Here is a 70,952-nt window from a genome sequence, read left to right on the forward strand (position 1 = left end):
TGAACTATTGGTTATTTTCGATTTTGTCATTTGTATATACTTTGAGGCTACATTAATAAATGCATAAAGCATAGAATTCTTGTATCTTCCTTGTGACTCAAACCTGAATTGAACACTTACGAAGTGTTCATCTTTATCACTAGTATTGCTTTTCATTTTAGACTACATGTGGCCTAACATTAATGTAATATCAGCTTGTTTTGATTTTGTGTGTACAAGAAACATCTTTTTCTAGTAGTTTCCTACTTCTATTATGCTTATGTTTTAATGTCTCTTTTAAACACCTACATTTCATGGGGTGCCTGGGTGGCTCAGTTAAGCATCCAGCTCTTAATTTCAGCTCAGGTCACGATCTCTCAGTTTGTGAGATCCAGCCCTGTGGCAGGCTCCACGGTGAGCCTGCTTGGGATTATCTCTCAAAAATAAAACAAATGTTAAAAAAAAATAAATGCTTATATTTGAGATATTTTTAATCCAGTCAAATAACCTCTACAGATTAATAGGAATATTTACCTTATTTACATTTAATATAATTACTGATCTATTTGGATTTAAATCTACCATTTTAATAAGGTCTCCCTTTTTGTTCTGCCTGTTCTTTGTTGTGCATCTTCTTTTGGATTGCTTTATTATATTTACATTAATAAACTAATAGGTTAATGAGTTAATAGATTATATTATTAATAAGAATAATAACATTAGTGTTATTATATTCTATTATGCTAGTTTTTTCCCTCTATTTGGAAACTATACCCTTGTTTACTATTCTTTTAGTAACTAACCTTGAAGTTCCAATGCTACTACTTGACTTAATGAATACTGCTATTATTTGGGACTTTTACCTTTTACTTTTCTTGGGGGGTGGGGGTAACCTCTACGCCCAACATGGGGCTTGAACTCTTGACCCCCTGAGATCAAGAGTTTCACGCTCTACAGACTGAGCCAGCAAGGGGCCCCAGCACTCTTACCTTTTTTCCAAAAAAAATTTTTAAATTCTATTCCTTTATCACTCCGGTTGTGACCCCCTCAACTTATGTGCTTTTTCTTTTTTCAATTCTCTTGGACATATTCCTAACAGTGGAATTGCTAGGTCATATGGTAACTCTAGGTTAAGCATTTTGAACTACCAAACTGTTTTTCAAAGCAGCTGTACTTTTTTTACAATCCCAACAGCAGTGTTTGGGGGCTCCAATTTCTCCACATCCTTACCAACACTTGCTGTTGTCTCTGTTTTAGTCCATTTGTCCTCGCAGGTGTGAAGTGGTATTTCATTGTGGGCTTGATGAGCATTTTCCTAATGACCTTGTTGAACATCCTTTCATGTGATTACTGGCCATTTCTATACCATCTCTGGAGAAATGTCCATTCAAATCCTTTGCCCTTTTTGAAATTGGCTTATGTGTCTTTTTATGGTTGCATTACAAGACTTATTTATATATTTTGGATATAAAGAAATTGGATTTGCTAATATTTTCTCCCCTTCTATGGGTTGCCTGTCCCCTTTCCTGTCTCCCTTGAAGCAATTTTATTTTGATGAACTTTTTTTTTGAAGAAATAAACGTTGCAGAGAGTTGAAGCTCCCATCTATGACCCAATTTCGCTGCCTCCCTCTTCAGAGATTACTATTCTAAATGTGATCTTTTTAATTCCCCAATTTTGTTTTGTTTTTTAATTATGCAAAATACCCATAAATGTTAACATCTTAACCACTGCAAGGTGTACGGATCAGTGGCACGAAGTATATTCACAGAATTTGCCACCAACACCATATCCAGCTCTAGAGTTTTTTTTTTTCATCTTGCACAGTTGAAACTCTATCCCAATTAAACCCTAATCTTCCATTTTTCGCTCAGGCCCTGTAACCACCATTCTGCTCTCCATGAATGTTGTAAATACCTCCTATTAATAGAATCACAGTATTTGTCTTTGTGTGACTGGCTTATGTCAACTTAGCATAAGGTCTTCAAAGTTCATCCATGTTGTAGCAGGTGTCAGGATCTCCTTCCTTTTAAGGGTTGAATAACATTCCATTGTGTGTGTGTACATTACATGTACATCACATTTGCTAATCCATTCATCTATAAATGGACACTTGTTATAAATGTGTCTATTTGTCTATAGCCCAGTGGGCTAGATCTTCTATTGACCTCTACCCTCTGTATCATATTTTTGAATGGATTTCAATTATGTATGTTATTTAGAGGCACTCTGGCTATAGGAGGGGTAGGCAGACTTTGACCAGCACACCAAATTTGTCCCACTGCCTGTTATATATATACAATTCCATTGGAACACAGCCACATTCATTCATTTATCTATTGTCTATGGCTGCTTTCATGCTACAACAGCAGAGTTGAGGGACTGGGGCAAAAACCATATGGCAAAACCTAAAATATTTACTATCTGGCCCCTTAAGTAAGTCTGCTGTTTCCAAGGCAATAGTAACAAATAGATTCCAAAATGTCTAACAGCTCAAACACCAGCTTCTCTTCCACAGCATAGTCCAAAGCCAGCAGTTTTCTCCATGTTTGATTCATGTACACAGGATGCTTCCACTGCACGGCTCTGCAATCCCCAAGGGCCTCCATGTCTTTGCCTTGAGCTAGTAGAAGGGGATCAAGAACCTGGAGGGGACCCCCGTACTCCTTTAGCCTCGGTCCAGGAATGGAACTCATTTCTCACTCATGATTCATCAGCAAGAACTAGGTGCCTGACAATATCTCAAAGTAAAGAACGGCACATTCATGCCTCCTCCCAGTGACACAAGCTACAAATTTCAGTGGGAGGCCAACTGTCTCAGCCATGCCAACACCCAGCAAGTGAAGAATCAGAATGAGCAAGAAAGCAGGCCGATATGGCTTGATTTCAGGAGATGGGCTTTTTCTGCCTGGAGAGGGCCAGATGGAATATTATAGAAAGCCAGAATGAAGAGCAGGCCTTTCAAAGATTCAGATAAAACTAGGTATCATCAAGCAGTTGCTAAAAGGAGAGAGAGAGAGAGAGCCCTTCCTTGGGATATGGTTAGACCAGCTCATGGACTCTTAACCTGGATCAAGAATTGAGTGTTGGGGGCGCCTGGGTGGCTTAGTCAGTTGAGCGCCCGACTTTTGCTCAGATCATGATCTCGTGGTTTTTTAGTTCGAGACCCACATCAGGCTCTCTGCTGACAGTGCAAAGCCCACTTTGCATCCTCTGTCTCCCTCTCTCTCTGCCCCTCATTCGCTCACACACACTCTCTCTCTCCCACTCTCTCAAAAATAAATATTAAAAAAAAAAAGAATTGAGTGTTGGTGGTCTAATGACACCCCAATACAGTCTGAAAGTTTACACAGGTAAATAGGTTTCTTCTTGAGCTTTCTGAAGGCTCCAAGAATTCTCTGACCCCCCTCCAAAAAGTTACAAACAAAACTAAGTGTGGTCTAAAATTCCTTCCACATCCTGGAAGCTGCTGAGTGGGGGCATAAGCAATCCATCACCCTAAGTTTGTTATCTGGAAAAACTAACCACATCTTAGGCCATTTTGGTTTTTGCTTTTCTATTTTGTTAGTTATAAAGTCAGGTTTCCCCACCCAAACCCAGAAATCAGTGGTAGAAAAATAACAAAGGAAAAACCCCTAAGCCATCTCATAAAAACCTGAGAGCACAGGCTGAGCGTGTGCCAGGGGCGGGGGGAATGGACAGATGACGGTCCATCGAGGGTTAAGGTAGAGGTATCCAGGGCATGGAAGTGGTCATCTGCTCTACCTGCTGACCTTCCCTGGGTCTTCGCCAGCAGGATCACGGCACGCCAACCTTCAATACAAGAGCTGGTAAACGGTGGCACTGTTCTTGGAGCCTGTGACCAGATACTGGTTGTCAGAGGACACATCACAACACAGGATATCTGTAGACTCCTCTGCCTACAAGGAAAGAGAAGCCAAGAGTGACTACAGGCAGGGGCCAGGCTCGGGCCAGAGATGAAGGCCTCACTTAGGGCTGTGTCAAGGCTAAGGACAGACCTGAGCCTCAGTCTGGAGACAACAGGGCAGGTCTCATGGTTCAAGGTGAAGCCCATGAGTTCACTGGACCTTGGGTCCTCATTCCCCTTGATGTATTAAACGGCCCAGATACCACCCCAGAGGTACTTTCCAGCACTGTCCTTGGGACCTGACATAATGGATCTGAGGCTATGAGCTCTGAGTGCCTGGGTGTGCCCATCCCTCCTCCCAATACCTGAAACAACCTTTGTAGAGAAGGTGCGGTTAAGCAATGGATCGATTCATCCAGCGTGGTCACAAAATAGCTCCCTGGCAAAGGAAAGGCAGATGGAGAGGCCAGACACCAAGCTTGCATTCCAATCCCAGCCTCATTCCCAAGGGGACTAGGGAAAGGGCAACTCCTTCTCTGCCTCAGTTTCCCCATGTATAAAAATCAGAGATAAGACCCAAGCCATTCCTTCGTCTGGTCCTACCCTCCTGCTACACGTGGGATCATGGTCAGTATCACTGAACAAAAAAAAGGACAATCAGATGGGATTTCATGTCTCTTCTGCCTGCCTGTGTCTTCAGGCTGCTGTTCTGTGTAGGAAGGCACCATTACAGAGAGAGCCAGAAAGGAGAGGGAGGGGGACAGAAGACAAACAGGGTGCCAGACCACAGCAGGAGAGGAAGCGGTGGGGAAGCGTAGGTGGGTGCAGAGGCAAGAGCAGCAGGCAGGAGAGTCGACACCTGGGTCTTGGCTTGGCTGCGCTTGGGGCTGGAGGGTGAGGAACAGACCCTGCAACAAGGCTGGGCCCAGATTCTGTAGATAGGTAGACACCCCATGGTGTGACAGGGCCCCTAGAGGTGTCACCTGGCTTCAACTCACCACAGGAGGAAAACTTGAGGTTGTGGTGGTGGATGTATTTGTTAAAGAAAATCTTCAACTTCTCCCTCCGGTGCGTGTGTAGGATTATGATGTCACTGTTTCTCAAGCCTACTAGCACCCACTCTTCACTGGGGTCATGGGTAATGCTGAGGATCTATTTGGGAAAAAAACTGGAGTCAGGGGTGCCTGGGTAGCTCAGTTGGTTAAGTGTCCAACTTCAGCTCAGGTCATGATCTCCCAGTTCATGGATTCAGGCCCCGTGTTGGGCTCTGTGCTGACAGCTCAGAGCCTGGAGCCTGCTTCAGATTCTGTGTCTCCCTCTCTCTGTGTGTGCCTCCCATGCTTCTGCTAGCGCTCACTCTCTCTCTCTCAAAAATAAACGTTAAGAAAAAATTTTTTAATTAAAAAAAAAAAGAAAAGAAAAGAAAAAGGACTAGAGTCAGTGCTCCAAGCTGCCAACACCATCATTTGTGTCTCCTCTTGAAACCCGGCTCTTCCTCCTGCAGGACCCCCAGCTCCCAGCCACCATGACTGCCCTCAGCCCTGGCACCTCATGCCGGAAATGGTGCTCCTGCACCCTCTGGTAGCTCCTCAGGTCCCAGGAATACAGGCTGGCGTCTTCACCTCCTGTCCAGAACTTATTGCCTGCGATGTCCACGCATCGGGATCCATATTCAGGGACTTCGTGCTTCCTGGAGGGAAAACAACTCATAGAGATTCACGCACTGGTTAAACACTGGGAAGTTCTGGGCCCAGGAAGCCCCCAGGAGTGCCCCCCCACCATATCTTCTCCTCACAGACTCCCCTGATCCTACCGCACAGAGCGGGGAAGCGCTGTCCAGAAAGGGACACAGGCTTTCCCAAACACCTTACTGTCAAGCCCTCCCCTAGGTCATACCTGATCAAGATTTGGTTCTGCAAGTCCCAAATCTCAACAAATCCTTTGAAACAAGCCAAGCAGATCTGGGCATTGGAGGAGAGAGCCAGGGAATAGCACATGGGGCCTGTGGAGGCCAGCTGTGCCCTGACGCGAGGCGTGGGTGCCAGATCCCAAAGAGTCAGGTTCCGGGACAGACCCCCAGTGATCAGGCTCTGCTCATCAGGCAGCAGCTTGCAGGCGAGGACACGGCTCTGATGGTCCTGCAGGGACAGTTCCCACCCTCACATCACCACCTTAAGGCACGGGGTCAGAGTCTCAGGCCAGAGATCATACCCGGGCTCCCCAAGCCTATCCCAAACATCCCTCACCTGGAAGTCCAGCTGGGCCTGTGGGGCCTTGTTGCAGGCATGCAGAGCGCTCTCGTCCCACACCTTAATGTAGCCATGCCCACACGTGTACACGTGGTGAGTCGAGCCGCTGATGGCAATGGCGTAGACCTTCTTTCCATGGCGGACATTGCCAACCTTCCAGGACTCCCGTGGGGCTCTCTGCCTGACCACCACTTCATCAGGAACGGGAGGCTAGGGACAGGAGAAGGTAGGCGGCCATCAAAGGGCATAGCCCCAGCCTACTCTCATCCACAGCCTGCCGATCCGCTGACTGAATTCCTAACTGTTCACCCAACAGCCCTCTCTCACCCGGGGCGAAACCATGTTCTTATCTGGGGACCCCAGACCATAGACATCCTCCTGCACTAGCCACATGGTGCCCAGGCTTCCCTCCTTGACACACAGAGCCACATTTTGAGACAATTCTGTGCACCAGCAGGAAGAGCAGGACCCGGCACAGCCCCCTGAGGACACAGCTTTCGAAGATGTGACACTGTGAGCTGAGGGCCCTACATCTTGGTGACGAGGGCAGGGTAGCCTAGCTCAGAAGAAGTAGGGAGCTGCAGGACCACCCCACCACCACCACCACCACCACTGCCTAAGGGAGAGAGAGAGAATGAGGACACACTGCGTGCCCTCACCTTCTTCTTACTAGCTTCTTATTTGGGGCAGGGCAGGGGAAGGCAAAGATCCCAAGTTTGGAAAAATAACACACTTACAATTGCCCTGAGGAATGACCAGACTTCTTCACTGGGAGGTGGCGAGGGGCAAGGCTGGCCTGCAGGGAAATATCAACACCCACCCGCTCACAGAGAGGGGCAACGGATAGCAACAGAACCGCAGGATTCAAGGAGAGGGCCGCTGTCCTGACACCAGGCCTGAGTCTTGTCCCCCACCTTCCCTGCCCACGCATCCCACCTGGGACTTACCACACTCGGGTCCTGGCAGGAAGCTACGACACATAGAGAGCAGAGAGGGGACAGCGCATGAAATGCAGGGCTCTGTGCTGGGATCCCCTCTCCCACCACCAGTCTTGTTCAAGGGGAGACCTACCTGCGATCCAGTTCTGCTGCTGCTTCTGGCTCCGCCTCAGAAAGCCAGCTGGCCTGGAGCTCAGATCTGTCCAGAGGCTGGAGGACCCACTGTTGTGGGGTCCCAGAGCTGGTCTCCTGATAAACCGGGCCATGCGATGTCTGGGGAGCCGGGGGCTGCTGAGGCATCCCATACTCCCCCTCTGCTTGGGATTGTGCTTGGTGCTCATGCTGGGAGGAAATGCCAGAGCTTTCTAGCACGTTCCTCCACTCCTCTGGTTCATCATAAATTCTGAGTGTACTAAACGAGGCCCCCTCCTTCTCTCTATTCATGTTCTTAGATCAATCAAGTGTCTGAGCCACCCGGTTTTGGGCTTGAGAAATGAGTCCATCAAACAGCTCCTGGGGTTACCAGTTCGTCCTGATCCCCTGTAGCAAGAGAGAACAGATGCACAGACACAGATGTGCAGCATTCAGGGCCTGTTTAGGAGGCTCTGAGAACACCTCTCATGGTGAGAGGATTCAAAAGACGGGTGGCCGACTAATATTTTACCCTAAATGCTGGCAGTGATGGTGTCAAGGGTGAACGTTTCTCACAGACACTTTGAGATGTTAGTAGCAGGTGTTGGGTTTTTCCTAGACCCATCTAGACAGATGGCATTTCCAGTCCTTTTAAATCCGAGTCACCCTTTAATCTGGCAATATACCTTTCAGATGAGGACTCACCCCCAGTGTAAACATGGGGTAACGGGAAACTCCACTCATGCCACAGGCGCTTTCCCTGCCTTCAGGGGATCCCCGAAGGCAGTATGCAGACATGATGTTCCATTTGGATGGAGCAAGGTCACACAACCACAGTTTGCTGGTGGGGACATTCATCTATCCCACCCTATATGGTCATTCTGAGAACTAAATGGAATCCCGTGTAGAATATTCAGAATTATGCAAGGCTACTGGCAGACCTTCATTAAATGGCAGTGAGTGCATTTATCCGCGGACTGTGCCAGGGACCAGACCTTTGAGGATTTAAAACAGACCATCTGCCTTCCCCCAGGCCACCCAACAGCAAGCCCTTGGACAGGCCTGGGGAGACCCAGCGTTCCAGAACACAGAAGAGCAAAAGCTCAGCCAAAAAATGAGAGGTGGTCTGGGGAGGGGGTCTTCCCCTGTCTATGGAGACCATGCCTGGATGACCAAGCTCAGTCCTTGGTTCTCAGAACCCACCCTCCACAAATGCCCCATGGTCACCCCAGAGAGGCCAGGTTGCCTGCCTTTGGGAAGATGTAGTTGTATCTCCAGACTCCACTCCTCTGAACACGTTGAGCTCTTACTATGTGTTTAGCCTTGAACCAAACACACTCCTCACAACCGTGTGAGCCACATTTCACAGATTTTAAAAACCGAAGCTCAACTTTGGTTATTTAACCAGAAAGCACAGGGAAAAGGTTCAAATCCCGCCCTGTCTGGCTCTAAACAGTCTCCTTTCCTGCCTCTCCATGAGAAGGACGACAAATATCTACTGTCTTTACAAAACTGGTTACCTGGGGAACCTGAGTGGCTCAGTGGGTTAAGGGTCCGACTTAGGCTCAGGTCATGATCTCGTGGTTCATGGAGTTAAGGCCCGCATCACCCTCTGTGCTAACAGCATGGAGCCTGCTTCAGATTCTGTGTCTCCCTCTCTCTCTGCCCCATCCCCATTCACTCGCTCTCTCTCTCTCTCTCTCTCAAAAATAAATTTAAAAAAATTAAAAAACAAATGTGGTTACTCTCCTACCTAACACTGCCACTTTTAGGGATTTAGCCTGAAGGTGCACTTAAATATACACAAAAAGGACACCTGTACAAGCAGAAGCAGCACAGCACTGTTTGTGACAGCAGATGACTGGAAAAATCCAGTGGCCACAGGAAGGGACTGGTGAAATGTCACAGTATATGCATTCTGTGGAATACTACACAACTGTTAAATGTAATAAGGACACATCTTTAAGGACTGGAGAAAAATCCAAGGTGTGTTAAGGAGGGGAGGGGTGGATCTAAGGTTCAGACAAATGTGCATAATAGCAGCTTTGGTGGAAAAGAAGGATGGAAATTAGAACCTATCTTTGCATATGTTTGTATGCACAGAAGAAATCAGGAAAAGCAGTCGTCTTTGGGAATGCAAATTGACCCAAAGGAAAGAAGAATGGAAGATTTGGCCACCGTAGAACCTGGGATAGTTTTTGCATCTGTGTGGCTCCTGGAATCTAAATGTAAAATAGTTAGACCTTGAATCTTTTCCTTGACCAAATCCATCTTTCTCACCTTCCCCCAAATGATAATTTGGGGTCCTTGTGATGCTCAGTTACTTGTTTAAATAATTTAACCAATTCATCCTGACGCCTTCAGCCTGCATTAAATGGGCCACGAGGGCTGGCTCACCCTGCTGAGGGTGGAGGCCCAGAGTACCCACATTCCCAGCCAGCGTGACGAGGATGAGCAAGCGGGGACTGGCAGCGAGCTGCCCTTGGGTAAAGCTTAAAGGCAGTGAGGCCATTTAGCCAGTATTTCACAGATGAAGAAGATTTCACCCTAAGAGTAAGACAAGGCTTTCTAGAAAGAGCAGAAGGAAGAGTCACTATCACCGAACCCCGCTCTGCTCTATCCCCAGAGCTGCAAATGTAGAGACCCCACCCCTTACCAAGCAACTCCTACCCCAGGTTCCACACAAAACGCTAGTGCTGGGGCTCCATCCTGCCCACAAGGCAAGCACTCACCAATCCCCATGGCTGGAAACTCACCCTGGAAGGCAGAAAGCCAAACCCCAGAGAAGGGAAGGCAGCAGCAGAACGGAGACCTCACTGGTGCTGAAACCTTTCCTCCCACACTCAGGCACAGCCCCCTCCGTGAACTGCTGCTATTTTTAAACCTTAGCTTAATTGATAATCAAGCCCTGGGTCAGAACCTGGGTCAGGTGTCCTGGCCCTGAATGGTACCTGAATGGTTCCTCAATTCCCGGGTGGGCGTGGCCACAACCTGCCATTTCCAATTAGACCCTGTGTCCTTGGAAGAGAGATAAGATGGAGGTCTGCCAAGTAAGGTCAAGGCAGGAGGCAAGATGGAGCCAGAAACTGTTGTGGGGGAAGTCTCTGGATCGGGTTCGGGCCGCCCACTAGAGCCAGCATTTGCACAGAGGCCGAGAACTGGGTAGAGCTGTCCCCAAGAGCTGGTTTAGATTCATGTCTTCTGGTGAATCTCTTTGGGATTGAAGGCTGGTTTGGGGCTGAGGCCAATATGGGCTTTGATGGGAGGAGAAGGGGGCCACTAGAAGGGAAGACCAGGGAAGCCTTTCTTTTCAGGCACCCCTCATCCATGACACCTGGAGTGCAGCCCCCGCACCCCTCCCCCTCGCCACAGAGACTCAGATTCTGTAGGTGTGGGGTGGGGACTGAGACTGCCTTTCTAACAGGTTCCTGGGTGCCACATTTGAGAACCACTGCCAGCCCCTCAGTCTGGTGGTCCCCTCCTGCAGGAGAGAATGGCAGTGAAGCTGGATCCCCTCCTGCTCCTCCCCCCCCCCTCCCCCCCCCCCCCCCCCCGCCTCTTGCTCACCCTTCCAATTGAACACACTCTCTTCCACTCTGGTTCCTTTCTCATTTGCTGGCTTCCTTCTTTTGAAGCAGCAGTTCTGAAATGGCTGCTGTCCACAAAGAAATCTTTTGACTCCTAATCTCCAAAACCTACTGTCTCTCCCTTTCTCTTTCCCCCTCACTAACACACCCCTCATCCCCAAAAATTTTATTACTGCCTGTGGTCTCCCAGATAATGCCTGGCATTATCCTTGGCCCAGTATTTGAGATCTGTCACCATCCAGGCTCAGCCTGTTCTCGCTTTTTCCCTGACTGCACCCTAACCTGACCCCAAAAGAACTTGACTGCACCTTTCCATCCTCATACTTCCCTATGCTGTTCCTTCATCCAAGAATGTTGTTCCTTGTCCACTCATGCGTCAAAGTTACACTCCCACGTACTCTGAGCATGGTGCCAAGGACCAGTGATCAAGCTAAGACATGGCCCAAGTCCTTAGGGAGCTCTGATTTGAGAGGGCAGGACAGAGGGTGGTTGATGTAATTCCCGAGCTGATGCATGACCATTTTGGGGGAGTTATCCCTTTTTTGATTCTCACAGGAAACACACAGCAGTGAGGCATGGATTTTATTGCTAGTTTGGAAATATGAGAATTAATTCGGGGGGTCAGAACATCACAGAGACTTACTTACCCAGGGTCTCACTGAACAGGTGGGAGAGCAAGGGTCCAAAGCCAGGCCTATCTGATTTTTAAAAATATGCTTGAGAGAGAGCTGTACTGAATCATAGGAGCTCTTTCTATACTCTGGGTATGAATCCTTTGGCAGAACATGTGCACTGCCTGTGTCTCTTGCCAACCTGTGGCTGGCCTTTTAGCTCTTAATGGTGTCTGTAGATGAATGGAAGTTCTTAATTTTAATTCAGTCCAGTTTATCTATTCTTTTAAGGTTAGTCTTTTTTTTTTTTTTGTCTTATTTAGGAAATATTTTCTGCCTTCAATACCATGATAATACTCTCCATTGTTTTATTCTAGAAGCTTCTCTATTTTACCCTCTACATGTAAATCTACAAAACTTGGCAATATCTAGAAAGGGAACACAGAGGGTCCAGAGAAGCCTGGGCCTCTCTTGAAGGGGGAAGCAGCAAGCAAAATGGTGAGGAGCCCAACCCTTCCATCAAACTCCTGATTTGAAGCCCAGGCCTGCCACTTCTCGGTTGCCAGCCTGTGCCTCAGCTTTCACATCTGTAAAATGGAGATGACAAGATTACATCCTTCTTAAAGCTGAGATCAGACCTGGAGGTTTAAGAGGGCTTTGAAGAGGCCAGGTTTCATGTAAATGCTCACTGAGGGTGAGCAATTCTTAGGGCCTACCAAAGAGGAAAGAAAAAGAGAGGCGAGAGAGGCCAGTGGGAAGTCCCCTGTGCAGTGAGGCAGCCCACAGAGGAGAGAGTTGCCAGCAGAGGCATAGGGTCTGGATCCTAATAGGCTGCATTGCTGGGCACTGGGCATGCTTCTCTGTGTCATCACTGCCCCCTCTCGGCTGCCCCATCTAAGGAAAATGAGGTTCAAAGAGTTTAAGTACCTTGCTCAAGATCACACAGCAAGGAAGGGCTGGAGTGAGGGTTTGAGGCCAGGTTCACACAACCCCACACAGCCCTCTTCCAGGCTGCAGGGAGATGGAAAATGCCAGGAACAGGGGGCCATTTGGCTTCAGCAGCCTGGAAGTGGTGGTTTCTGTGCATTCTTGGGCCAGACACTAGAATGCTAATATGTGAATCGTCAGACGTTGAGAACAGAAGTGAGAGTACAGAGTACTTAACTGAGACATTTGAACAAAAGAAGAAATGGGGCAGCCTCTGTGGGGTACAGTGTCAAGAACAGTGGTTCCCAAGCTCAGAGGCAAGTTAAGGTAACCCAGGTACTTACCAATGCTCAGGTATCTGTGCCCTCCCCATTCCCATTAGTAGGGAAGCAGCCTGGGCAACAGCATTTTTCAGACCTCCCACTGTGATTCCAATGCAAGCTAAGGTTGAAAACCACTCAAGTAGAAGGTTTTGCAGAGAAGGGTAACAGGACCACAGAGATTGTGAGAGAGGGTAGAGGGAAGAGGTTGGGAGATATTCCAGAGGCTGGGGAAGGAGGGACAAAAATGATAAAGGAAGACCCCTGTGGTCTTGGGAATGGTTGAGGTCATGGGCACAGGAGGAATTTAGTTTGAGATGGAAAGGGAAAATGACCACAAAAAGATGGGCAAGGACAGTTTCACCCTATTGTCCCTCTGCCGAGCCCATGGATGGAGGTGCCCATCCTGAGCCCAGGCTATACTAGGGTTGGTGGCCAACAGGTAGGACCAAAATTGTGTGAACCAGAGTGTTGGAGCTTCCAGGAAAGGAAACAAAATGGGTCCAGGACTGCAATCAAATGCATCTGTGCACCCACCCACTCACTCACCACCCTTCCCTCCAAGTGGCCAGTGAGCACAGTTTTACTGCTCCCTGGTTGCACTGGTCTGGGAGGACACAGGGCTGAGCCTACAAACCTGGCCTTGACCCTTGTGAATTTAGGTCTTTGGAGTGAAACTAACAGTTGAACTGTCAATTATAAATCAGAGTGGAGAGTGTGACCTGATGAACTTAGGGAGGGTGTGACAGGGGAATACAGATAAGGGGGACACACCAGATGTGAAAGATCATGAGTGATCCGTGAGGTGTGCGACATGAAGGATGGGAGGCATCAGTGGGGAAAGCGGTGGGAGGATGGGGAGGAGAGCATGGGAGAATGTTCTAGGCAGAGAGCATAGCAGGTACAAAGGTTTGGAGAAGTGTATTTTATTTTTTTAAATGTTTATTCATTTTTGAGAAACAGAGAGAGAGTGCGAATAGGGGAGGGGTAGAGAGGTAGACACAGAATCCAAAGCAGGCTCCAGGCTGTCAGCACAGAGCCCAATGTGGGGCTTGAACCCATGAACCATGAGATCATGACCTGAGCTGAAGTCGGATCCTCAACTGACTGAGCCACCCAGGCGCCTCTGGAGAAGTACATTTTAACAAATGGGAGAATTTTCTAGGAGCTGGAGCACAGGGAGTGTGTTGTGAGGGCAGGGAGGGCAGGGATGTGTGTTCTAATCTAGGGAGACTAGGTGGGGAGCAGCAAAGGATTCTGAGCTGGGGGAGACAGGAACGGACTTGTGTTTTGAAAGGACCAGGCCTTCAGTGGATAGTTTAGGGGAAGGCAGCAAGAATGGAGTCTGGAGACCAGTTCAAAATGCTCAACATTAGCAGTCGTTAGGGAAATATAAACCAAAAGCACAATGAGATACCACTTCCCATCCACTAGGATGCCTAACACAACAACAACAACAACAACTAAGAAAATGATAAATGTTGGTGAGGATATGGAGAGACTGGAATGCCAGGGCATTGTTGGTGGGAATGTAAAATGATGCTGCTGCCGCGGAAAGCAGTTTGGCAGTTCCTCAAGAAAGTTAAACACAGAATGACCATATAACCTAGCAATTCCACTCCTAGGTACATACCTGAGAGAACTGAAAACAGAGGCTCAAACAGATTTTTGTACACCAACATTCACAGCAGCATTATTCACAATAGCCAAAAGGTACAAATAACCGAAGCATCCATCAACGGACGGCTGGATAAATGAAATGTGGTCCATCCATACAAGGACTGTTAGTCACCAATAAAAAGAAATGAAGTGCTGACCATAATACAACGCGGATGAACCTTGAAAACCTTACACTAAATGAAAGAAGCCAGACACAAAGCCTGCATATCGTATGATCCCATTTACATGAAATGTCCAGAATTGGCAAATCTGCAAATTGGCAGATTAGTGGCTGCCAGGGCCTGGGGAGCCGGGAGCGATTTCTTAATATGGGGTTCCTTTTGGAGTGATGAAAAAGATCTGAGATTTGGACAGTGGTGATGGGTACACAACACTGTGAATGTACCTAATGCTACTGAAGTACACACTTTGAAACAGTTAAAATGGTAAATTTTATATTATGTGTATTTTACAACAATAAAATAAAATCAGACATTGTGTCATGAGCTACAGGCCTCGCAAGTTACCATAGCATTTTTCCTCTTCCTTCATCCAGCAGATACCAGGCAGTTTAGCTGGTGGTTTTCTTAACTTTTGCTCCCCTAGAAGAGCCAGCCAGCTGCAGGTGCCCCTGCCCCCAGACACCCTTGCCAGCTATAGTCAAATGGCAGCATGGGGTGGGGTGGGGGGTGGGGAACGTTAACAGGGTGGGGAAGTTTGGGGGGGTGGGTTACAGTGAGGAGCAGCACTCAGTGGGCAAACACTGAGGTCACTGTTTGGATCCTCAAAGCCTGGGCTCAAATATCGACCTTCAGATCTCTATTTGGGGGGTGCAGAGCCCTTTGGCGGGCAACTGGAAAGCAACCAAATTCTAAGACTTGCGCTCACAGGCCAGTGTGCGCACTCGATGGTTGCTCTCATCGGAGGCTCCCTGACCCCAGGAGTTTCTCTTTCAGCACTAGACCCTCCTTGGGAATCCACCTGGACACCCGTTGCTGATGAAAACGTATATAAACCATATAAACATAGACACAAAACATTTCTTCCCTTACTGATTTACTAACATCATCCACTCAACTGAAATTATTCAACTAGCAAGGTCCTGCCCAGCCCAATAAGCTGTCCCCACTCCCACCCCCAGTGACTTTGTGGTCCACAGGGTAAGGCTGGAAAACACAAGCTCCAGGTAGAGGGCTCAGCGAGCTGGTGGAGGACACAGCACAGGGGACCTGAAGGAGAGGGGGGAGGGCCAGCAAGGGGGCAGTGGTGTTGGGCTGAGCTCAGTGTGAAGGCAGGGAAATTCCTCTGGGTATTAAGAACACCACACCGCAGGGCTGGGCCCCTGCCCACTGTTTACCTGGTCCCTGCACTTCCTCTAACTCCACTGTCATGGGGAGGCCCCAACCCACTGTTCTTTACTATGTGCCCTTCCCAGGGCTGTGGATCCCACCTCCCTTATCTATTGTTCTTCCTACCCAACTCACACTCGCGGCCCTGCTGTGGAACGCTTGGATTCTGTGGAACGCATTCCGATTTCTGTCTTGGATACCCCTGTCTCCAAGACATCTTTAGGCACAACCCCCCTGACCTTTACTCTCGGGCCCACTGGCAACTGGCCCCTTCACAGTCTCCCACAGGGGCTCAACTTAGGTGAGTTTGCAGTATGCGCCTCTGAGTAAGATTTCTCGGGGCGGGGGGAGGGCGGGGCGGTGGAGGAGTATGCTTCTTTAAGAGCTTGCAGTGCCCTGGCCTAAGCCTTCTGTGCGTTCCAACTCTGGCCTGCCGGTTGTCTAAAGTAGTGTCCACCCCACCCCCACCACCGGTGGATCCCCAGTTGAGTTTTCCACCAAGAGCTCGGACCGGGCTGCCCCAGGAACACCCCTGGGATCAGGGTAGGGAGGAAAGGTCCTGCATCCGGGCAGCCTCACAGTAGGGGGTTCTGTGCTTCCAGTCCCTCCTGGAGAGCGGCCCGGGCTTCTTGCGCCCTGCAGTGAGCGAAATGGCCACCGGGGGCAGCAGGGGGCCGAGGCTGGTGGCCAGTGGCTGCTAATGGCTTCTCAACTGCGAGTCCCGGAGCCCTGGACACGCAGGCCCGACGCCCCTGCCGTTTCTTGTTCAGGGGCCAAAACAGTGCCCTGGTGAGAAGGCTGCCACCTGGCTACCCACGCCGCGCGCTGTGGCCCAGGACGGATGGGACCCAGAGCCTCAGGTCCCCACCCTGGGAGCGCGTGGGCCCGGGGCTCGCCGGCCAAGGACGGGTGGCAGACACGAGGTACGGGTAGCCGAACTGCCCCTTACCGTGGCGGGCTGGAGGAAATCGGCCGCGCAGCGCGAGGTCTTCCTGGAGGCTGGGCCTGTACTGAGTGCCTGTGCGATTTCAGCGGCTGGCAGGGGCTGGAGGCACAATGCAGGATCACCGGAGCCACCCGGGGACTGGCAAGCTGTTGCAGGCAGAGCTGGAGCAAGAGGGAGGCTCTGGCCGCTGGCTGCCCGAGCCCAGTTGGAGCCAGGGCCCAGCAGAGCAGGTTCAGACGGGGGGCTAGAGTCCCGGGAGCCTTGAGACCAGTTGGATTTGCTGGGGACCACGTGGTCTGTGCTGCGTTCTGGCCTCAGAGCTGGGGGAAGGGACTTGCAGGGAGCTCTCCCAACCGTAGACTGGGGACTTGCGGAGAAGGCCAAGATTCGCTCATCTCCTGGTCCCCAGCACTTGGTCGACCCTGGCCTGTGGCAAGGGGAAGGGTGTCCTCAGTTCCCTATCAAGAGACAGGATAGCACATAGAGTGGGGTTGTAGTCTGGGGAGAATGCAGACGTCAGAGGCAGAGAGGACAGAAGAGTCCAGAGGCATCTTCTCAGAATTCTCTGCCAGGAGGAGAGGGATGATAGCCCAGGGGTAGCTGTGCTGGGCCTCTTGTTCCCAAGATGACATTGGAGGCCTGTCCTGCCTTGGCCTCTCTCCCCAGGCCATCCCCTCACCTGCTGGGTGCTGGGCAGCCATATTTCCCTCTAAGCCTCAATTTACCATCCTGACCTGGACAGGGCAGGAGCAGATGTTCTCTGAGGACCCTTCCAATGTGACAGGCCAGGGTAGAAGGGTGTGCTGCAGGGACAGAACATGCTGATGGGGACTGAGGGACAAAGGCTTTATTTAATCCTGGCCCTTCCAGGCTCACAGCTCCAGTTCAGAAAAAGAGAAGAGCTTTTGTGAGGGGACAGAAGTCTCCAGTGCCATGGCTCCTCTTTGTCCTGATAAGGCTTCCACTGGGCCCAGGCAGCTCTGGGCTGGAGTCACCTATGAGCACTGAGGCTATAGGATATCAGGACCACTGGTTGATGGAGCCATTCGACTTCATGAGGCTTTGCAGGTATCTATTTTCTGTTTCCTCTTGTCCTTAGTATCAGAATAGAGCACCTGCCCTGGATAGTAACAGACCTACAGAGAAAGAGAAAACCCTCAGGGACCATCTGGGTGGGAACAGCCTTGAGTTCTGTTGCCAGCCCTCACCCTGCACTGACAAGGGCCTGAGACCCAGAAACCATGGTCACATAGAACATTGGTATCAGATCCCAGATTGTCCTCAGCGGCTGATTATCCTAGAATCCCTGCCTCAGTTTTGCCTCAGCAGAGAAACTGCCAGATGCTGCTGCAAGCCAGGACTGCAAAGACACAACTAGTGGCTGCTCATGAACCAGGATGGTTGGCGAGTGCTGTGGCTTTCTGGCCTGTGTAAGAGACATTAGCAGCTGATTTGCTGGGTGACCAGGCCATCCACCTTTGGGGCTGTTTCTAAATAAATGACCTGGGGCACTTTGAAGTCTGGAACTACCCAGAAGTGCAGGTTCAGATAGTCAGGGGGAAGGCCTTGTTCCCTCCTATGTTCTGAGGGGTTCCAGGCTCTGCCTCCACGCCCACTTAGTTCCCAGGAGCCTGGGGGCAGAGCAGTGGATAGGGATTTCTACAACAATGGCATCCCCAGGACACTCTGCTGAGGTCCTACACCACATCATTAGCTTTCTAACAGGAATGGTGCCTTTGAAATACTCAAGATAGTACCCCTGGCCAACACCGGTAGCTCGAGCTACACAGCATGCAGCAGCAGGTGTCAGTGCCTCAGGGAGTGTACAGTCTCTGTATACGTAGGGTACATTGTGTCTGTGACCAGAAGTGTATCTATGGGAGGGTCTGTGGAAGAGAGGTTTGGGGGCTCCCTGTGTATGACTGTGTGCGTGGTTTTTCACGCCTTAGAGGACTGAGCCTGAGCATCTCTTCATTAGTCATTTTTACATCTTTTTAAAAACTGCCTGCTAGTATCATTTTCTGGGCTTTATTATATTACTTATCTCTTAATTGTAAGACCTTTTTATATATTAAACTTTTATATCACAAAACTTACAAGGGTATTTCCACTTTTTGTGCTTTATCTTTTAACTGTATTTGGAATTATTGAGAACATATGTATTTAATTTTGAAAACTCAGTGTTTTGGTATGTTTGCTTATGGTTGGTTTCTAGCTTTCATATGGTGCTCAGGAAAGGTTTTCTCCATTCCATGAAAATACAAAATGTACTCATCTTTTCTAAGGAAATTTTTATTGTTCATCCTCTTTACAAAAGTGATACATGCTTGTTGTCAAAGGGAAGTAAATTTAGGTAGAGTGAATATCTTGAGTTTTCCTGGCTAAGAACAAGGTTTCTCTCTCTCCCCCATTAATTTTTCCTTTTGTGGCCCTTACTGGAGATTTACTTCTCCATAGACCTGTGTATAATAATAAGTTTATCCCAAGAAAATCCACTTTTCTTGATGCTGTTGGGAATGGGATCCTTTCTTTCATTATACTTTCTAATTGGTTGTTGGTATAGAACAAGCTATTCATTTTTGGATGTTACTTTTTAACCAGTCCTCATTCTTGATTTTAAAAGATGGAAAAGATTTGTTTCCATGTGAAGATGCCCCATTCATTTCCCTCTCAGGGTTTTCTACCAGGGGGAATCTGATGATACTTGATCCATTGCATTAACCTTGAGAGTTTTCTGCCACGTCCTCCTCATTAAGATTTGCCTTCACCATGGACACTTTGATGCTGACTAAGTTGGAAGCTAAACCTGAAGGCTTTCCCACACACATTACACACGAAGGGTTTCTTCCAAGTATGGACAGTCTGATGTATTATACAATCAGAACTATAGCTGAACCCTTTTCCACACTCCACACATCTGAAGGGTTTCTCCCCAGTGTGGCTTCTCTGATGCCGAATTAAATGGGCATTAACATGGAAGGCTTTTCCACACTCCTTACATTGAAAGGGTTTCTCTCCAGTATGGATCCTCTGATGTACAATATAGTCAGAACTACAGCTAAATGCTTTTTCACATTCCATACATTTGAAAGGTTTCTCCCCAGTGTGTATTCTCTGATGCCTAGTTAGTTTGGCATTGATAGTGAAGGCTTTCCCACATTCCTTACATTGGTAAGGCTTTTCTCCAGTATGGATTCGATGATGATCAAGTAGGTTTCTTTTAGAAGTAAAGCATTTCCCACACTCATTACATTCAAAGGGTTTCTCCCCAGTGTGAATCCTCTGATGTTGCATTAGTTTTGCATTAACGTTGAAGGCCTTTCCACACTCATTACACTCATAAGGCTTCTCCCCGGTGTGGATTCTCAGATGCTGCCGCAGCTGAGAGTTACACCTGAAGGCTTTCCCACACTCGTTACAACCATAGGGTTTCTCACCCGTGTGGATTCTCTGGTGCTGGATTAACTTCCCTTTGACACTAAAGGCTTTTCCACATTCAGTACACTCATAGGGTTTCTCACCTGTGTGGATTCTTTGATGCTGAATGAGTTTTGCATTATTACTGAAGGCTTTTCCACACTCCTTACACTGATAAGGCTTCTCCCCAGTGTGGATGCTCTGATGCTGCCTAAGCTGGGAACTGCACCTGAAGCCTTTCCCACACTCATTACATTCATAAGGTTTCTCTCCAGTGTGGATTCTCTGATGTTGAATTAATTTGGCATTAACATTGAAAGCTTTCCCACAGTCCGTGCACTCGTAAGGCTTCTCCCCAGTGTGGACTCTCTGATGTGTGATATATGCGGAACTGCAGCTGAAGCCGTTTCCACACTCCTTGCACTGATAGGGCTTCTCCCCTGTATGGATTCTCTGATGCCTGTTCAGACTCCCATTAACGCTGAAGGCTTTCCCACACACCTTACACTGATAGGGCTTCTCCCCGCTGTGGGTGGTCTGATGTGTGATATAATGGGAACTGTAACTGAAGCTTTTCCCACACTCCACACATTTGAAGGGCTTCTCACCGCTATGAAGTCTTTGATGCCAAATTAATTTTGCATTAACGCTAAAGGCTTTGCCACACTCCTTACACTGATAGGGCTTTCCCCCAGTATAGCTGTTTTGATGCTGAGAGTTACACCTGAAGGTTTCCACTAATTCTTCACATTTAAAAGTTCTTTCCCCAGAATTAATTAGTTCATGCTGAATAAGTTTTGTATCAAAGCTGAAGCCTTTCTCCAATCCCATATGTTCAAGGGGCTGCTGTCCAGTGGTGACGGTGTGACAATGAAAGAAGTTTGGACTCTGACTAAAGAAACATTCCTCCACGGGGCTGGTGTTGTCTTTCACCGTTGTATCAATGATGCTGCTGTTTTCTTTCTTCATGCTTCCTACTAAATGGACTTCCTGCTGTTTCTCTAGAATACAGGCTTCTGAAAAGTCCCTCTGAAGTTCAAATGATGTATTATGTTTTTCTTTATATATTTCCTTTGTCAAGTTATTGTCAGTCTGGCTCTCAATATCTACTATAAAAAAAAAACAGAAAACAAAATATCATGTAAGAACCATGTTAGAAAAAAAAAAAAGAATGGTGGTAAAAGTAATAAAGAATCATAGTTAATCAGGATTTCTTGACAGTCGCCACACTAGGTCAAAGAATCTAAGGTTCATCCATAAGATGGAATAATATATAGTTGGCAATCAATCAATCAATCAATCAATCCATATATGCTGACCTGAAAAGATGTCCAAGATACACTGTTAAATGGAAAAACAAGTTGAGAAACGGATATAAATTAGATTCCATTTCTATAAAGGAAAATAAAACGGGCTAATAAATACATATAGATTTGTATATGTATGCCTAGAAAACTACTGGAAGAATACACAAGAAACCGAGCAATCTGGCACAGGAAGTTTCAGCGACTTGTTTCTCCAGTGTGCTTTATACACTCTCTGTACAGTTTTGAGCATGAATGATTTAAGATGATGTTCCAGTAACATAAAAGTTAAAAGTGACAGCAGTAGAACAAAATCCTAGGTCTTCTCCACCAGATGAGCATTCTTTTTATCACACCACACTTTACTACACGCTGCAGTTTTTTTCTCAGCTGTCCATGGTTAATAAGAATGGAAACTACTTACAAAGGAAAAGGCATAGGATCCAACAACTTGTAGCAACGCTGAGGGTGGCAAGTGTTTGCAGCACCAGGAAGTGAAAGAGAAATAATCTTATTTCTTTTCTTGGAACTTAAACTCTAGGCTCTCTAAAATTCCTCCTTCACCTTCTGCTTTCTCTGCTTACAAAGGCAATCTTTAGGGGTATCTGGGTGGTTCAGTCAGTTAAGCGTCCAGCTCTTGATTTTGGCTCAAGTCATGATCTCACGCTCAGCACAGAGCCTGCTTGGGATTCTCTCTCCCTCTCTTTCTGCCCCTCCCCACTTTGCATGCACATGTGCGCTCCCTCTCTCTAAAATAAACATTAAAAAAAAAAAAAAGACAATCTTTTGGCCCGCTTTATCCCTTTGATCCATCTCTCCCCACCCCTCCAGAACACTGCTGCATTCTCCTGGTCTTTCCTTCTACTTCCTCCCTCAATCCTGAAAGTGGTCAGTCCCTAACGTTCTTTTTAGAATTCCTACAGTTCCAATGGAGCCAGGATCTGTCTTTGCTCCCAAATCTCTTAAAATTGGCCTCAAAATGCTGCCTGTATTTTTTCATCTCCCATCTCTCCTCAACCACATGTAATAAGCCCACTTCCCCAGTATTTCTGCCTCAAAAGATCCAAATGACCTAGATTTCCCTAGCAAGCATTTTCAAAATACTGTTGGTCCTTTCCCAATTATAAAACTAATATTCATCTCTAATATCAGAAACATGCAAAGAAAAAAATTCAAATTACCTGAAATACAACCACCTAACAACAACTACAGCTAATCTTCTGATGTATTTCCTCCCTCAACCATTTTCCTTCCAATCATTCTTCTAAAAACATTTTTTCAAAAATGAAAATATTTTTCTTTCCTAACATTAATAAGGATAATTTTCCAGTATCTTTAGATATTCTGTAAAAATATTTTAAAGGGGCGCCTGGGTGGCTCAGTCGGTTAAGCGTCCGACTTCGGCTCAGGTCATGATCTCACAGCTCGTGTGTTCGAGCCCTGCGTCGGGCTCTGTGCTGACAGCTCAGACCCTGGAGCCTGTTTCAGATTCTGTGTCTCCCTCTCTCTCTCTGACCCTCCCCTGTTCACACTCTGTCTCTCTCTGTCCCAAAAGTAAATAAACGTTAAAAAAAAAAAATTTTTTTTTTAAATTTTTTTAAATGGCTAAATAAGCATTCCATCCTAAAGAGGCATGTTAATTTAATCAATTATCTCTATCCTGATTATTCAGGTTATTTCCAACATTTTATTATATAAAATTATGATGAACTTCCAAGCATGTACATCTTTGTTTATATCCCTGATTATTATCAGGACACCCTAGGAGGGAATTTCCAGGCTATCGAGGACAAACTTTTAAAAGGCTTTTGATATGTATCGCTAAAGTACTTTCTAGAAAGACTACTGATTCACATTCACCTCCAGAAGTCTATTCCAGTTTGGTGTATTCTCTCCATCCCTTACTATAATTGTTCTCAGTATGAGCGAGGAAAACTGAAGGGACTCCATGAAAAACTACTTGCTTCTGTTCCTGCTTCTATTCTTTCTAGGACCTGCACTTTGGCCACGTACATGCCTTATGGAACAAATGATGTATGTCCTTCCTGTGTGAGTTAGAAGTTAATGATTTTTTACACTCTTCCAGCACAGGTGGTAACATCTATGGAATGACTAAGCAAGGCTGTCATGTATGTTTTCCAGACCACTGACTCTAGACACCTGATGCCAAAACCCCCTGGCAGCAGGGAATAAGTGAATTATGGAGGACACCCGGACACTTGTCTTTGTTCTGACCAGTTCCTGGGTGCCATGTACATTCTGAATAGAAACCCCAGACCCTGAGCAAAGGAGAGACTCACTCTCCTTTCTTTTCTCAGTCTCCCAGACACTCATCTGCTGTACTCTATCACTTATGCTATTCAGTAAACTCTGCTTTCACTTTATCCTGGCTCGCAACTTGATTTCTGTCCTGCTCAAAGCCAAGGACCATCTTTGCTGGCCCTGCAGACCCTCTCTGGGTCTTCAGACCCACCCTGCCTATGTCAAGTATGTTAGGTGAAACATCTGTTTTAATTTCTTTTTCATTGCTTTCTATTGAGGGTGAAGATTTTTCATTGATTTAAATTTGTACTTCTTATGTGGATCAAACATTTATATTCTTTGCCAATTTTTCTATACTAGTGACCTTCTATTTGCCAAATCCTACAGTGTGACAGATGCTACCGGTTTCTTAACCAGTATCCATTCTCCCTTTCTTCCTTACTAGCACAGCCTCCAATGTGTTTGAGGTAGCAGTAAAAACTACAGCTAAAAACTATTTTCTGCCCTCTCCTGCAGTAGGGGGACCAGAAGACACAGTTGTAGCAAATGAGATATAAACAGACGTCACTATGTGGGCCTTCTGAAAAAGCTTTTTAACAGAGAATCAACTCGGCTGACATGGGCCATGTGCCCTAGGCCTTCCCCTTCTGTCTACCTAAAAAGCCATCTGATTCCTCACTCCAATTAACAAACACAAACTAATTGGATTGATGTTCCCATTCTCAGCTAAGATCACGATGGGTTATTCAAAAACTTTAAAGACTTCAGGATTGTCTGTTGCCTATGGAATGAAATCCAGACTCCTTTGAGGAGACCCACGATTATATGGAGCTTCCTCCATATTATATGCAATGCACTTTAAACTCTTGATTTTGCAAAACATGTCTTCCTTTGTCAGGAATCATCTGGTTGAATGACTACAAGGAACAAAAATCCACTGAATCTTTAAAGGATTCATGGGACACCTGAGTGGCTTAATCAGTTAAGTGTCTAACTTCAGCTCAGGTCATAATCTCGTGGCCCATGAGTTCAAGCCCCACATGGGGCTCTGTGCTGACAGCTCGAGCCTGGCGCCTGCTTCAGGATTCTGTGTCTCCCTCTCTCTGCCCCTCCCCCACTCATGCTCTGTCTCTCCCTCTCTCTAAAATAAACAAACATTACAAAAAAGTTTTTTTAAGTAAATAAATAAGAGGATTCATTGAAAGGACACAAGAGAATCTTATGGACCACAAACGCAGAGAAGTAAATAGGAAATCACAAGAAATGGGAAATTGTCTGGCAACTACTCTGTTTAAGCCAATGAGAAGCTTGCTACTTCAAGTAAGATCTGGGAAACAGATACATTGGCAGAACCTGAGAATTAACAGAAATGTAGACTCTTGGCCCCATGCCAGACTTACTAAATGACAATATGCATATTTACAAGATACCCAGAGGTGGTTCATTTGCACATCATTTGAGAAGCACTGAACTGAGAGCACTTCCTTCCACCTTATTTCCCACAGCTTAAGCTGTCTTCTCCACAAAAAAAAATAATAAAAACTAATATTTCACTGAGCACACACTATAAGTTACACATTTAATATGTATTATCTCATGTAATCCTCAACCCACAAGACTAGCACTGTTCTCTCATTTTATTATTCCATTTTCAGGGATAAAAACATTGAATCTTAGAGAACTCAAATAACTGACCTACTCAAAGTCACAACTAGGAAATCCTGTAACTAGGAATAGCAGTTGGGATTGAACCTCAGGGAAGTCTACTCCAAAGACTGTACTTTTAACCACCAGGCTCTTCTGCCTTTCTGTACAAAAAGACTGTTAATTCTCCATCCATCACATTAAGTGTACAATGTTTAGAAAGTAGCAAGGACCCCAAAATACTGAATCCATTCATTTCATCTGAGAAAGGCAGAATTCCAAAATTAGAACTGAAAAGAATTAGAATAAGGCATTTGAAAAAAAGATCTGTTCTTGGAATTACAAAGAAACAGCAAACTGCAAAAATAATCAGGTCTCAACTGTACATATCTCTATAAATCATCAACATTATTTAAATTTTATTTTCTACAGCTGGCTCATAAATGTGGCATGCTTATATGTTGCTAACGTTGGTTTTCTTCCTAAAGAGTTTAACTCCCCCATAAAAGGCAGCTGTGTGTCCCTTACCAGTCCAGACACCCTGGGAGCCTATTTCTGTTCCAGCCACCAGTGGAGATGGGTCCCCCAGCTCACCTGCTCCCTCCAGTTGCAATATCACAGCAGGTTTGAGAAGCGAAAATCCTGTTTAGGGGGAAAGAAAGAGGAGAGAGAGGTAAATAATCTCCCAGAAATGAGTTCTTAAGCCTCTTCTCCAACTGTCTTGGCAATGGGAAGGGAAAATAAGAGCTGTAGGGGATCCCATGCCTAAAGACGACAGGAAAGGGGGGAATGGCTTGGAAAGTGTATGTGTGTATGTTGTGGTGGGGGGGGGGGGGGAGTGCCTGAGAAGGTGTGGGAGGAGTTGGGAATGGCCTGGACTGTGAGCCCGAAAGACCAAGATACGCAGGTCAGATGAGGGTGAATGTGAAGATAATGCTGTGGAACAGTAAGTTTCTTTTTCCCACACTGTATCCAAACCACAACTTCTAGAGGATGGATAAAGAGTGCACACTAGTCCCAGCAAAATCCCATATTGGCCCAATAAAGGCTTGGGATTCACCCTTTCCAGCAGCCCCTAACTCAAGGGGGATTAGGAATCTCAACCCCTGGGGTTCCGACTCAGTAAAGGATTTCTACAGACCCCACCTGCAACCTGTCAGGGGTCAATAAGCCAGGAACCCCCAACTGGCAGAGTCTGGGTCCCAGGGGGAGAGAGGCCTTACCCAGGGAGGCCACATTTCCATAATTCTCCAGCATCACATCCCTGTACAGGGCCCTCTGTGCAGGGGACAGGCCATTCCATTCCGTCTGAGTGAAGTACACAGCCACGTCCTCGAAGGTCACCGACTTCTGAAACAACAGGTTCCTGCTGCCCTAGGGCCAGTTCCATGGCTCAGGCCCTAGGTGAGGGGCAGAGGGCAGTATAAGGGCTTGGGGAGGGAGCTTGTGAAGAGCACAAAATTAATAAAAAAGGGAAAGGTTTGAGAAAAAGCACCTGGAAAGTAAACCATGGAGAATTATCTGACCTTTCTTATGGCAGGGAAACCTCATGCCATATTTTACATTTATATCCTAAGTTGGGATGACAGAAAAAAATTCCCATAATCAAGTTCCCCAAAAGCAACTCCATTCTTTCTGCTAGCCATGTCTTCAGGGGCAGATACGGCTCAGGACTTGCCCACCAGCATGCCCACCCTGATCCCTACCCCCATAAACATCCAGCCACCCCCAGAGAACAGCTATGGCCTCCATCTCAACCAGCCCCCATCTGGATTCCTGTCACTGACCCTGCCACGAGGGGCTGTGCAACTGCCTGAGTACCTCTAGCAGCTCAGTGCTGCCCAGACTGGCTGAGGCAGGAACGGCAGCCCATTCGGCTTCCAGATGGGTCTTGCTGAAAACCCGATTTTGTTACACGCTTCCATCAGGCCTCATCCTTTCCAACTTTACCCAAGAACTCACTGTTTCTCCAGGGTTCGGGAAAGAGGGTAGATCAGCCTTCCTAGTGGCCAGGTGCTCTGCCACCATTCCAGCTGCTCATCTCTGCATCACTACACCGTGCACCCGGCACAGGCCCTGCATCAGGATTGATGCCTCCCTTCCGGGCAGCTGCGGCCTCTGGTTGCGCTTTCTCCCCGCCCACCTCAGTCCTCTGTAATAACCTGGGTGACACGCTGACAGGGATATACCCTCAATTCCTTTCTGCCAGGATTTTGCTTGATTCCACTGACCCCCACCCATCAACAAGCATAGTCCAACCACTGGGTGAGTCTAAGTGTCACTCATCTGTGACCTTGGATGGGCCAAGGAACTTCTCTGCACAAAATTAAATACCTTCACTGCCCACCACTACCACCCTTTACCCCAGCAAGTTGGAGGCTCCTGAATTCAACCCCACCCCACCCCACCCCCTCCACTATCTGTGCAGGAAACGTCAGCTAGAATCCTGGGAAATGTTCCTGACTCCTCCCTCTCTCTTACTCTACCCTCAATCCTGACTCTCCATATCCTAAAGATTTTGTTAAGCATTACTTGAATTGGGTTCTTTTTTTTTTTTTTAACTACTTTCCTTGATGAAGCCCATTATCACCTCGACCAATGGAATTCTTTCTAAGTGGACACCTTCCTCTTGAATCACCCTGAAAATTATTCCCTACACAGCCATGACAAATCTGACCACCTTAACGTCACTGATTGCACAGGTCACAGGAATGAGCAGAGAAGAATCAAATAACAGCTGTGTGACTTTGGGCAAGGCACTCTGCTCCCCTTTGCCTTCCTATGTTTTGTAGCAGAGTGAGCATAACACAGCACCTATGTCAAGGGCAAGGAATCAAGACTGAGCGATCCATGCAAGTGCTTAGTATTATGCCTGCAGCATAGCAAGCCGCAAACAATGCTACTGGAATTACTGTGACTATGATTATTCCCAACCTGTAGTCCATGGAGGTCCATGGATGTGCTTCAGGGCGTCCGTGAAGTCCCTGAAATTGTATGGAAAATTTGGTTTGCATGCTTATTTTTCTAAGGGAGGGGGAGGGTCCAGAGCTTTTATCAGAAACCTAAAGTTTGAGCCCCTGCACCCAAGCCCTGAAAGTCTCTCCAGGACACAATGAGACATCCTGTCCCATAGGACTTCCTGTTTTTTCCCTCTCCAGACCCCACTACCCTTGTCTCCACACCATATTAGAGGCACAGCCATCCTTTGTGTTGACCTGGTCCTACTACTCCTTTTCACCTATGCCCTGGTCTCTGGACATCCTAAGCCGGTGCTACCCTCCTCCATTCATATCCGTGCACGGAGCATCCTCCATGGGCAGCTTCCTGTCGCCTATTCACCAGAGGAGCAAAGAACCTCAGTGTGCAGAACACTTCACCCCTGCCTTCAGGGATGCTCTCCTGCTGCTTCCATCCCTTCACGTCACCGCTCTTCCCATGAGTTCCAGGCGGAAGCGAGGAGGACCCCTCCAACTTCCATCACAAAGCTCACCAGCTTCCCTTCTTCAATGTGAAACTGCTCAGAGGAAGAGCTGAAGGACCCACAGCTCACCTGGGGCCAGGCTGTCAGGAGCATGGCTGCCATTACCTGCTCTCCCTCTCAGAGGAGGCCTGGAGCTGAGGAAAAACAGAGAGACAGATGTGAAGCAAGTCCCGCCCCTGCAGGAACAACACAGCCCCTCAGAGATGTGAGACACAGGCAGCCAGTGTCCAGACAGGAATGCAAGCGGGAGCTGCCACAAGAAGAAGGGGGTGATCCAGTGCCCACGACCCCTCCCACCGATGACATTGATCCTAGGAACCCTAGGGTTTTACAATTCTGACACATATCACATACACTAGAGCATACATAAAATGTATAGAGAGCCTAAAGAATAATAAAGCAACAATTCAGCTCAAGAAATAGAACATTACCAAGATCATGGACTTACTTCTTTTTCTCTAAACAAGGATCATCCTCGATTACACTGCAAGGGAAGCCAGGCCAGCACGGCTGCAGCCCCAGCACAGAGGCCTGAGAGTCATGCTCCAGGGAGCTGGAGGAGACAGCTATTCCCCTACATCCTGCTTATTCCCTTACATAACTGAGTGTTCTCAAGAGCCCTGATACCTCTGGAGAGATCTTGGGAGGCCAGCCTCCCACATGGCCCAGGTTTACCTTTGAGGTCCCATGCTGCCTCCTCATACTTTCCAGCCCTCTGACAGTGAAGAAGCCAGGGCCTCAGCATCTTGAGGGGTCACTCAATTATCTAGGGTCCCATGACCGAGCACTCCTTGTTCATTGTATTCAAAACACATGGACTGGTTATTTTCTGGTTACTGCTCCCAAAGTCAGTCTTGAAAACCTGTGTTTTCCTAAAATATCATCTATGTCTTCTAGGGTTTCACTTTAGTGCAGAACTGTGGAAAACACTGGTTCATGATTCGTTCCATTTCTTCCATATCTGGAACTACTTTGTTTTTCCCACTTCTTTTGAATATGTGTGCTTTCTAGACCCCTTCCGCTTTGTTAATGTTATGGATGGAACATGTCTCCCCACCCCCCCAAATTCATATGATGAAGTCCTCTCCCCCAACATGACTATATGTGGATATAGATCCTATGAGGTAATAAGGTGAAACAAAGCCATAATATGAGAGGTCTGGTGCCCCTATAAAAAAGCAGAAGAGACACCAGAGTTCATTTTCTACCATGTGAGGACACCAATGAGAAGACAGCCAACTGTAACTCAAGGAGAGCCCTTATCAAGAACCGAATTGTGTGGCATCTTAATCTTGGGCTCCCAGCCTCCAGAACTGTGAGAAATAAATCTCTGTGGTTTAAGCCAAATAACTTACTGTATTTTGTTACGGCAGCCTGAGCAGACTAATAAAGTCAAGTGGAACAATGATTTGTCTATTTGAATGTTGTTTTCTTTTATTTTTAAACAATAAGCTTTTCTATTTATTTAGAACATCACTCCTCTATTTCCTTCATTACGTTCTGCTTTCTTTGTTTCTTTAGCTCTGTAAGAGATACTTTATGTACCACTCCAAATCCTCTGGTCTCAGCCCAGTTCCAGAGGCTTTGATCAGCTTTGCGCAGGGACAACCTACCAATGCCTCCTCAAGGATCTATACCACATGTGGCTGGCTCCTGCCCTGGGGCTTTTCTGGCATCCTGTGTGGGACATCTGCAGATACCTGTGGATACCTGCTAGGTCCCGAAACACAGACAAATTAAGGCTTGTGAGGCCACCCTTGACCAATAGGGGATAGAAGTCAATGGATAAATATTTTCCCCTTTAGTCCCCTACATTAGCAGCCATGAGATTCCAAGGCTGCTCAAAGATCCTGCAAGAATGAGCGCCAGGGGCCTATAGACAGGCCAGCCTGACAACACATCCTTGTATTGGCTCTCCCTCCTCTGTTTTACTCCCCTTGCTGTTCACTCTGCCCTTGGAATACATTCCCAAATAAAGTGCCTGCACAGAAACCTCTGTCCTGTGTTTTGCTTCTGGGGGAAGCTAGACTGCGAAAGGTTTTTTTCTACCTTCCTGAGGATGCATGATTTATTCATTTATGTTTATTCTTTACTATTTAGCAATTAAAATCTGTATGGCCATAATTTTCCCTCTGAATACACTATTACCCACAGGCCAGAGGTTTTGAAAAAAATATTTTATGTTTTAATTATACTAATTATATTTTATAGCTAGTCAGCAACTGTGTTTTGTCTCTGACCACAGAATTGTTTAGGATAGTTTGTTATTAATTTCTTCTCTGTTCATAATTTTGGCTTTATTGCATGGTGTTTAAATAACCTGATCTATTTACTTCTGCTTTACAAAGTTTTGGGGGATTTTTGTTTTGTTTTTTTTAGCTGAAATGCCTAAAAAAAATTCTACGAATGCTTTTAAAAAGAAAACCTATCTTATAATGGAAGAACATATAATTCTATTTCAATCTAATAAATCAACTCTACTTATTTTGTTATGTAGATATTTTTCTGTAATCCATGATCACTTTTACCTAATTAAACTGAGATAGCCAGTAAAGAGCAAATGCTCACAAAACAATGAACCCACATGTATCATGAACAAATCTTTTCAAGTCTTTAAGAAATGAGTAGTTCTAACTACTGAAACTGTAGAAAAAAACAGCAAAATAAGTTTCCCAGTCCTTTTTATGATGACAGCACAATACTGATGTAAAAACCACAGACCAGTCTCATTTATGAATACTCACAGAAAAATCCCCACTATAAAGGAATAGACTCCAGTAGTTCATTAAAGTGACATACCATGACTAAAAGCGATCATCCCAGGAAAGCAAGTAAAGCTCAATATCAAGATACAGATTAGTATACTTTTTCACATGAATAAATCAAAGAAAAATAAACACACTCTCCATCCCAACAGATGCCAAAGGAATTTAATCAAATTCAATATTCATGCCTAAATTTAAAAATGTATGCCCTAGAGAAACTCTCATATGTAGAAAATATGTACAAAATTATTATCAGTATTTTAATTAAAAAAAAACTGGAAACAACCTACATATCCACTGAGAGTACATAAACTGTCTTATCTTTTTTAAAAAAAATTTTTATGTTTTTAGTTTACATTTGAAAGACAGAGAGAGAGAGAGAGAGAGAGAGGGAATGAGTGGGGGAAGGGCAGAGAGAGAGAGACACACACAGAATCCGAAGCAGGCTCCAGGCTCTGAGCTGTCAGCACAGAGCCCAATGTGGGACTCGAAATCACGAATCATGAGATCATGACATGAGATGAAGTCAGACGCTCAACTGACTGAGTCACCCAGGTGCCCCTGTCCTATCATTTTTTAAATGAACATTACCCACCCCCACCAAAAAATGAACATTACCCAGCAGCAAAAATGAACAGCTCACAATTACACACAACAACATAGATGACTTCAGGAACATAATCTTGAGTTACAAGAGGGGCACCTAGGTGGCTCAGTTGGTTAAGTATCAGACTTTAGATATCAGCCCAGGTCATGATCTCACAGTCGTGAGATCAAGCCCCACATCAGGCTCTGCGCTGGGTGTGGAGCCTACTTGGGATTCTCTCTCTTCTGTCTGTCTCTCTCTACCACTCCCTGCACACATGTGAATTCTCTCTCTCAAAAAAAAATTAACTGAAATAAAATTATAAAAATGTTTTCTTTTTTAAAAATTGAATTATACAAGCCCCAGATGACTAGAGACACTACAATGCCATTTTCATAAAGCTCAAAAACAAAATGTTTACAGACATATTTTGTGTGATAAAATTATTTTTATAAATAGGTAAGATGACGATTAATACAAAATTCTAGTTGTTACCTCTAGGGGTAGGAAGTTGGGAGCTGGGTTGAGAAGGAGCACACAGAGAGATGCACCAATACCAGAAATGTTCTCCTCCTTAAAGGGGTGGTGTGTTCATGGGTGCTCATTTTACCATTATGCTTCTTAAATGTCATGCTAAATGCAGTCTTCAGTATACATGAATAACGTTTTTTAAAAAGATACTTATCTCTATGATATGGAGTGGTTTCCAGAATATATCTTCAAATGAAACAAGCAAATGCAAAAGGTAGAGTGCTACCTTTTGTGTACCAAAAAATGGGAGTATAAGAAAATACACATGTATCTGGTCAATTGTACCAAAAAAAAAAAAAAAAAAAAAATAGAAGGATAAATCAGAAACTAAGGAGAATGGTTGCCTCAAATATGGGTAGGAAGTGAAAGGAGCCTGTGATGCAAACAGGCTGGAAGGAAATAGGGTAGATGAGATTGGCAGGGGAAAGGAGGGCGTGACAGGCTTCTCTGAGTGTGCCTTTTTGTTCTGACACTCATAACCATAGTAATGTTTCACATATCCAAATATACAGACATTAAGCCAACCAACCAGGATGGGATAGGGTGGCGAGCCAAAAAGGAATACAAACAACAGCAAATGAGCCTAACTATACTACAATTGACTAACATAACCACACTGAAGTGGTGGGAAAGAAAAGAACTAAATAACTTTGGAAAACAGTGTTTTAACTAGATACTACAAGGCTAAAAAAACCTGTGCCCAAATGCTTCTTGAGGATACATGATTTATTTACTCATTTCATTCTTCCCTATTTGGCAATTAAAACCTATTAAGGCCATAAATTTTCCTCTGCATACACTACGAGCCACATTCCAGAGATATATACATAGATAGATAGATAGATAGATAGATAGATATAGATATATAGATATATAGATATATACATATATGTGTGTGTGTGTGTAATTTCTCGTGTTAATTACTATAATTTAGTGTAGTATAGTGTTTTCGTAAAATTGCTTCTCATGAAGGTATGAATGAGGAATTCTGGGGCTATTTTATGTGTATTCTAGAACTTCGCAAATAAGTGATTATAAATCATCCCCAGATCATTGTCATCCCAACGGCCCAGGAGTAGGGCCAAGTTACCTTTTGGAACGCACAGCTCCAGGAGACAGTGCCCTTCAAAAGCCGGGCTGGTTCTGCTCCCCGGTGTCTGGGAGGGCTCTGCTTTTTCTGCGCTCTCACTGAACCCTGATTCACGACCCTATGTTAGTTAGGAGTCAGGAGGCATACGGTCCATACTTGAAATGCATATAGCTAAGAGCCCCTGTACGACTTCAACATGTTAAAACACTAGTGATATCACCTCAAGCCGCTTCACTCCTGCCAATATTCCACCCCCTGGCTGCTCCGACATATCTTCCCAAAAGGTCAGTAGTATCTTCCCCGAACAAAATGCTAAATGCTCGGGGCTCCGAGGTTGTGACGGTAATCCGGCTTCGCCTTCCACGGGATGGAACGTATTCGGCCACCAAGTCCAAAGTGGGAGTCGAGGAGGGGCGGAGGAGGACCGCGGGCCGCCGTTCTACCCACTCCTGCAAGTGCGGGAAACCCATCCCCACAGCACCCACAGCTACCCGCCGGGGCACCGCCCCCGCCGCCTGCAGCCCCACACTCACCTCGCAGCAGGCGGCTTCGTGGCGCGGCCGGAAGTGCGTCACCAGGCCGCGGCCGAGCCTCTCTAGGAGCAGCGTTGCTACCAGTGGGTAGCACTCTGGCCCCGCCTCTGCGCTGAGTCTCGGTGTCGGAGGCTCCTGCGCCCTATGCTCAGGTCCTGCAGGTCTGAGCAGCAGGGCAGTTGTTCCTCGAGGTGGGCTGGGGAAGAGTCGGGGGCCGGCAATGACGCCGGGGATCTGTATCTTAGTAAAGCTCCCGGTTCTACCGGATTCAGGAGTTTCCGGACTGGGCCAGTGGATCAATCGCACGCCGACAGACCTTAAGGCAGCCTTTTTGTAACAAATATTTCCTAGTGACTGCTTTATTCTCCTGTCGTGAAACTTACGATCATGACTTAGAAGATCATAGGTAATATAAACAACCTACATTTTAAAAACTAATATTATGCTTTAATAGAGGAGATAAAATACACCTTTCAATATGCAAATGTATGCTCGTGACTGCTATAGGAGACCTAATGAAGTGGTGGATAATTTGCCTTTTCACATGGAATGTGCCTGAACGCCACAGCCACAATGCTGTCTGTCTTACGCTGCTGTTTCAAAAATCACAAGGTACGATCCAAAATGGTGAACACTTTTGGTAAAGTTTAAGTGAAACAGTACAATCTTCTTTTGATTTTATAGGTATAGTAATTATATTTCTGGAGAATCAACGTATGTTAATTAAAACTGTGTAGAAATCGTTGTGTTTAGGGGAACCTGGGTGGTTCAGTCGGTTAAGCCTCTGACTTTGGCTCAGGTCAGGATCTTGCGGGTCACTGGCAGTGCCGAGCCTGCTTGGGATCCTCTCTCACACTGTCTCTGTCTCTGTCTCTCTCTGCCCCTCCCCCACTTGTGCACGTGCACACTCGCTCGCGCTCTCTCTCTCTCAATCTGTCTCTCAAAATAAATGAATTAACTTAAAAAAATTAGTTGTGTCTAGCTGAAAACACTTTCTAGACTCAGGTCATTTATAAAGTTTTTACCTACATGAATGTCCTGAAAGTATGTGAAAACTATTTCAAATAAGTGGAACCCTTCTGTGCATTGCAGGATTCCTGGCTCTCCAGGCTCCCATCAAACACCACCAAACACTGTGACAAAAATACTCCGATAAAATTCCAAAATGGGAGGTGGGGGGAGGCGGGGAACAGCACTAAAAGCCACTGGATTGGACCATCCTTAGGTTCTGATCCCGCAATGCTACAGCACTGGAATGTGATTGGTGGTGGGCCCCACCCACCTCTCCAGCCTCTCACCACACCTATTCTTCCTCCTCTATCAACTTCAGCCCCACTTTCCGAACAGGGCTCCGTAAACCTAGAATACCCTTCCTACTCTCCAATCTTGACTATTCCTTGAAGTCTCTGCTCAAATCCCATTTCCCTTGGAAAGCAAGCCTTCCCTGAGCACCTAGAATAAGGCAGGCCCGCCAGTTATGTGCCATCACAGCACTCTGTATTTCTCCGTACTTGGCACATGTGTGCTTTTTTAACGATACCAATTTATTTAACTGTCTTCTCTGCTCACTCCAAGAAGCAAGGACTATATCTATCTTGTTCGACACCATTATCCTCAGCTAAAGCACAAGGCCTGGCACAAAGGAAGTATGCAACAAACATTTGTCATTGACATCGTCCAAAGGCTCCAACCCCAACTCCAGAGTAGAACCCTTCTTCATTTCTGTGCCACTAGAGGTGGGATATATATTATGCCTGGAATCATAACATTGACCAGGAGCCCGTCTCAGTTTTGCCTTGACCTTGATCATCACTGTTTTCCTAAAATGAGCACTTTCATGGCTTCTCTTGTTCAGATAGAAAAATGGTCCCAGGATTCAGCACAGTGATAGCTGGAGATTACATTGTTCTTGGCATTACATGGTTTGTTTGTTTTGTTTTTGTTGTTGTTTTCCTTTAGCAGACCTTTAGCTAGGACTGAGGGCTTGACTGAAGAAATAGGAAGGAATTAGGAGATCACAGTGTCACAGAAGTCCTGGGCCCAAATGTTAGATCATAAATCAGTCACTCATCTTACAGATAAGAAAATAAGGCCTCCAAAGTAACCACGAAGCTCTGACTCCTAAGTGTATGAGGACAGGCACACACCAAGTTACAAAAGGCCTGAAGAAGCAGAGACCACTTGTTTGTTGATCTCTATTCTTCCCTTATATAGTAACGGAATCTATAGCAAGCCAAAGACAGTCCAGAAAAAATAACACGTTTTCTGGCTCTCTTTAAATCCAAGCGTGACAACACGACCAACTTCTGATAAACAGACTATAAGCAAAGGTGATGCCATGCCCTTAAATAGAAGGAACATGCATTTCCTGTCCCAGTATCCATCAGCTAGGTGGAACGCTGACAAGGGGGTGAGCATCTTGAACCATGTGAATGAGGATGTGGCTCCTAGGGTTGACATAGCTGCTGGGTGGTATCATAAAGCTGCTGTACCAGCCCTAGACTGCTTAACTTAAGATGATACATAAGTGAGAAAGAAGTTTTCATCATGTTTAACCACACTGATTTGGGTTCTTCAAATCAATACCCACAGCCATAGCCTTACCAATACCCCTAGGAATAAGGGATGATGGAAAAATCATACATACTTAAAAACAAACTTAAAAATTTAGGCTGGTTCTCATATTTCACTGCTCTGGAAGGCTGGGCTTGCAGCCATGTTTCCCTCTGCTCGGCTCTAAGTATCCTCTGCCCCTTCAGTCCCAGGGCCTCCCTAAAACCTTTCCTCCCTTGCCCACCGGGAGAAACTGACAAATCTTCTCATGTTAAAAAAATATTTTTTGGTGTTTCTAGTTTTAAGATTACACAGTAAAGGTTGTTCTACCTGCGTTTCCTCTTGAAAATTGTGGGAAAACAACAAAGTCTGGGGTTCATTTCAAGAGTTCAAGAATGTTTCAATATTATAAAAATTCTCTTTACTTATTATGAATTAACAAACCACTCAACCTCCTATGTGGAGAAATAGGGCAGGAAGAGGTCTTATTCAAAAAAGCAACAAAGAAACCAAAAAGAACTTAAGGATAAACTTAATAATAAATGTTTAAGACATAGACGAAGAAAAATTTAAATACTCAGGGACTAAACCAACAAAAACAACAACAATAAAAACTTGTATAAATGAAAAGGCAAAGGTAATTTTTCAAAGAAAGGGCATTCATCTTGACTTGACCTGTAAGTCCAATTTCAAACTATTTTGAAAAAACAAAGAAGAAGAAAGTGGAAGGAATTGTCCTACACAAATAAAACGACAATAGGATTTGTTTGGGATCTTGTGAAGATGATTCTAAGGTTTATCTAGGGCAAAAATGTTATATATTCACAAGATATTACTAAAACAAAAATGCAAAAGGACTGAATGTTAAAGATATACCAGACAAGTATTAAGCTAAAGTAAAAATACCATTAACTATATTAATATAGTAATGAGTTTAAGACAAAAAATGTTATCAGGCAAGGTTCCATTTAAGGCAATATAGTGAAAGATATAAACTAGTATCCAGAAATTTAGGATAAGATACAATTTATGACATCATTTTATACCTAGCTCACAGGAAAGTATACCCAGGTACCAAACCTGAACAAGAAACTAAAACCAATGAGTTTAGCTGCATTGAATGCTTTGGCCAACACAAGTAGAAACAGTGGAGATTTGAAGATCTTGATACCTGAGCAGGCTGAATCATAATATTCAGGAGGCCACATGAAACAAGTAGGAATTAGGGCTTCTCACAAACACATACACCCACTAAAATGCCTGGACCCAGGAAAGGATAAATTAGGGGAAAAAAATCTTCCCACTAGCAAAGAGAGATAACAAAGAAGTCCTTTTGTAGGTTTTAGAGTGGTAGTGGGGATGTCCCGTAAGAATTTAGAATTATAGTCTGTATTACTGAATACATAGTTTAATACTACCTACCTGGACCAGTAACTCATAATCTAAGAACTAGAAAACTGATGAAATAGTCATTATAGATTTTGGAGACAATGGCATTTAAAGGTTATTATAATTGCATCTGCAGATTGAAAAATTAAATAGAGACATGGAAAATAGAGAAATGTCCTAAGTCAGGGGGATCTGGGTTGACTCAGTTGGTTAAGTATCTGACTCTTGATTTCGGCTCAGGTCACAATCTCACAGTTTGTGAGTTTGAGCCCCACATCGGGCTCTGTGCTGACAGTGCAGAGCCTGCTTGGGATTCTCTCTCTGCCCCTTCCCCAAGTACACACACACACACACTCTCTCTCTCTCTCTCTCAAAATAAATAAACTGAAAAAAAAAAATACACTGGACCAGAGGGGCACCTGGGTGGCTCAGTTGGTTGAGCATCTGACTCCTGATTTTGGTTCAGGTCATAATCCCAGGGTTGTGGGACTGAGCCCTTCATCAGGCTCCATGTTTGGCATGCTTGGCATGCTTGGCTTAAGATTCTCTCTCTCCCTCTGCCCCTCTTCCCCCACACTCCTGCTCTCCCTCTCTCTCTCACTCAAATAAATTTTTAAAAATACACTAAACAGGGGGCGCCTGAGTGGCTCAGTCGGTTAAGTGTCTGACTTCAGCTCAGGTCATGATCTCACGGTTTGGGTTTGTGCCCCGCGTTGGGCTCTGGGCTGACAGCTCAGAGCCTGGAGCCCGCTTCAGATTCTGTGTCTCCCTCTGTCTGCCCCTCCACTGCTTGCACTCTGTCTCATCGTCTCAAAAATAAATAAACATTACAAATTTTTTTTTAAAAATACACTGAACAGAATTGAGTAGATTAGATATGGGGGGTGGGGAGGAGGAAACACTTTTTAAAAAAACATAGTGAACTTGAAGTCATAGCAGTAAAAACTATCCAAAAAGAAACAGAGAAAGGCGTGCCTGGGTGGCTCAGTCAATTGAGCATCCAACTTTGGCTCAGGTCATGATCTTATGGTTCATGGGTTCCAGCCCTTCATCAGTCTCTGTGCTGACAGCTCAGAGCCTGGAGCCTGCTTCGGATTCTGTCTCCATCTCTCTTTCTGCCCTTCCCCTGCTCGTGCTCTCTCTCTCTCAAATATAAACATTAAAAAGTTAAAAAAGGGAAAGAAAAAGACACAGAAAAGAAAATAAAAAATAAATGAACACTAACAAAACATATACAACACTTGAATATTGACAACCACAAAATGCTGATGAAAGAATCAAAGAAGATCTACACAAATGGGGATAAATATCAGGTTCATAGATAGGAAGATTTAGCATAAGAAAGATGTGAGCTCTCCCCAAATTGATATACAAGTTTAATGCAACTCTTATCAAAATTCCAGCAGACTTTTTGAAGATATAAACAAGATTATTTTTAAATCCATATGGAAAGGCAAAGGATCTAGAATGAATAAGACAGCTTGAAAAAAGGAGAGTAACATGGGAAGAATTGGTCTATCCAATTTTAAGTCTTATATAGCTATAACAATCAAGACTGTGTTATTGGCAGAGGAATATACAATAGATAGATCAATGGAAAAGAATGAAGAACCCAGAAATAGACTCATACAACTATGCTGAACTTACTATTTTTTGCAAAAGTGTATAAGCAATTCAATAAAGGAAAGATGGCTTTTTCAAAAAGCAGTGGTAGAGCAACTGGGCATCCATAGGGAAAAAATGAATCCCAACCTGAGTATCACAACTTATAAGCCCAAAATGGATCACAGACATTAATGTGAAAATGTAAACGTAAAATGTTTATAAACAAATGAAAGAAAATCTTTAGGGCCTGGGGCTAGGCAAAGAGTTCTTAGACCTAACACAAAATTTATTAGCTGTAAGAGGAAAAGTTCTAAATTAGACTTCATCAAAATTTTTAAAAAATGTTCTATGTAAAAGATCCTGTTAGGAGGATGAAAAGCTATTGAGTAGGAGAAAATACGGCAAACCACATATCCAAGAAGTACTAGCACATACTTGATAATATATTTCCGGAATATATAAAGAACTCTCAAAACTTAACAGTATAAAACAAACAATCCAATTAGAAAATGGGCAAAATATGTGAAAAGACACTTCACTGAAGATACACAGATGACAAATAAACAAAAGATGTTCAACATCATTAGCCATGAGGGAAATGCAAATTAAACCACAATACAATAAACATCTATCAGAATGACTGAAAACAACAGTGACACCACCAAATGCCTCCAAGGATGCAGAGCAACTGAATCACTCATATGTTACTGGTGGAAATGTAAAATAAAATGGTGCAGTCACCCTGGAAAACAGTTTTTCAGTTTCTTATTTATTTATTTAGAGAGGGACAGACACAGTGCGAGTGGGGGAGGGGCAGAGAGAGGAGAGAGAGAATCCCAAGCAGGCTCTGCGCTGTCAGCACCCAGCCTGACACAGGGCTCAAACCCACAAAGCCGTGAGATCATCACCTGAACCAAAACCAAGAGTCAGACAGTTAACTGCCTGAGCCACCCAGGCACCCGCAGTTTGCCAGTTTCTTAGGAAACTATAAACATGCAGTTATCATATGACCCAGCAACTGTCCTTCTGGGCATTTATTCAAGACAACTGAAAACTTAGGGCACTTGGGTGTTTCAGTCGGTTAAGCGTCTGACTCTTGGTTTTGGCTCAGGTCATGATCTCACAGTTTCCTGGGTTTGAGCCCTGTGTCAGGCTCTGTGCTAGCAGTGCAGAGGCTGCTTGGGAGTCTCTCTCTCTGCCCCTTCTCTGCTCATGCTGTCTCTGTCTCTCTCTCAAAAAAAAAAAAAAAAAAAAAAAAAAAAAAAGACAACTGAAAACTTTCTTTCACACAAAAAACTGTATACAAATGTCCATCTATAGCAGCTCTATTCATAATAGCCAAAAACGAGAGATGGCTCAGCTGTCCTTCAATAGGTGAGTAGTTCAAGAAACTGTGGAGTATCTATACTATGGAATATATTCAGCAATAAAAAGGAACAGATTATTGATACATGTAGCAAAAATCTCAATGCATCTCCAGAGAATTACTCTGAGCAAAAAGGCCAATCTCAAAATGTTATATACTGTCTGGTAACATTTACATAACATTCTTAAAGTGATTTTTAAAAATGAAATAGAGAATAAGTTAGTGGCTTCCAGGAATAAGGGAGAGGGTTGTAAGTGGCTCTAGAAAGGCAAAATGAGAGATCCCTGTGAATATGGAAGTGTGTAGTATGTTGAGTTTTACCCATGTCAGTATCCTGATTGTTGTGTTACCTTTGGAGGAAACTGGGTAAAAGATACATAGGATCTCTCAGTATTATTTCTTACAACTGCATGTCAGTCTACAATCATCTCAAAATTAAAAGTTTAAGTAATAAATGAACAGATAATTCGTGAGCTGTGGGACAATTTCAAGCAACCTTAAAAGATTGAGAGGAGTAATGGAAGTACATTTTTATAAGGTTTTTATACTGTACATGAAGTGCTATAAAATTAAAGGCAGAGTGTTCTAAGTTTAAAATATATAGTCTAAATCCTAGAAGAACCCTAAAACAAAAACTATTATAGCTAAACATCCACAAAAGGAGATAAAATGAAATCATAAAAATTATATTGATCCAAAAAAAGGCAGGAAGGGGTGGTGAGGAAGAACTATAGGACAAATAGAAAACAAATATGAAGATGATAGGCTTAAACCTAATATTAATTAATAAGTATATTAAATACAAGTGATTAAATATTTCAGTTAAAAAACAAGAGATCACACATGATGATGGTGGTGGTGATGATGATAAAAAAGCAGAGACTACATCTATAGCCAAACCAGGTACTTCTGGTTCCTTAAGGTAGTTTTCCTTGAATTATCTCGTTTGGCTATATTACAAACCACATTGGATAATAGCAAACTGCTAAAACCCCAATGTCCTTTATATTCAGGTTATTTAAAAATGCAATATAGATGGTGGGCAGGAAATGAAAAAGAAACAAATACGTTTGTTATGTGTTATCAAGTGCACTAACTTCACACTGCCTAGTCAGTAAGTTCAAAACACCAGCCAGCTTTTGAGGCACTGTGACTTAGTAGGAATCATATTGAGGAGTTCTGGCTCCTTCCCTGACTAGCAATGAAACACTGGGCAATCACTTCATTTTTCTGAAACTCCATTCATCTGAAAAATGGGGTAATAGCACATAGTTGTTGTAAATACTATATGCTGTTTCACTTAAAGTACATACAATACAGGCATTGCTCAATTAATGTTAACTTCTTTCCTCTTCCACTTTATTTGTGGATCTCAGTAATAGCCAACCAGGGGTGCCTGGGTGGCTCAGTTGGTTGAGCGTCAGTCTTCATCTCGGCTCAAGTCACGATCTCATGGTTTGTGAGATCGAGACCCTTATCGGGATCTACGCTGACAGTGTGGAGCCTGCTTGGGATTCTCTTTCTCCCTCTCTCTGCCCCTCCCCTGATTGTGCTCTCTCGCTCTCAAAATAAATAAAGTTTAAAAAAAATGAGTAATAGCCAAACAAAGATACCAGGTCCCACTTTCTGGACCTGTAAATGTTACTTTAAATGGCAGTTTTTGCCATCAAAAAGAATGAAATCTTGCCATTTGCAACAACATGGATGGAGCTAGAGTGTATTATAAACAAAATAAGTCAGTAAGACACAAATACCATACGATTTCACTCATGTGGAATTTAAGAAACAAAACAGATGAACATAGGGGAAGGGAAAAAAAAAAAGAGAGGGAAGCAAACCGTAAGAGACTCTTAACTATACAGAACAAACTGAGGGTTGCTGGAGGAAAGGTGGGGAGGGGAGGGGCTGAACTGGTGATGGGTATTAAGGGCACTTGTAGTGATAAGCACTGGGTGTTTAAGTGATGAATCACTGAATTCTGCTGAAGCCAACATTACATTATATGTTAACTAACTAGAATTTAAAATGAAAACTTAAAATATTTGAGGGGTGCCTGGGTAGCTCAGTTGGTTAAGGGTCCAACTTCAACACAGGTCATGATCTCGTGGTCTGTGAGTTTGAGCCTGGCATCAGGCTCTCTCCTGACAGCTCAGAGCCTGGAGCCTGGTTCGAATTCTGTGTCTCCCCATCTCTCTGCCCCTCCCCTGCTCATGCTCTGTCTCCCTCTCTCTGTCTCAAAAATAAAAAAACATTATGGGGCAGCTGGGTGACTCATTCAGCTAAGCATCAGACTTTGCCTCAGGTCATGATCTCACGTGTTCGTTGGTTCAAGCCCTGCATCGGGCTCTGTGCTGACAGCTCAGAGCCTGAAGCCTGCTTCAGATTCTAGGTCTCCCTTTCTCTCTGCTTCTCCCCCACTCACACTCTTGTGTCTCTCTCTCTCTCAAAAATAAACATTAAATTAAAAACAATAAACATTAGGGGCGCCTGGGTGGCGCAGTCGGTTAAGCAGCCAACTTCAGCTCAGGTCATGATCTCGCGGTCCGTGAGTTCGAGCCCCGCGTCGGGCTCTGTGCTGACAGCTCAGAGCCTGGAGCCTGTTTCAGATTCTGTGTCTCCCTCTCTCTGACCCTCCCCCATTCATGCTCTGTCTCTCTCTGTCTCAAAAATAAATAAATGCTAAAAAAAAATTTTTTTTAATAAAAACAATAAACATTAAAAATTATTTTAATTAAAAAAACATTAGAAACAAAAATACACTTTAAAAATATAAAATACAGGGGTGCCTGGGTGGCTCAGTCAGTTAAGCATCAGACTTCGGCTCAGGTCATAATCTCACAGTTCGTGAGTTCGAGCCCCATGTCAGGCTCTGTGCTGACAGCTCAGAGCCTGGAGCCTGCTTCAGATTCTGTGTCTCCCTCTCTCTCTGCCCCTCCCCTGCTCATGCTCTATTTCTCTCTCTCTCTCTCCCTCAAAAGCAAATATTAAAAAAAAATACAAATCTGAGAATTACATTTTTTTTAAAAGGCAGTTTTTACTGGTGTCATTTGGATTACCTGGGTGGGTCCTAAATGCCACAAGAGAAGCCAATGGAGATTAGACACACAGAGGTAAGACAGAAGCAGAGATTGGAGTGATGTGGCTACAAGTTAAGGAATGCTGGCAGCCACCAAAAGCTGGAAGAGACAAGGCACAGACTCGTCCCAGAGTCTCCCCAGGGAGTACAGCCTTTCCAACACCCTGACTCCAACCCAAGAAAACAGATTTCAAGACTTCTGGCCTCCAAAACTCAGTTTCTTTTGTTTTATGCCACTAAATTTGTGGTATTTTGTCACAGCGATAGGAAACTAATACACTAACCATAACTAATTCAAAGGCGGTTACTCAGCTGGAGAAGGCTTTCTGATAACGGCACTGGGGTCAGGGACCATGGATGCAAGCTACTTGATAATTAAGTACACAAAGATGAAAATGACTAATCACTAAGGCTTTCACCACATCTCAAACCTGAAAACACCTCAGAGGAGCCAGCTCATTCAGGTACATGACAGAAAATATCCATTTTCCAATGGCGTTTCAGAGGGTTGAGGGACCTAAGAGCCAGGTCCTCTGCCTCCTGGGTATGCCATATTGAGACTATCTGTACTGCACGTCTTACTGTTCTAGCTCAATCTATGCTTTCCCTCACTGTGTGAAGTCAGGCACAGGCCTCCTGATCTTGTTCCTGATACGCTCTTCCATCTCTAAGGAGTCCATCACTCTCCTCAAATAACCCCTCTTCTGGTACTGACCTTAACTCGGATCTCTATAGGGGAATACTGGGATAGCTAGGACACAGGTGCACTCTGAAACCAGACTGACTGCCCGTGTCTGAAGCCCTACTCTGCTACCTCTGTGTCCTTGGGTGGCCTAATCAGTCTTTTCCTCAACTGCAACATGGAGCTAATTACAACACCCACTTGAGAGAATCATTTAATAAGTGTGTGCAGTGACTAGGAAAGTGCCTGGCATAGGATGAGTGCCAAGGGTATTACTGCTGTGATATCATTTACTTAAGGGCAGCTGTGGCTCACATGGCAGCATGTGAAACCAAGTCCCAAAGCCTGTTTACTCTCACCAGTTTTATTCTGAGTGACTTTTAAATTATCTGCTCTCAAAATGATCCCCCTAGAAATAACTGAAATGCCTAGCAACAGTAGGCAATAATCGTGGTATGTTCAAGTAACAGAAAACCATGCAGCATTGAGAATGGATCTATACTGATGACTCCATTCATGTAAAAAATTGTGATGGTAGAAATCAGAAAAGAGGTTACTATGAGAGAGAAGTAATGACTAGAATGGGGTGCAAGGAGACATCAGGTCCTGGTATGTACTTTCCTGATTATAAGGCTATGCTCTTTATAACATTTTAAGTTGTACAACTATGATTTGTGCATTTTCCTGTATGTATATTATACCTCAATTCTTAAGTTAAGCGATCCCCCAGCCTATTACCCACTGGTCAGTGCAAGGACATGATACAACTGCTCATTAAACTGCTGGCAAATAAGGAAGAGATGGTGAAGCCACCAGGTGCTGGATTTCAGGGAACAGGTAGTCTGGAATATGGCAGGGTGACTGCCACAATGGTTGGCAGCAAAAGGGCACTAGACAAAAGAGGGTGCAGACTACATTCATCATCTAAAGGGCCAGCTCTTTGTTTTCTTACTGAGACACCTCAGCACCCCTTCATATGAGAACCAGAGCTTTTCCTTGGCACACTAACCAGATCAAAGGGCAAGGTGGGCATGCTCTTCTAGACAAATTGGTAAATGCCACACTATTAAAGCTACAATAGCCTGGCATTTACCAGTTTAATCCCTAGAATAGCGTCCATTCCAAATAAAAACTGAGCAAACAAAATGACAGCTTTAAGAGTGGAAGCTTTTGGCTTTATAGTTAAGATTTATCTTGAGAATGGATTCATTGATGCAGACATAATTTTGTAGTAACATTGAAACTTGTCACAGAGCTTAAATAACTAAAAAAAACTTTAAGTTTTTATTTATTTTGAGAAGCAAAGCAGGGGAGGGACAGAGAGGAAGAGAGAGAATTCCAAGCAGGCTCCATGCTGTCAGCACAGAACCTGACCTGGGACTTGATCTCACGAACTGTGAGATCATGACCTGAGCTGAAATCAAGAGTCAGACACACAACCAACTGAGCCACTCAGGTGCCCCTCAAATAGCTAGAACTTCTATATACTGGTGTCCTGATATAGCCCGTGCTCTTGAATTACAACGGGTTTTCCATTCTTATTACAATCACAGGAACTGCTGGAACACTAAACACTCTCCTTAAGATTTGTTATCCCTGAAGATTTTTGTTATGCTGGTAAGGCTCTGTTGCAAGGAAAGAAAACCTACCCTAAACTTGCTTGAACAACAACAAAGAAACACAACAGAACAAAAACAAAGCTAAATGTATTGGTTACTGGAATCAAAAAACCCAGATGTATTTCTGGCTTCAGATATGATTTAACACAGTTGTTCAAACAGAAGATTCCAGGGTGATTGCTCTTCAACTATGATTCCTCTTTGACTCTGTTAACTTTATTCTGTCTCCACAAGAATCTAAGACTTCCTCTCCACTGTAAGACTAAGGAAAAAAAGAAGAGCATTTCTTCCTATTAATTCTTACCAAGTCCTGGGGCTCTAACTGGACCATTGTGGGCGAACTACTGACATCTGAACCAATAACTATAGCTTAGGGGAAGGAATCTGTGGCCAGGCCTGTGTCACACATCCCACTAGAGAGGAAGATGAAATCCAAAAGGAAATTTAGTGTACTATTACCAGTAAAAGGGGGTGAAAAATTCTGGGAGGCCAAAATGACAAATGTCCAGGACAGGTTTCTCTCCAGGGTAGACATGTTCATGATGACCTAGCTTGGAAGAAGTCCTAAAGGTTTTTTCATACTTGATACACTCATAGGGTTTCTGGCCAGTATGGATTCTTTGATGCTGAAGAAGATTTCTTTTGCTAGTGAAGACTTTTCCACACTCAGCACATAAAGAGGAAGACTCCTGAATATGGATCCTTAGATGCCTTTTTAATTGTTCCTGAGCACTAAAGCCTTTTCCACAATCTACACAGTCAAAGCGTTTCTCTATACTGTGGACTCTCTGGTGCCGAGTTAGTTTCGTATGAAAATTGAAGGCCTGCCCACATATTTTACAAGAATAAGGCTTTTCCCCTGTGTGAATACGTTGATGTTGGCTAAGATGAGAAGTCCTTCCAAAGCTTTTGCCACATTCATTACATTCATAGGGTTTCTCTCCAGTGTGGATTTTTTGATGTCGAAGCAGTGGTGAATTACCAACAAAAGCTTTTCCACACTCATTACACTCATAAGGTTTCTCCCCAGTGTGGATTCTCTGATGTATAACAAACTCAGAACTACTGGTAAAACTATTTCCACACTCTCCACAGAGATAGGGTCTGTCTCCACTGTGGATTCTCTGATGCCTGATCAGATTTGCATTATCATTAAAGGCTCTTCCACATTCTTCACACTGATAGGGTTTCTCTCCAGTGTGGATTCTCTGGTGCCGGATTAATGAAGAATTGCCATTAAAGGCTTTTCCACACTCATTACACTCAAAGGGTTTCTCCCCGGTGTGAATTCTCTGGTGTCTAACAAAGTAAGAAAAATAACTGAAGCATTTCCCACACTCCTCACATATGAAGGGTTTCCTTGCACAGTGGATTCTTGGAGCCTTTCCTTTAATATTTTTTACTGTGGAGATTTCCTGGTGTTTCTCCAGTTCACTGCTTTCTAGCAAGTTGGTTCCCTGAAGAACACTCTTCTGCAAACCATGTGACAACATGACATCTCTTTCTTCAGAAATTCCCTGTGTTGATGTGGACTCACTGTTAATGTTGGTCTCAGTATCTAACATAACAGAAAACACAAATACCACCTGAGAATTATGCTAGAAACAAACTAACATCAAAAATTATAGGGCCTTTAAAACAAACAAACAAACAAACAAATAAACAAAAAATAAATTATAGGGCCTTTAGAGATTACAATTCCAACCCCCACATCGGACTGTTAGCAAGAACAGGCTACTAAAATAAAAGTGCCAAGTATCACACAGAGAACAGTTGAGGAGAAACAGGGTATTGGTATACACAGCACACATTAGATTGCTTCCTAAGCTTTTCCAGACTCCATATTTTTTTAATGACTTCTCTCTAGTGTGTTTAATCTTCTGACCTTATCATAGTAATAGGCCTACAAAATATCAAAGGCAAAGGGCCCAAGAGCAAGTGGTGACCCTGGGGCTAGCAAGTACAAGAGAACAGAGTCAGGATACAAAGGTGATGCATGAACTGTTCTTTTAAAAAATTCATACCCTGCAAATGTCCCAAAAGACTGGAGACACTGAGCATTAAAGGCACTAGGCTGTGGCAAGACAAAGAAAAAAATCACACTCAGAGGTTCTTAACTGCAGGACATCACCCCTAGAAGTTATTAACTGCAGGTCCATAGATGTCAATGAATACCCCAAAACTGCTGACAATTCCTGTCTTGTCATCAGACTCTCACAAAAGTCTGAATCTCAAAAATGCAGAGATTTTATATGGAAAGAATTCAGTTTACTTAGATACATCAAGACTGCAGAGCAGTCCTTCTCATATTAGCAAAAGGAAGAGAAACAGCCACCTATAAAATGGCATTTGTGTTCCAAAAGACTGGATGCCATTTTACCTAAATTAAAGTCAATCTATTTTATACAAAATGTTAGACTAATTTTAACATTAATCTGGGTTATCTGGGACTCATCTGCTCATTAATCAAGTTCATCCTTTGAGTGTGAGTTAAACAAGTAAGAACCCTTAAGAGGAAAGCAGTGGGAGAGGAGATGTCAGAGACTGAAGCAAATGGGAAAACCAGTAGTCTGGAAAAGGGTGATCATGACAATGGAGATCTAGTGGTCTGCTCTCATACCCTGCCTCCTTCTTGCTATAAAACCAGGACTGAGCAATCAATGACCAAAACACTCTATTTTCCTGCTACCTCATACTCTGCAATTCATCTGGATCAAGTTCCCCATAGCAGTTCTTCTAAGCAACCACATTCCTAGGTCTCTAGCCATTACCCCCACCTTCCTGCTGAAAGAACACAACTGCCCAGATGCAGTGGCCTCAATGTCTTTCCCTTCCATTTCCACACCCACTAGTCCCAAGCCATCCACTGCCCTCTCAAGTCACACTTCCCAGTCACCCCAATGCCATGTCTTCCCCTTCCCCTGCTACACTACTCTACCAGCTATATCATCCCTCCTTTTCATCACCAACCTCCTTCTGCAGATCCTCAAATCCACTTGACCTGAACAATCTTCCCTTCACATCCAGCTTTTCTTACAGTAGTGTTTAATCAAACTGCCTACTCATTAGTTGAGAAATTGACATGGTGTCAATTTTTTAAATGAAATTCATTTTTTAAATGAAAACATTTTTTTAAATGAAATACACTAGCCTAACATAGAACAGTATTCACGTACATTGCAATGCCAAGGTAAATGTTGTTTCTTGATACTCCAGTCTCAGAGTACATAGTGAGGGTTTTGATGTAAAATGTAATACCCCATGAGGCTCATAATAAAAAAAAAGTTTGACAAACATTTGATATACTTATATTCCGTTTCTAAACTTACCAAAATAAACTTATCTAAAGTGCTGCCTCAATTTTGTCATCTCCTACTCCCTCCCTCTGTGCAAAATACCTATCCTGAAACTCCTACCTCTGGCTTCAGTTCCATGTTCCCTCATAGGGACCCTCCTCTGCCTATTTTCTCTTCCCTCTCTCTCAACAAAATTAAATAACCCGTAACATTTAAGATTCAGCCCTTTGTTCTCTCTGGGTGTCATTTCAATTAAAACTCTGGTAGAGTACACTTGCATCTACATCTGTAGACCTGACCTTTATCTCAGACTCTACACTTGCCTTCTCCATGGCCTGCTCTGGCCATCCACTTATACATATTCTAAAGGAACCTCAGACTCTACGCTCACATCTGAATTCACACGAATTAAAAAGCTCCTTTTATGTCATGACTTCCTAGTGTTATCTGAGTCAACTCTCCTCTTTGATGACCAAGTTTTGATAAGATCTGGTCGATTGTAGCTCCACACATACTCTTTCCTCTTTCATTTTTTTTTTTTTTAACTTTTTAAGTAGGTTTCATGCCCAGCACAGCACCCAACACAGGGCTCAAACTCATGACCCTGAAATCAAGACCTGAACTGAGATCAAGAACTGGGACACTTAACCCACTGAGCCATGCAGGCACCCTTCCTTTTCCATTTTTGCAGTGCCACTATCCCCTATCCAATTCACTCACTCAAAAGTTAACTCTTGACACATAGTAATAGTTTAATAAGATTTTATTCCTTCAATTTCTTTCAGACCAATCCAAAGCACATACTATGTTAATACTTTGCAAATGCAACCAAATATGGGCCTGTGTCACTAGAGGCAAAGTCACTGTGACAGGGGTCACTGCTCCTGCTGCATGATTGGTTTTACCTGCTCTGTCATTTCCTATTCCCATGCCCTAAGTTCTTTAGGATAGAGCCCTCAGGTCCACCACAAACTCTGCAATCTAGATTTTTCACACAAAGTTCGATGGGTAAGACACCCCACCATATTCATCTCCATCGCTGGCTGAGTAAAGGGGGTGAGGGTATACTGTAAACTGCCAGCCCCAAATTCTAGGAAGTCTCGCTTAGGTTTGAGGTCTAAACCTCAGGCTCTTCCACTGCTTACTAGGATAGACAAATATTCCAGAAATACCCATTTTAAAATATGCTCCCCACTGGGGCACCCGGGTGGCCCAGTCGGTTAAGCATCCAACTTCGGCTCTGGTCATGATCTCACAGTTTGTGCATACAAGCGCCGCGTCAGGCTCTATACTGACAGCTCAGAACCTGAAGCCTGCTTCAGATTCTGTGTCTCCCTCTCTCTCTCTGCCTCTCCCTGCTTGTACTCTGTCTCTCTCTATCTCTCTCTCAAAAATAAACAAACATTAAAAATAAATAAATAAAATTAGATTAAATATGCTCCCCCGGTGATTGTCCTGCATGTTAAACTGCAAAATTCTTCACAATGATTTACTGGATCCTCTATTGCTTTTCTCAAGCCAGATAATCCACCTTCTTTTTTTCCACATGGGATCCACTGTAAGAAGTCAAATTTGGCACATACAGCCTGCCACTGAAGAAGCTTAACCGAGCTTCTACATGGGAATTCCTCCAAGTTCTCCTTCTGCTGTGCTCCCACAGCCCACTACTACATACCAACACCAGTACTTAACACATTTTCCCCCCAGCTCTTTACATCTGTCTCCATAGCATGTATCATCCAGAACTTCTTAAAACAAAGCTTGGCACATGGCAAGTGCTGAAAACTGCCCTTGAACAAATCCATCCTGTCCAAAGGAGGAGGACTACTAAAACGGGAAATGCTGAAACTCAGAAAAGAGTAATGGATTCAAAAATTGCATGAAATGATTAAGAGGAATTTGTTATCTTGATAAGAGTTAAAATTAATGGGAAAAGTTTCATATTATTACCTATTAGGAGAAATAATCCATTTTATTTAAATCCTTCCCAGCATGGTTCATTTTAAAATACACTGCTCTCTCAAGCTCTATAGGTGCCTGTTCTCAACCTGCCTCGCTTACCTTCACAGATGTCTTTGGTCCTCTCTGCAGATAGGTTATCCTGTGCCTCTAGGCCCCATGGCAAATTCCCTGCCTCCAGAAGCGAGATCAGAGCAGGTCTGGGAACTTGATATCCTGAAAAGGGGAGAAAGTGGTACCTTTCAGACATATGTCTGCTGTGTCAATATAAGGAAAACCCTAAGAGCCTCCATAAGAGTAAGATCTGCAGAAGAGGGCTCAGGATTGGGGAAAGCCAAGATTCTGATACAGAAGAAACTGAGCATTTATGACTCTTCCTACTCAAGAGTAGGTAAGTTACTGAGATCCTACAAGACATATATGTAAACACAGGGAAGGGGTCACACCCTTCCCTAGACGAACTAAGAATTTAACTCTGGCAATGGAAACTACGTATTCCTTACTGCACAAAGCCCCTGGGAGGATGGGATGTACTCTTACCAGGGGATAGCAATTCCATACATTGGGACCAAACTGATCCAAGATCTCTCCCTATCTACCAACCTTTGAAGTGGGTCATTCAGTCTCAGCCCTGGAGCCACACACTGGAGGATACCAGAGACAACCACTCCCTCTCCACACTGCACACCCAGCCTATTAGGAGAAAACAAGGAAGGAAACAGGAAAGCATACACCTGAGTCCCAGGAGGAAAGCAACCTTACCCAGGGATGTCAAGTTCCCATAATTCTCCAGCATCACACTTCTGTACAGGGCCTTCTGTCCAGGAGAAAGACCAGTCCATTCTGTCCCAGAGAAGTAGACAGCCACGTCCTCAAAGGTCACCACCTCCTACAACAAGAAGTTCCTGCTGCCCCAGAGCCAATTCTCTGACTCGGCCTGGGTACAGTATGAGGGAGGGGTCCTATTAGGGATGACTAATGAGAAAAAGTGAAAGAACTGGATGTTAGACCATTAAATGACTTTCTACAACCAAAAACCTAAAACTGCTCTAACAGAAGAGCTTCCACTAGAACATAAATTGTACTATTATAAAACACAGTAACATTTCAAAAACCTTAGAAAGCTTCCCATCAATTGAGCTTCCTAAAGCAGTTTCTTTGGTTTTGTAACTACTTTTAATCTTTTATTGTTATACCTACAAATGGACATTAGCTTCAATCGGTCTAGACACCCACTCACAGGTGGCATGTCAGGACCTGTTTTCCCCTTCACTGCCTCAGTGCCCAGCTAATCCATGTGTTCCCAGATGGGTTCATTCTGCCCCAAACCTCAAGCCTACATTAACAAGAATAATTTCATGGTTTGCTCTGATGAGCCATTCTCATCTAAGCCCCATCTGTGCTTGAAGAACTATCCTGCCTGTGCTCAAGAATGTCCAGCAGAGAAAGCTTAGTGCCGCCTGGAGCAGTCTATTCTGACAGACTTCCTGATGTGTCTTCCTGGGAGAATATACTTCTGGAATCAAATTGCTTCTGGGCAGCTCTTTTAGCTGTTTTTCTTTATATCTCCAAGACAATCTATAATAGCTTCTACCAACCAAGTCTCATGATTTTTCAACAGCCCCAGTTTCCCTTCTCTGATGGCCCTGAGGCTCTATCTTCCCAGAAAGTTCTAGCATCTGGTTTATTTTTTTTTCAACGTTTATTTATTTTTGGGACAGAGAGAGACAGAGCATGAACGGGGGAGGGGCAGAGAGAGAGGGAGACACAGAATTGGAAACAGGCTCCAGGCTCTGAGCCATCAGCCCAGCGCCTGACGCGGGGCTCGAACCCACGGACCGCGAGATCGTGACCTGGCTGAAGTCGGACGCTTAACCGACTGCGCCACCCAGGCGCCCCTAGCATCTGGTTTAGATCCTCTCTATACTCCTCAGACTTTGGTATCAAACTGGTTACCTAAACATGCAAAGAATATCCTCCCACCTTCTTATGCCTCAACTGATTCTGTGGATCCCCACGTTCCACTAGTCCCAGCACTGCCTCAGACTCCCTGGTGACCTAATATGTCTGACCCACCAACTATACCAAATTTATCTTCAAACTGAAACTGGCTCCTTTTCTAAATCATATAAACTAATTGGCACAGTGAGCAACAATTTTGTTTCCCTACCTCAGTTAATGGTACCAATCTCAGCCCAGACTCCACTGGAAACTTGAGATTTCACCTAGACTAACTCGCCCCCAATCACTGCTCATTTCTGGCATGCAGTTGGTAATCAGATCCTGCCAGTTTCACCGCCGAAATATTTCTACAGTCCAACTCTTCTTCACCATCACACAATCAGTACACGAGTTCAATAGCTGGGGGACACTTAAACAGCTCCAATTCCAGGCTGTCCTGCACTGAATCCATCCTCTGCCAGCACATAAAATCATCAATTTAAAATGGCTCAGGTCATGATCTCACAGTTCATGAGTTCGAGTCCTGAGTCAGGCTCTGTGCTGACAGCTCAGAGCCTGGAGCCTGCTCCAGATTCTGTGTTTCCCTCTCTCTCTGCCCCTCCCCAGCTTGCACTCTCTCTCTCACTCTCTCTCAAAAATAAACATTAAAAAAAAATTGTTTTAAATGACACCCTGGGGTGCCTGAGTGGCTCAGTCAGTTAAGCGTCCAACTCTTAATTTAGGATCAGGTCATGATCTCCCGGTTCGTGAGTTTGAGCCATGCATTGGGCTGTTTGGACAGTGTGGAGCCTGCTTGGGATTCTTTCTCTCCCTCTCTCTCTGTTCCTCCCCCAATTTACGGTCTCTCTCTCTCAAAAATAAATGAACTTAAAAAAAATTTTTTTTAATGATAACCTGACCCAGTCAACTCAATGACTTAATGAGTCACCACTAACCATAACAGTGGTTCTCAAAGTGTGATTCCCAGAGCAGCAGCAGCATCAACTGAGAACTTTTTGGAAAGCAAACTAATAGGCCCCACTGGAGAGCATTTCTGCTTCAATGAGCCCTCCAGGTAATTCTGGAGCACACTAAAACTTAAGAACCCAGGATGAGAGGATAAAGTCCAAGCTCAGGAAACTGAACTGCATCAGGTGACAGGCAAACAGTGAGAAGGAGGCACAAGATTGTACACAGAGAAACTAACTGGAATGCTCTGCTGACAAAATTCCAGAGAAGGAATGACAAACCCTGAAAGATGGAAATACAAAATACAGGACAAGTGGAAGAGATAGCAGGCAGAAGGAGCTGGACTTGGTGCCTCTCTAGAAGTGGTATCAAGGGAGAATAGGGTCAACAACTGCTCAGCAATCCGGAAACTGAGTGGTCAGGACAGTGATATGGTGGTACCAGTGACTCACCAGTACTTACAGAATATCAGAAGAGGGTGGAAACTATATGGAAGATACTGTTTGGATTAAAGTCAGGGAGAGGGACCTGCCAGATGTCAGAAATCCAAGACTGGGACTTGGGATATGCTTCATGGATGCTAAGTCACTGGATAAGTAAATCCCAGGATGAGGAGATGGTAAAGCAACACAGCAACTCACCAGTCCAAAAGTGAACCACGACTCAAGAAATCAATTTCCTAGTCCCACAAATGTAAGGTACTTAATGTTCACTTTACAGATGAAGTCTGTTAAGACACAAAGAGTTTAACTGATTGGCTCAAGACCACCGAGGCCCGATGGGATCCCTAAATTCAGGTGACCTGCCCTAATGCAGATTTGACCTAGTGCAGATTTTCCGTATCATAGTCTGCTGCTGCCTCACCTTAGTCAGCAGCATTGACCTTAAGGAGGATATATTTTCCTTGATTGTAAAGCCCAAACTTCTTTCTTTAGAAGGACAAATACTATAGACTCCCTCTTCTTATCTTCCTCCTACCAGCCCTCTTCTCCCACCTCCTAAGAATCTTGCAACTTCATTGATCTCGATCACTCCTACTAACCGTGGATACTTCTACCATCAGCCCAAGTCCCTCATTCTCACAGATCCCTCCTTTGTGGTCCCTACTGAACCAGTTCAGCAGAGATCCTTGGAGTACAGGAGGCTGTACTTCTGATTCCCTGGACACTTTCTCCAGCCAACGCTTGTAGGACTCCTGGCTACTCAGCCCCTCACCATCAACTTTCTCCCCAACATTCAGTCCTAGTAGAAAGACTCAAGAGGTACTTTCCCGCTGATTTGGTTCTAAGAGTCTTGCCAGAATTATCCCTCTCATAACCCATTTCCTTCAGATTAGATCTCTTGAAGGTTGACCTGAGGGAGTCATAGCTCACCTGGTGCCAGGAGTTCAGGGGCATGGCTGCCATCACCTGGGCTCCCTCTCAGTGAAGGTCAGAGGCTGAGGGAAGAAACAAAGAGAACCATGAGTGAGCTTGGCCCAGTCAAAGGCTCTCCTTTAAACCAACAAACCTGCTTGCCAGTAATAATACCAGCCATCATTTACTGAATGCTCACTGGGTAAGTGGCATATATTTCTTCTTTCAATCCACACTATACAATGAAGTTTGAATGCTGAGGAAACAGATTTTGAAAGAGTAAGTAACTTGCCCTCAGGCACCAGAGCAATGCTGCCTGTCCTGCATAAGACATGAGTACAGGGGGAATAGGAGTACACACAAGCAAAAAACAAACAAAAAACCCCAAAGAAACAAACAAGTAAGCAAACAAACTAAAGCAAAACCTAACAAGAGGAAAAGGAAACCCAGACCTTTATTTTTAAAAATAAACTTTTACTGAGAAACATAACAAGTTAAAAAAATAAGTTTTGGGGCGCCTGGGTGGCGCAGTCGGTTAAGCGTCCGACTTCAGCCAGGTCACGATCTCGCGGTCCGTGAGTTCGAGCCCCACGTCAGGCTCTGGGCTGATGGCTCAGAGCCTGGAGCCTGTTTCCGATTCTGTGTCTCCCTCTCTCTCTGCCCCTCCCCCGTTCATGCTCTCTCTCTGTCCCCCAAAAAAATAAATAAATAAAATAAGTTTTGGATGTAAAATACACATCCCTTCATTCAGTCTTCACTATAATCCTCTGAATTTTCTTCTCCCCAAATGAGAAAACAAGGCTAAGAGAATAATTCTCTCTACCAAGGTCACAAGGTGGTGGATGAATGAATTTGGATTCCAAACCAGATCTGTCAGAATTCCAAAGGCCATGTTCAGTAACTACATTAAATCACTTCCCATCATAATCCCAAGAGGATTTCTTTTAAAACCTGATAAAGTGATTCTGAAGTTAATATAGAAGGATAGAGTCACCGAGAAAATTCAGAAAAAGAATCAAAGGGGAAGTCTTCCTTTTCTTGGACCTTGGGGCAGGCATCTTTTTGCTCATCACTCCATTCTGGGACCCAGTGATTACCAAAACTCATTAGCAAAGGACCCTGAAAGGCCACCTCAACATGCAAAATGTCTGGGTTATTATTTTAGTTTTATCCCCTACAGACACTGTATTCTTGCTAAGCGGTCATATTCTGCCCCAAAACCAGCATGTTCCCTAACTTCATTGCATGCTGTAGTTTCCTGCTGGCCTTACATTATGCCACCCTCCTTGATTTAGCCATTCTGGCCTTCTTTCCGTTACCTCTACGATGCTAACTCGGGATCTTTATACCTGCTGTTGTCTCTGTATGAACTACTCTGCTCCAACCTTAGGATCTTTTTAACGGATACTCTCTGCCTAGGATACTCTCCAGCAGCCCGACCCTTACCGCAGGTAATGCCAGGTCATCCTTCACATCCTCTACAAACCAAGTCAGCTCCCCATGTTAAACACTCCACTCATACTTTGTTCACTTTCCTGTATACCACGTCTCCCAGATAGAGATTATACTCTTGCATTGATTTGTGCTTTCTTCACTCAACATGGTGAAGACTTCATTCATTATGGTAGACTTCATTCATTCCAGGCCAAGTGTGAGATATAGTGGAGACAGGGGAAAAGGGTGTAACCCCTTTCGTCATGGAGCTCAGTCTGAAGGAAAGGCACACATTAATCAACGAATCTCATAAATAAGATCATAATTGTGATTACTGCCCGGGGAATCTATCCTAGATGGGTACATTTAGGGATAGGAATTAACTAGGCTAAAAAAATAAAAATAAAACATGTTCTGGAGGTGAATGGCCAGGAATGCCGTAGCAGAGCCGAGGAGAGTGTGCTGCAAAACGAGCGGATACAAGCCGCATAAGAGGACGCCATGCAGGGCGTTAGTCTTCGACCGAAAGGCAACCGGCCGCAGCCAGTGGGTTACAAACAGAGTGAACTGGTCAGATTTAATGACTACGTGACTCCCATTAAACGGAAAGCTCCCTGAAGGCGGAGCCCACGCTGGTGTCCCCTACAACTGCATCCCGGGAACCCCGAGCACCAGCTGGCCTTCGGCTGCTAGGTCAGGAGTGGCTGGCCCAATGAGCAGGGCTCTACAGCTGCGTCTGGCGCACGGGGCGTCTCTTTTCCAACCGCCGCCTCCTTGTCCCAGAGCGGGCACCGCGGGCCGGGGCGAGCGACGGCACCCGAGCGAGGCCGGCGCTGGCCCGCGAGCGGCCTTCACTGGCCTCCTCCACGGCTTCAGGGACCAAGGCGGCAGCGTCCTCCGGCGGTGACGGGCGCGCCGCTAGCGGAGACGACCGGGCGAACGAACCCACCACTCACCTCAGAAAAGGCGCAATGTGCGGCGTGACCGGAAGCGCGTCACTGCGGGGCCGCCGGGCCCGCGCCTCACGTGCTTCCTCTCTAGGAAGCCAGAGCGCGCCGCTCAGTGGTTCTCTGGCTTCACACCCCAGGCCGGGCGGGCGGGCGCGGCTGGGACCGCGGTCCTCGGAGACCCGGTAAAGGAGAGGCAGCAGACTGGGGTTTTCCCTGATCTCTAATCGAAATGTAGCATTTCCTTCAATTATGTGTTGGCAACAAACCCCAGTACCATCAGCAGGACCGTGCCTTTGTCACCAATAGAAATCACAGATACTTTCATATCACCTCACAGTTGATGCAGATATCTCAAAATACGAGCTATTCTCTTCTTTAATTCGAAATTACCGTCGTTGTTATTAGGGCTCACCTTTAGATCTTGTCATTTGATTTCATCACAGTGGTAGAGACACGTATATTAATTACTGTATCACAGGTTTATTTTTTAAGCCATTTAACTGTATTTTAATATAACTAGTTTCAGAGTGGTCCACAAATGTCATCTCACTGCCAAAGAAGTAGTAAAGCCAAAAAACCAACCAAACTAAAAAAAACACCTGTCCTCCTTAGGGGTAAAGATCCAGTCACATTAAGAAAGACCAGGACTGTGAAGAAGGGATACTACTGCAGAACTGTTTAGGAAGTGAAAACAGTGGAGATTTTTTAAAAGATTGAATAAGATATGAGGGAGAGTGAGCAATCGATAATAGCCATAAAGTTGGCTTGACCTGATAGAGGAAGGTGTCATTAACTGAGATTTAGTTAATTCAGTAATTCAGGAAGTGGAGCTGCAAGAAGACTACCGAATTCGGTTTTAGAAATACTGAATACACATACACACGTGGTTTTATTAAAATGTAATTCACATCCCATACTAATTCATCCATTGAAAGCACAAAGGACACTCAATAGTTTTTGGTATATTCACAAAATTGTGCAACCATCGCCACAATCAATTTTAGAACATTTTCATCATTCCCAAAAAGAAACTCCATAACCATCAGCATTAGCATTCATTTTCCATTTTCCCTGGAATAGGCAGAATAATGTTCCCATCAGGGGCACCTGGGTGGCCTGGTATGTTAGGTTACGTGACAAAGAAGCATTAAGGTTGCAGATGGAATTAAGATTACTTATCAGCTGATTTTAAAATAAGATTATCCCAGGACACCTGGATGGCTCAGTGGGTTAAGTGGCCAACTCTTGGTTTTCCCTCAGGTCATGATCTCAGGGTTCATGAGTTCAAGCCCCACATCAGGCTCTAGGCTGACAGCATGGAGACTGCTTAGGATTTTCTCTCTCTCCATCTCTCTCTGCTCTTCCCCCTCCCCCACATGTGCTTGTGAGCTCTCTCTCTCTCTCTCTCTCTCTCTCAACATAAATAAGCATTAATAAATAAGATAAGATTATCCTGGATTATCCAGATGGGCCCAATGTGATGAGTCCTTAAAAGTGGGAGAGGTCACTGGAAGAGAGAACCACAGAGGGGACAGAGAATGAGAAACTAGTCTTATCATTACTGGCTTTGAAGCTGGAGGAAAAGAGCCATGAATCAAGAAAACTAGGTGATCTCTAGAAACTGCAAAAGTCAAGAAAATAAAGTCTCTTCTGGGGTGCCTGGGTGGCTCAGTTGGTTAAGCATCTGGCTCTTAGTTTCAGCTCAGGTCACAATCTCACAGTTTGTGAGTTCAAGCCCCACATCGGGCTCTGTGTGGGCTCCACATTGACAGTGCAGAGCCTGCTTGCGGTTCCTCTCTCTTCCCCTCTCCCTTTTTCTCTCTAAAAATGAACACTAAAACAAAGAAAACAAAGTCTCTCCTTAGCCAACACTTTGAATTTAGCCCCATGAAACCCATTTTGGACTTCTGACTTCTAGAACTGTAAGATAAATTAATAAATAGAATAAATGTGTGTTGTCTTAAGCCACCGTTCATGGTAATTTGTTATGCTAGCAACATAAGATTAACACATCCCCAGTGTGAGGTCTTCCTCCATTCCTAGACAACCACTCATCTACTTTCTGACTCTACAGAAAGACTTACCTATTTTGGGCATTTACATCATGTAAATATCCATTAAATCTGGACATAAAACAAAAAAATGTCTATATTGGGAATGCAAGCTGGTGCAGCCACTCTGGAAAACAGTATGGAGATACCTCAAAAAACTAAAAATAGAACTACCCTACGACCCAGCAATTGCACCACTAGGCATTTATCCACAGGATACAGGAATGCTGTTTCGAAGGGACACATGCACGCCAATTTTTATAGCGGCACTATCCACAATAGCCAAAGTATGGAAAGAGCCCAAATGTCCATCGATGGACGAATGGATAAAGAAGATGTGGTATATATATACAATGGAGTATTACTCGGCAATCAAAAAGAATGAAATCTTGCCATTTGCAACGACGTGGATGGAACTGGAGGATATTATGCTAAGTGAAATTAGTCAGAGAAAGACAAAAATCATATGACTTCACTCATCTGAGGACTTTAAGAGACAAAACAGATGAACATAAGGGAAAGGAAACAAAAATAATATAAAAACAGTGAGGCGGACAAAACAGAAGAGAATCATGGAGAACAAACTGAGGGTTACTGGAGGGGTTGTGGGAGGCGGGGTGGGCTAAATAGGTAAGGGGCACTAAGGAATCCCCTCCTGAAATCACTGTTGCACTATATGCTAACTAATTTGGATGTAAATTATAAAAATAAATAAATAAAAGCCCAACAAATGTATACTCTAAAAAAAAAGTCTTTATTGTTGATAATTTTATTATTGTTTACAATAATGGAAACCTATATGTTTGTTCAGTGGCAACACTTGGGAAGAGCTGGATTTTTTTGCATGGGGGAGGGGGTTGCTATACTTTTAAACTGCACAAACTCTCAACAACAACAAAGAATACCCCAGTGAGGAGAAATGTTTCAATTGTCTCTGGTAAATGGCCATCACAGAGAAGCAGTGTGATTTTAGTTGTATTTTGAAGTGCTTTGGACAAACCACATACTGTGGCTAGAAGATGCCTTCTAGCAAGGCTTGAACTTAGGTGCCCGTTTCTCCATGATATTTTATTGATTTTTATACAAGTTTTGGTTTTTTTTCAAATCATTTAGTAATTCTATCAAGACTATTCTAGCAGGTGAAGGCCAGGTGAACAAGTACTGTCATAGGTGACTCCTGGGGAAGAATCAGCAGTTAAACAGTGTTGCCTATTGCCCGCATAGTCACTCACATTTTATAAGTCTGAGTGCATACTACTCTGGTCTCTTGATATTTAGAGAGAAATTTACTAGAATTTTGCATATGAATTTCCCTGACCAACACTCTAATCCAATGTCCTTAAGACCTTTGTATGAGGAAAAGCTAGCCATCCTGAAATCTTCTTCTTGCTTAAATAGTCAGTAATTTCCACTCCCAGTTGTCTAGTCTCTTGGTGAGTCTTCAGGGTTAATAAATAGCTAATCGGTGCAGGCCTATTGTACCACCTACAAGAAAATGTATACTCATCATCAAACATAATTATCTTAAAGCTTCAGCCACTCCTCAGATTCCACTGGGAGCCACCTTCTCCCCTGGTCACCTCATGACCTGAATACCCAGCTCTCCCTCTAACTCCTTTGTTACCTGTCTTTAACAGCACTGCAAGACCAGGGGACCCGGGTTATAGTGTGTGATCATGGCACATTTGCTGTTATTCCTGACTTTAAAGTAGGGGGGGAAATATCAACTTCCCTCCCAGCTCTCTAAAAAGCCTAGGACTGAAGTTCTAGTGGAACTTCAATTTCATGCACGAAGTCATTTTTGCCTTGGCTACCCAAAAACGTACAGCTAAACTCAATGTTTTGTCGCAGTGTCTACAATGAGAGAGGATTTGATGTGGCTTACTTCCTTACAGCTGAAAACATACCGAATAGTGATGGAAAGAATGCCTTCCTTCCAAGATTGAGCACAAAGCAGGTATGTCTGCTCTTACCACTACTATTCAACACCATACTGGGAGTCCTAACAAGTGCAAGAAGGCCAGAAAAAGAAAGAAAGGGAATAGATTGAAAAGGAAGAAATAAAACTGCTACTATTTGCAAGAGGACAAAACTGCCCACAGAGAAAATCCCAAAGAACCTACACAATCTCCTAGAATGAACAAGTGAGTTTAGCAAGGTCACAGAATCAAAGTCAAGGTACAAAAAAGAAAAAAACCAATTGTTGGAAACTGAAATTTCTTTTTTCTTTTTTTTTTTTTTTTTTGGTGGAGAACGTGGGCATCGATCCCACCACCTCTCGCATGCCAAGCGGGAAACTGAAATTTCTGATAATAAAATTTGCTACAATACAATTTTAATGAATTTTCAAAAATAGTACCATTTACAACGCCACACAAAAAAATCATGAAATATTTAGGTATAAATCTAACAAAACATGTCTAAGATACACCTGCTGAGAACTACAAAATAATGACAAATGAAAACACTTAATAAATAGAGAGAGAGAGAAACACCGTATTCGTCGACTGAAAAACTCAATATTGTTGTCAATTCTCCCCAATTGATCTATATATTCAAAGCAATCCAAACAAAATCCCAGCAAGACCTTTTGTAGATATCAACAAAGTGATTCAATTGTATGTCAATGATAAAATAAAGCTTAAAAAGAAAAAAGAGCAGTGGAGAAAGGAGGGCAAAACCGTGTAATGGTTAGAGCATGAGCTCTGAAGTCAGACTGCCCCCGTTTGAATCTCTGCTCTTCCACTTATTAGCTGTATCTTTGGGCAAGCTACTAAACTTCCCCATTCTTCAACTTCCTGACTGAAACAAGGTAACAGCATCTACTTCAAAGGCTGCTGGGAGGATTGAGTTAATGTGGAGTACCTAGCATAGGAAAGCACACAAAATGTTACTGCTGTTAGCGTTTATTAAAAGGAAAGCTATAACAAACAAAAGGCTAATATTCTGCAATGACTAGAACAAACAAACCTTGACTCAAGTAACTTCGACCATTTCTTTGCCTGAATCACTTTTGGTGTGTCTGCAGAATTACAAGTCCATTACTAAAAGAAGATCTCCCAGTGTCTTCTCCACTTGGGTGGATTGCTGTCAAATAAGGAGCTGGTAAAGCTGTCTTCTCAGGGCAAGATTTCAGACAGCAGGGTAAGTCTGGAACTGAGAACTGTCATGACAAGTAGTTGACAGTACAAAGTGGCATGGGAGGGAACAGGGCACAGACTGACATGCATCCAAAGAAGAGGACTAGCTCCTTATTTTTACAAAAACATACCTTAGGATCTCTCTAGATGGGTGAAGACTATTTTGATTTTCATGAGTGGGGGCAGGCAAGAGTGTTGCAAATAGTATCTAGTGGGCAGAAGTCACTGAGTAAGCTAAACATCCTACCGTGCATAGGATAGCACCAACAAAAAACTATCAGGTCCCAAATGCTGATAGTGTCAAGTTTGAGAAACCCTGCTTTAGATGGATAACCCAGGCCATTTCTTAGGTTATAAGGTAATGGCAGACATGCTATTCTAGGCATTATAAGGACAAATGTCAAGCTTTTGCATGTAAATATATGAGTAATAGAACCATACAGATTTTGTCAACCAACAAATTTAAGAATGCCAAGGAGCATATATTGAAAATATTTTAAACAGGATACATTATCTGGGTAAAAGTCAGGGCTAATAATTTGTAAGTGTCAGTAAGAAACTATAAATTACAGGGGCACCTGGGCTCAGTCAGTTAAGCATCTGACTCTTGGTTTCAGCTCAGGTCATCTTAAGTTCGAGTCCTGCTTCAGGCTCCACAATGAGAGCATGGAAACTGTTTGGGATTCTCTCTCTCTCCCTCTCTCTCTGCCACTCCCCCATTTTCTCTCTCTCTCTCAAAATATATTTAAAAAATTTAAAAATTATAAGTTAGCAATATTGATTCAAGAAGAAATAGACAATGTAACTGGCTCAATGCCACAGAAAGAACTTATAAAGTACTAAACATCTCTTCTCTTTTACTACCCCCAACAAAAGCAACTGGCCCAGCCAGCTTTATTAGGTGGATTTTTTTTTTCCAGATTTCCAAGGAACAGATAACTGCTAGGCTTCTGAAACTGTTCCAAAGCACAGAAAAAGAACAGCCTCATAGCTACTTCTAGCAATGCTGTATAAGTCAATTCCCAAATCTGGAGAAAGATGGAAAAATGGATGAACCTGGTCACCTGAACCTATCATTGTGGCAGAGGGAAGGAAGAGTATAGATGGGCTAGACTAGACCACAAGTACCACCATTGCAGTGGGGAACAGAGCCACACCTATACCACAACAATTGTTGAGTGAGGGAAGAGTAGCTTTCCAAACAAAGGAAGGCAGTAATTACCATGAAAAGGGGGTAAAAAATGCTGGGAGGCCAAAGGAACCAAGGTCCAGGACAGGCTTCTCCCTAGGGTGGGCATACTCAGGATGATGTAGCTGAGAGGAAGTCCTAAAGGTTTTCCCACACTTGAGACACTCGTATTTCTCTCCACTGTAGATTCTCTGATGCCGACTTAGTGTTGACTTAACAGTGAAAGTTTTTCCACACTTCTTACCCTCATAAGGTTTCTCTCCAGTGTGGATTCTCTGGTGTATAACCAACTCAGAACTACTGGGGAAGCCATTTCCACACTCCTTGCAGAGATAAGGTCTGTCCCCACTGTGGATTCTCTGGTGCCTGATTAGATTGGCACTATTCTTGCAGGCTTGCCCACATTCTTCACACTGATAGGGTTTCTCTCCAGTGTGGATTCTCTGGTGCCGAATTAATGAAGAATTGCCATTAAAGGATTTCCCACACTCCTCACATGGGTAGGGTTTCTCCCTAGTGTGGATTCTCTGGTGTCTAACATAGTAAGAAAAAAAGCTGAAGCATCTCCCACATTCCTCACATCTGAAGGGTTTCCTTGCACAGAAGATTCTCTCATCCTTTCTTTTAATATTTTTCGTTGTGGAGATTTCCTGGTGTTTCTCCAGTTCACATGTTCCTGGAAATTCACTTTCCCGAGAAACACTCTGTAGCAGCCCACGCGATACCATCACATTTCTTTCTTCAGAAATTCCCTGTGTTGATGTGGACTCACTGTCAGTGTTGGTCTCAGCATCTGACATGAGAAATGGAAGACACATGCCACCTGAGAATTATACTAGAAACAACAGAGCACTGAAATTATAGGACCTTTAGAGATTACTATTCCAACCTCCGTGTAGCCTGCCAGAAATATAAACCTATTAAACTGAAAGAGCTAAATATGACAGAGGTCGAAAATAGAAGCTGTGGGACAGGAAATGAGATTTTGAACCCACGTCACTACACTTTCCAACAATGAAGACTACTTCCTAAGCTTCTCCAGACCTTCATGTCCCTATTAACTTGTGACTTCATAGTACTTAAATGCTTGAAAATGCTCATGGAAGAAGCAGCACGGGATCTAAGAACAAGAGGCAACACCTGATGGGCTACAAGAGTTGAGTGTATGCCATCTAACTGTTAGAAATGGCTGCGTGTGTGCTGTTGTTGGGACTCAAAACGTGTCTGCTCAGCTAGTCGGAAAGGGGACAATTTGCTTTGAGGCAGGAGACTGGCCCCCTTTTTCATAGTGAGGAACAGGAAAACCTCAGGTGAGAAACAGACAACAATAACAGCCTGTCCAGTGACATTTGTATTTCCAAAGACTGGAAGATGACATTTTAATTAAGTTTGTTAAAATTTGATCCATTTTTTTTAAACTTTGAGTTCAATTTCATATTTAAGTGTTTATCAATCTGTACTCTTGTTAATTAAACATTAGTATGCTAAAAGCAGATATTAGCATTTTTATGCCTTTTGCACAATAAAATTATGTGCAGAATGCTTGTTTATCTTTCCTTTTCTTTACAAATTAGCTGTCCTTGATCTTAAACCACTAGAACATAAGCTTCAGGAGAGCAGGGGCTTTGTTTTCTTTCTTGCTGTATCCTGGGTGTCTTGAGCAATTCTTGGCACACAGTAGGTACTAAATAAATACAATAAAATAAATGATTGAATAACTGCTACTCTGTATACACAAGCATACAACTTATATACTGCAATAATAAAATTATTATGGCTCAAAAATAATTGTATCTATGTTATAATGGCTGATCTACTTGTTTTGGTTAATATTTCCCTTTTTCAAAATGTTTTTTAAGATTATTTATTTATTTTGAAAGAGAGAGTGAGCGGGGAAAGGGCAGAGAGAGTGAGAGAGACAATTCCAAGCAGGCTCCACGCTGTCAGCACAGAGCCTGAGGCAGGGCTCGAACTCACCAACCATGAGATCCTAACCTGTTCCCAAACCAAGAGTCAGATGCTTAAGTGACTGAGCCACGCAGGTGCCCCTGAGAAGTTCTATTTTAATAGGGAGTGGGGGTTATCTACCAAGTTCTCTGTGTGTGAGAATTTGAGTGGGCTTCTTCAGAAGGGAAGTGCTGGGACACAGGAACAAGGAGACAGATGAAACTGTGAACAGCAAAATAATCTGAAGCACAGTCACCAGAATAATGTGGAACCTGGAAGTCAATTATCAATTTCTCTTGCTGTTTGGTAAAAAGCAAGTGTCACATTATCCAGATTAGAATAACAGATGACAAGGAAACCCTTCTCCTTCCCTGACACCCTAGAACCCGATCATTCGACTGATCAGGTTCCCCACAGCGGTTCTTGCAGGCAATCACAACTTTCCCTAAAGCCCCACCTGCTCCCTTACCTAACTCTCCAGTCACTGCCACCTCTTCCTCACTGGGAAAACCAAGACGGCCTCAAAGGTGCTCCTCAACCTCCTCGCGCTCCACTCCCACACGGTGGCGCCCATTTCCCACCTTCCCTTTAGGGCTGCGCCTCTCCTCTCCGGCAGCTCTTCCCACTCCTCTAGCGGAGCTCAGCAGGTATTTCCTCTCCCTTCTCCCCTTTCACTTCTTCTTACTTTCGCTATTCAGGTCCAATGGAGGGTAGTTATCTTTCCCAGACTAGCTTGATTTTTCTTTTTAATTGGCTGAGAACCACTAGTGGGTCATGACATAGATGTAGCGGATTGTGAGCAGAAATCTTTCACTCAAAAATAAAAATATTTTATTTAACCCAATATATCCAAAATACTGTTTCAACATAAAGTCAACATAAAAATTATAAATGAGATCATTTATACTTTTTTTTGTACTAAATCTTCAAAATATGGTATTTTATACTTATAGGACATTTCACCTTGAATTAGCCCCCCTTCAAGTGCTTAAGAGTAATTTAATAAAGCACACATAGCTAGTGGCTACCATGTTAACAACACAGAAGTCAACAAAAGGAAGTCCTACTTAGGCTTTCAGTCCTAAGCCTCGTGTTCTTTTTCTTTTTAAAGTTCATCTATTTTGGGGGGTGGGTTGGGGCAGAAAGTGAGAGAGACTCGTAAGAGAGACGCTGTCTAATGCCTCCATTAATAAAGAGAAAGCTCTACTACTGACTACATAAGTTTTATATTTGCCTCCAAGAGAACCTACTTTAGATGACAAGATTATGATATGATTACTGCAAACTTTTTTTTTAAACATATTTGTTGAGGGAAATTGTTTTAGCATGCTCTACTTGCTAAACAAAAAAGCACTTGTTGGGGCCCCTGGGTGGCTCAGTTGGTTAAGGGTCCGACTTCAGCTCAGGTCATGATCTTGTGGTCTGTGAATTCAAGCCCTCTGTTGGGCTTTGCGCTGACAGCTCGGAGCTCGGAGCCTGGAGCCTGCTTCAGATTCTTTGTCTCCTACTCATACTCTGTCTTTCTCACTCTCAAAAATGAATAAATGTTAAAAATTTTAAAAAAAAGTACTTGTTAGTATATGCTTGTTGTAGGAAATTGAATTTATTCATTTAATATGTAATGAGCACACTACATCTACTAATTTCTTTTTTTAATTGATTTATTATTATTATTTTAATTCACATCCAAGTTTGTTAGCATATGGTGCAACAGTGATTTCAGGTGTAGATTCCTTAATGCCCCTTACCTATTTAGCCTATTCCCCCCTCCCAGAACCCCTCCAGTAACCCTCTGTTTGTTCTCCATATTTAAGAGTCTCTTATGTTTTGTCCTCCTCCCTGTTTTTATATTATTTTTGCTTCACTTCCCTTATGTTCATCTCTTTTGTCTCTTAAAGTCCTCATATGAGTGAAGTCATAGGATATTTGTCTTTCTCTGACTAATTTTGCTTAGCATAATACCCTCCAGTTCCATCCACGTAGTTGCAAATGGCAAGATTTCATTCTTTTTGATTGTCAAGTAATACTCCATTGTGTGTGTGTGTGTGTGTGTGTGTGTGTGTGTGTGTGTGTGTACCACATCTTCTTTATCCATTCATCCATTGATGGACATTTGGGCTCTTTCCATACTTTGGCTATTGCGGATTGTGCTGCTATAAACATTGGGTTGCATGTGTCCCTTCAAAATAGCATACCTGTATTCCTTGGATAAATACCTAGTAGTGCAATTGCTGGGTCATAGGGTAGTTCTATTTTTAATTTTTTGAGGAACCTCCATACTGTTTTCCAGAGTGGCAGCACCAGTTGCATTCCCACCAGCAGGGCAAAAGAGATCCTCTCTCCACATCCTCGCCAACATCTGTTGTTGCCTGAGTTGTTAATGTTAGCCATTCTGACGGGTGTGAGGTGGTATCTCATTGTGATTTTGATGTGTATTTCCCTGAAGATGAGTGATGTTGAGCATATTTTCATGTGTTGATTGGCTGTCTGGATGTCTTCTTTAGAGAAGTGTCTATTCATGTCTTTTGCCCATTTCTTCACTGGATTATTTGTTCTTTGGGTGTTGAGTTTGATAAGTTCTTTACAGATTTTGGATAATAACCCTTTATCTGATATGTCATTTGCAAATATCTTCTCCCATTCTGTCGGTTACCTTTTAATTTTGCTGATTGTTTCTTCGCTGTGCAGAAGTTTTTATTCTGATGAGGTCCCAATAGTTCATTTTTGCTTTTGTTTCCCTTGTCTCAAGAGACGTGTTGAGTAAGAAGTTGCTGCGGTCAAGATCAAAGAGGTTTTTGCCTGCTTTGTCCTTGAGGATTTTGATGGCTTCCTATCTTACATTAAGGTCTTTCATCCATTTTGAGTTTATTTTTTGTGTATGGTGTAAGAAAGCCGTCTAGGTTCACTTTTCTGCATGCCACTGTCCAGTTTTCCCAGCACCACTTGCTGAAAAGACTGTCTTTATTCCATTGGATATTCTTTCCTGCTTTGTCAAAGCTTAGTTGGGCATATGTTTGTGAGTCCATTTCTGGGTTCTCTATTCTGTTCTATTGATCTAAGTGTCTGTTTTTGTGCCATACATCTACTGATTTCTTACTGAGTTATTACCTTCATTGTCTAACTCCCCTATTATAGAAGTAGAATGAACTTACCAATTATTTTCTTTTAATTGTTTTAATGTTTATTTATTTTTGAGAGAGAGAGAGAGAGCAGGAGCGGGAAAGGGGCAGAGAGAGAGGGAGACACAGAATCTGAAGCAATGCTCCAGGCTTTGAGCTATCAGCACAAATCCCGACACGGGACTCAAACCCATGAACTGTGAGATGATGGCCTGAGCTGAAGTCTGACACTTAACTAACTGAGCTACCCAGGCACCCCTGAACTTACCAACTATTAAACATGAAGACCCCTTTGCTTTGGCTTTCTCCCTATAGACCTCTTTGAGTTGGTTTAACACATACAAGGATATTCACTATGGCACTTCTGGAAATTGTAAGAGTAGGTAAGTAGGCTGTAGAGAATTATATTCATTAGTTAAAATGATCTAGAGCTAGAAGCTTCAACATGATAATCTCATAAAAATCATGCTGAGTTTAAAAAAAAACATGACAAAAGGACACAGTGCAAAATGTTTTCATGTTTAAAAAATACATAAATTATAAATATATATAATATTTATGGATAATTTGATACACACTAACCCCAACATAGGTGTTTACACTGGGAGGAGGGGTAAGGGAGGGAGAAAGAAGGACAGGGGAAAGAAGAAGGGCAGGGGAAACAAGGCTTTAGTTGTGAAAGAAATATTTTTGAAATGTTGGTAAATGCCAATATTTGCTTAACCTGGATGGTGGGTACATGAAAATTGAAATATCAATTATTTCACATTGAAAACAAAAGATTTAAAAGTAGAAATAATGTCTTTATCACATTCATTACGTTTTTAGACTTTCATCCTGGAATGGACTGTCAGATGCTATATTCATTCTGCTTTAATGCTAAAGCTTTCAGATGTATTGTTAGAACTTGTTTCCAAGAGTACACCCTGGGCTGTCTAAATTGGATGTAACTCTTGTTTTACAGTCAGTGGATTTCTCACCTCTGTAATGCATAATACCATTACAACTATAGCTGAAACCTTTCACGTGCTTCATACATATAGACGTTCTTCCTATCATCATGCCCATTTAATTTTTCTTTAACAATATGGAATGTTTTCCTGTAGCACTTTTATTGGTAGAGTTTTTCTCCAG

General features: G+C 43.8%; 3 protein-coding genes across 24 annotated transcripts; all 3 read right to left on the minus strand.

Annotated features, from left to right (window-relative positions):
* Window positions 1-3,191: 3,191 nt before the first annotated feature.
* TLE7 (TLE family member 7) lies at window positions 3,192-18,701 on the minus strand. Of its 2 annotated transcripts, none has more exons than XM_027076163.2 (10): window positions 16,569-18,701; window positions 7,168-7,574; window positions 7,044-7,066; window positions 6,834-6,892; window positions 6,094-6,306; window positions 5,744-5,985; window positions 5,396-5,537; window positions 4,846-4,999; window positions 4,223-4,286; window positions 3,192-3,899 (listed from the first exon to the last, which is right to left on the minus strand). In XM_027076163.2, exons 2-10 carry the CDS (start codon window positions 7,476-7,478, stop codon window positions 3,548-3,550), a joined length of 1,560 nt encoding a protein of 519 aa, XP_026931964.2. In that variant the 5' UTR covers window positions 7,479-7,574; window positions 16,569-18,701; the 3' UTR covers window positions 3,192-3,547. The 2 variants fall into 2 exon arrangements, with proteins under 2 accessions (XP_026931964.2, XP_014943844.3); XM_015088358.3 differs by having other exon boundaries at window positions 3,652-3,899; window positions 4,213-4,286.
* A 140-nt stretch (window positions 18,702-18,841) lies between these two features.
* Window positions 18,842-51,840, minus strand: ZNF23 (zinc finger protein 23). 21 transcript variants are annotated; one of them, XM_027076139.2, is made up of 6 exons: window positions 34,179-34,317; window positions 33,646-33,763; window positions 28,683-28,807; window positions 26,416-26,542; window positions 25,721-25,834; window positions 18,842-21,091 (listed from the first exon to the last, which is right to left on the minus strand). In XM_027076139.2, exons 3-6 carry the CDS (start codon window positions 28,773-28,775, stop codon window positions 19,317-19,319), a joined length of 2,109 nt encoding a protein of 702 aa, XP_026931940.1. In that variant the 5' UTR covers window positions 28,776-28,807; window positions 33,646-33,763; window positions 34,179-34,317; the 3' UTR covers window positions 18,842-19,316. The 21 variants fall into 21 exon arrangements, with proteins under 21 accessions (XP_026931940.1, XP_053067298.1, XP_026931950.1 ...); XM_053211323.1 differs by lacking the exon at window positions 33,646-33,763 and adding an exon at window positions 21,711-21,748 and having other exon boundaries at window positions 25,787-25,834; window positions 28,743-28,807; window positions 34,179-34,283; XM_027076149.2 differs by lacking the exon at window positions 33,646-33,763 and adding an exon at window positions 21,711-21,748 and having other exon boundaries at window positions 25,787-25,834; window positions 26,416-26,592; window positions 28,743-28,807; window positions 34,179-34,283.
* Window positions 46,111-56,683, minus strand: ZNF19 (zinc finger protein 19). Its single transcript, XM_027076162.2, has 4 exons — window positions 56,007-56,683; window positions 52,486-52,612; window positions 51,826-51,939; window positions 46,111-48,026 (listed from the first exon to the last, which is right to left on the minus strand). Exons 1-4 carry the CDS (start codon window positions 56,037-56,039, stop codon window positions 46,924-46,926), a joined length of 1,377 nt encoding a protein of 458 aa, XP_026931963.1. The 5' UTR covers window positions 56,040-56,683; the 3' UTR covers window positions 46,111-46,923.
* Between the last annotated feature and the right edge of the window lie 14,269 nt (window positions 56,684-70,952).

This window comes from Acinonyx jubatus, chromosome E2 (genome assembly GCF_027475565.1).
Source record: "Acinonyx jubatus isolate Ajub_Pintada_27869175 chromosome E2, VMU_Ajub_asm_v1.0, whole genome shotgun sequence".
In the NCBI taxonomy this organism is placed as follows: domain Eukaryota; kingdom Metazoa; phylum Chordata; class Mammalia; order Carnivora; family Felidae; genus Acinonyx; species Acinonyx jubatus.

Excerpts from the sequence above, each read along its gene's own strand:
- TLE7 (XM_027076163.2), bottom strand. The coding sequence starts at position 7,478 with ATGAATAGAGAGAAGGAGGGGGCCTCGTTTAGTACACTCAGAATTTAT. Across the intron at positions 5,000-5,395 it reads AGCACCATTTCCGGCATGAG|ATCCTCAGCATTACCCATGA; the intron begins GTGCCAGGGCTG and ends TTTCCCAAATAG. Across the intron at positions 3,900-4,222 it reads ACCGCACCTTCTCTACAAAG|GCAGAGGAGTCTACAGATAT; the intron begins GTTGTTTCAGGT and ends CTTTCCTTGTAG.
- ZNF23 (XM_053211315.1), bottom strand. The coding sequence starts at position 28,775 with ATGGCAGCCATGCTCCTGACAGCCTGGCCCCAGGTGAGCTGTGGGTCC. Across the intron at positions 25,835-26,415 it reads TGGAAATGTGGCCTCCCTGG|GATTTTCGCTTCTCAAACCT; the intron begins GTAAGGCCTCTC and ends CCCCCTAAACAG. Across the intron at positions 21,092-25,720 it reads CTCCCAGGGTGTCTGGACTG|TAGATATTGAGAGCCAGACT; the intron begins GTAAGGGACACA and ends TTTTTTTTATAG.
- ZNF19 (XM_027076162.2), bottom strand. The coding sequence starts at position 56,039 with ATGGCAGCCATGCCCCTGAACTCCTGGCACCAG. Across the intron at positions 52,613-56,006 it reads CCCTGAACTCCTGGCACCAG|GAGGTGGTGACCTTTGAGGA; the intron begins GTGAGCTATGAC and ends TTCTTGTTGTAG. Across the intron at positions 48,027-51,825 it reads GACCAAAGACATCTGTGAAG|ATACTGAGACCAACATTAAC; the intron begins GTAAGCGAGGCA and ends CTGTTATGTTAG.